Raw genomic sequence first — 72089 nt, 5'->3', positions numbered from 1 at the left:
AAGACGTATTTTATTCTTACTTTCAACAACAGTGTCATATAAGGTTCAAATCGGTTCATAAACTGATATAGCTGCCATATAAACCGATCTGTGATTTTGACTTCTTGAAACTCTAGAGGTCTAGCGGCCTTCTGGCAAATCGGATAATAATTGCGCCCTCTAGAAGCTCAAGAAGTCAAGCTCCAGATCTATGTATATGACAGCTATATCAGGTTATGTACCTATTTGAACTATACTTTGCACAGTTGTTGAATATCATAACAAAATACAACTCGCAAAATGTCATTCAAATCGGATAAGAATTGCGTCCTCTAGAGGCTCAAGAAGTCAAGACCCAAGATCGGTTTATATGACAGCTATATCAGGTTATGAGCCGACTCGAACCATACTTGGTACAGTTATTGGATATCATAACAAAACACGTCGTGCAAAATTTCATTCCAATCGGATAAGAATTGCGCACTCTAGAGGCTCAAGAAGTCAAGACCCAAGATCGGTTTATATGGCAGCTATATCAGGTTATGGACCGATTTGAACCATACTTGGCACAGTTGTTGGATATCATAACAAAACACGTCGTGCAAAATTTCATCCCGATCGGATAAGAATTGCGCACTCTAGAGGCTCAAGAATTCAAGACCCAGATCGGTTTATATGGCAGCTATATCAAAACATGGACCGATATGGCCCACTTACATTACCAACCGACCTACTTTAATAAGAAATATTTGTGCAAAATTTCATGCAGCTAGCCTTACTCCTTCGGAAATTAGCGTGCTTTCGATAGACATATGGACGGACATGGCTAGATCGACATAAAATGTCGCGACGAGTAGTTACAATCAGAATGACGAAATTAGTATACCCCCATCCTATGGTGGAGGGTATAAAAACCATATCATCAGTTTTGTGGTCCTTTATTTTTGTACCCTCCACCATAGGATGGCGGGTATACTAATTTCGTCATTCTGTTTGTAACTCCTCGAAATATTCGTCTAAGACCCTATAAAGTATATATATTCTTGATCGTCATGACGTTTTAAGTCGATTATTCCATGTCCTCCCGACTGTTCGTCCGTCCGTCTGTCGAAAGCACGCTAAACCTATCTGGGGTTTTGACTTCTTGAGCGTCTAGAGGGCGCAATTATTATCCGATTTGGCTGTAATTTAGCATGAAGTGTTTTGTAACGACTTTCAGCAACTGTTTTAAAAATAGTTCAAATCGGTCCATAACCCGATGTAGCTGCCATATAAACCGATCTAGGGTTTTGACTGCTTGAGCCACTAAAGGGCACAATTATTATCCGATTTAGCTGAAATTTTGCATGGGGTCTTTTGTTATGACTTTCAGCTGATGTGCTAAGTATGGTTCAAATCGTTCCATATCCGGGTATAGCTGCCATATAAACCGGTCTGTGTTTTTGACTTCTTGAACCTCTGCAGGGACCAAATCCTATCCGATTTGGTTGAAATTTTGTACAATGGCTTCTCTCACGACCTTTAACATTCGTGTCGAATATGGTATGAATCGGTTTATAGCCTAATACAGCTCCCTTATAGACCGATATCCCTATTTTACTTTTTCAGCCCCTAAAGTGCTCAATTCTTACTAGATTTGGCTGATATTTTACACAATAACTTTTACTATGGTCTCCAATATTCAATTCAATTATCGTCTGAAACGAACCATAGCTTAATATAGTTCCAATAACATAGCAATTATTTTTGTTTATTCTTTGTTTGTCTAAAAAGAAATACCGGGAAAGAACACGACAAATGCGATCCATGGTGGAGGGTATATAAGATTCGGCCCGGTCGAACTGAGCACGTTTTTACTTGTTTGAAGTTGGTCTTAAGACTTAATATTTTACTTAAGCTTATAATATGTTTAGCTTACGAGTGTAGCGAAGGATTTTAGCATACGATGCATTTAATATCCGCTGAAAGAGTTCCCACATTCTCTACAAAAACAAAAGTGTCCAATATCATTTGGAACTTTAGCGTTTGAAATAATAAACAAGTAAAAAGGCGTTAAGTTCGGCTGGGCCGAACTTTGGATACCCACCACCTCGGGTATATATGTAAACCACCTTTCATCAAAATTCGGTGAAAATTTCATACCTTATACTCATATATACGAATGTCGAAAAGCCGAACATAATCGGATTATAAATGCGCCTTTTATGGGGCCAAGACTTTAAATCGAGATATTGGTCTACATGGCAGCTATATCCAAATCTGAAACGATTTGGGCCAAGTTGCATAAACATGTCGAAAAGCCTAACACAAAGCACTGTCCCAAATTTCGGCGAAATCGGACAATAAATGCCTCTTTTATGGGCCCTAAATCTTAAATCGAGAGATCGGTCTATATGGCAGCTATATTCAAATCTGGGCAAAATTTAAGAAGGACGTCGAAGAGCCTAACCAAACTCACTGTGCCAAATTTCAGAGACATCGGACAATAAATGCGTCTTTTATGGCCCAAAAACCTAAAACCTAGATATCGACTATATGGCAGCTATATCCAAATCTGGACCGATCTGTGCGATATTGCAGAAGTATGTCAAGGGGCTTAACTTAACTCACTGATCCAAATTTCTGCAACATCGGACAATAAATGAGCATTTTATGGGTCCAAAACCATAAATCAAGAAATCGGTCTATATGGCAGCTATATCGAAATCTGAAGCAATCTGAACCAAATTGAAGAAATATGTCAAAGGGCCTAACACAACTCACAGTCCCAAATTTCAGCAAAATCGGATAATGAATGTGGCTTTTATGGGCCTTACACCATAAATCGGAGGATCGGTCTATATGGCAGCTATATCCAAATCTGAACCGATCTGAGCCAAATTAACGAAGGAAGTCGAAGGGCCTAAGACAACTCACTGTCCCAAATTTCAACAAAATCGGGTAATAAATGTGGCTTTTATGGGCCTAAGAACCTAAATCGGCGGATCGGTCTATATGGGGGCTATATCAAGATATAGTCCGATATAGCCCATCTTCGAACTTAACCTGCTTATGGACAAAAAAAGAATCTGTGCAAAATTTCAGCTCAATATCTCTATTTTTAAAGACTGTAGCGTGATTTCAACAGACAGACGGACGTCTAGATCGTCTTAGATTTTTACGCTGATCAAGAATATATATACTTTATAGGGTCAGAAATTGATATTTCGATGTGTTGCAAACGGAATGACAAAATGAATATACCCCCATCCTTCGGTGGTGGGTATAATAAGGTAACGATACATAATTTAAATACTTATATTTAGTGAAAGATTCGGGACGTTATTTGCGCGCTTCCTTCATTGCCGTTCCGACTCCGTCTCCCTTCACATCTGATTCTCTTTCCAGCTTCCGTAGAGTTGCTTTGATTGTAAGTTTTATCCCTTCCAGCATCCTGCGCTTTCGCCAGATTGCGGTGCCGGTACGCACTCCTCTGTCTCCTTCGTCGATTAAGATTTGTCGGAGATCTGATGGCCTTCCCGGTCTGGCTGTGAACTTATTAAAGCCATCGCTCACCTCTGCCGTCATTCCGCTGCCCTCATCTCTCGATTCGGCCACTGTTTCGTTGACACCGTCGCTGTCTGAATCCGAGTCGGAAGCACAACCTTTACTTAAAGGTTGGGGGCGAATCGTGCATCCCTCTAGTTTATCGGTCTCTTTCTCATTAATTAGTCTGACGACTAGTTGTGCGCTTGAAGCATTACTCTCGGTTACAGGTGCCAAAGCACCCACATGGAGGGGCAGGACAAGTCGCTGCGGTTTAAGGTCACCACCGCAACTGTTTGGTCTTTCCGAGATACGGATATTTTTCTTTCAGGATTGAAATGAAAACACGTCCGCTCAACTCAACGGCTGCTTTAGAATTGAATTTAACTGGATCAAACTTTGTTATGTCCCCTTTATAGCACTAGGTCCGGCAAACCGGCAGCTCAACCATACTCAGGAGGTTCTTAACCCGCCGAAACCCAGCCTGAGGCATAACAAAGAAAAAAAAGTATGCTTACAAAAAAAAAATGAACACATCTGACAAAACAAAAACACGCTACGTAAAGGGATATCTGCATTATTATGAGGTCCTTGATGACCAGACCTCCCACTCAGCCCTCCCTACCATGGTTCACTCATACCAAATCCTGATTTTCCGTGAACCCCTTTTCCTAAGCCTCAAGTCACTCCATTATGCCTTCACATATTGCCTCTCAATGAATCAAGAACTCAAAACATATAGGTTATTAATACCCTTAAATCAAAACACATATTTATTCATATTTTCCTTCCTTTTATAATAAAATTTGGTAAAAATAATCAATATTGTCAAAATTGGTCACTATGATAAAAAAATAAAAAAAACGAATCAGAAGAAAACATGAGACCTACAAAGTTCCTGGGACCATCCCAAATACTGGTTTTAAAAATTTACGTTACTTTTCCTACCTAAAAGAGCTCTATTAAGTAGATTCTAATCTGGGGTTAAACATTAGTAAATATGCCCCTATCAACAACACATGGCTTCCGATTCACTTTGTAGTATCCCTAACAAATAATATTTAATAAAAAAAAACACAAAAAAAAGGTAAGGAAAGGATAAAAAGATGGTTAAACTTATAACTACGACACTACATAAATCATAAAAATAAATATATTATAAAAAAAAATTTGCATAAATAGGGTCAATATGTATATAAAAATGAATGATTATTTAGGTTCATAATAATTCTTTCTCTTTGGGAATATAAAAATCTTTTTATCTCATAATGTCTTTAATGACAATTATGACGTTATCAGCACAAAATTCATTAAATTAAAAATCGGGCTTTCTTCTTACTTGGCTGTTAAACACACGTCTCACCGAGTACAATGCTCTGCTATGAGTTACAGGCACACCCACACGAACATATCTAACAGCCAGTACTGGGGGTTATGTTATTCTTCCAATTACGAGATGTTATTAGCGCTGTTCCAATTGGACAACAAAAGGCAAGAGTGGCCACACGGTCGGACGGACTAAAGGTTGCTGGTGCTTTACACCCACAGATTGCTATCAGGGATTACAACTTTTGATTCCTACCTTTATGTCCACGGATTTGGGGGGAATATTACTGTTGGTTGGGTATATGAGGGTGTTTACTCTGGCACGAATGGATGTTGTCAAAACACAATTCTGGGCGCAACGTGTGTCAAAGACCATGTACCTCCAAATAGGGCACCAAAATTCCAAAAAGGGACTGCCGCCTCCTGATAGATCAGGAGGCCAATAGCTTCCTATCAAATTAAAAACATGGTAATTCACGTGAAGTTTTTCACTTCGTTGTCTATACTCACACGAATTCTTATTTCGATATTGCGCGCGAAAAATTATTTCAAAAATTGGAATTCTTCAATTAAATTCCTTGGACCCAATGAAAAAAAATCTGTGACTAAAACAACAATATATTACCAAATGTTAACCATTCCACTATTTGCACGTATTTACTTTACTTTTTATTTCTTTTTTTTTTTTTATTTAAACACCAGAGATCCGTCCGTCGCAATATTTGACTTTTTTAAAAATGGCAATCTTTGACGCTTCTACCCTATTTATACTCAATCTACCCAAGCCGCAATACGCCATTTCTTTAATCTGCATTTTATCTTCGAAACCAGGTTTTGATTTTCTTTTGTTTTAAAGTTTTCACCCGTTGCTTTTCCCCAGTCCTACATCCCATTGTCGTCATTCCCCATGTCCTCCGGGATTTATGAATGGACGACTACTATTTTATGCAACTCCGCTTATCGTAAAAACTTCGATGCCTCCGACCACTTCCTAACATGTTGCTGTCAGACAAACCACGCCATTCCACACAAAGCAAGCAACAGAGCAGACACACAAATATCAAAAAAAAGATAAAAAGAAATTAAAATTAATTTCTTTCACCGCATAAAAACTGAGGCACATTCCATTCCACTGACAATAAAAAACATACATCAGCCTACTGGTCACCTTCTGGCCCATGGCAAATAAAAAAATACCGGCCAGAAATTGTACAAAAGAAAATCAAGTCATTTGCTTATAGAGCACGCACACACATACATACATACTCGCCACCAAAAACCACTTCGTATCGTAAATGTGGCTATGCAGCGAAATGCATGTTTATGGCAGAAAAAAAATATAAATCTACAAGCAAAATAATTGTCTTCTGGACCAGACATGGCAAAGCACGGGAAACAATTCCCTGCCAGATTCATGAAATGGGGTGGGCAAAACGCACCTGCCCAATGATGTATTGTCTTCCAACCGGCCCAATAGCAATACTTCGAGGTGACATCTCTGTCATGCCGGCCTACATACATATGAATAAAGCAAAACATATAGACTCACACCCGTATTCACCGAACCCAAAACAGCTTCATAGTAGGCTTATTAGACAGTTTTGCTGGAATCTGTCAAATAAGCCAACTCTAACGCTTCTTTTAAGTTTTATGAATATGGGCATTAAGCAACAACGAATCGAAATGAATTCAAACAAAATATACTGTGCTGTCTTCATAACTATAATTCCAGCACAAAGCTATCGCTATAGCTCATCCACCCAATAATCGCCAAAGCAACAACACAAAGCACTTTCCAACGCCTGCCGAAAAGATGAGCCATATGTCAATACGTCTGGTCTCTTCGGTGTATGGTCGGCCATTGGTGATGTCAACCAGGGGCACTTATCATAATGGGGTATCGCCAGGCAGATGGCATATACCATGGCTGGAATCATATATACTGGGGTCCGTATGCCTTTTGACCCCACAGGTATACTGGTACTATCCCAATATGTCCCTGGCATAGCCGTCTTAGCCCCGTCCTGTCCATCCGTTTGGGTACCGCCAATAAAACGACAAAAAATATCCATGCTATATATCCATGATCTTCCATTTCAATCTTGAGCCAATAAGTCGAATAAAAGCATTCGATAATCCATATCATTCGGTGCCTTCGCAACAAAACACCGAGGATTTCAAGTTGACGCCGGAATGAACGGTGTGCGAACGGCAATTATCGGGCGTTCAACGTGGGGAACTCCCACACCCTGACGTCTCATTAGCCGGGCAACTATCACCTAGATCAGAATTAGGGAAGTGTCTCCACAATTTCACTGATAATGAGTTTACTTTGTGGTCCCTTCATTTTTTTCCCATTTCAGATTCAAACCCAAAGACATCTCGCTTATCACAATACCGCCTCCAACAAACAGTTGGGATCGACTCCGTCATATACCAAGGTAAACGACACCCTTATTGCACCTCTACCCCAATATCCTATAACCTAGAGACAACCACAGACATTTAGGACAAATACTCGAACATATACTTGATCCCATATTGCACGCGGTTTAATCTAGATCACAGATAATATTGCACTTAGTACGGTAAAGATGTTATCACAGTAAAGTTAGGCCTTAAGGTCCTTGGCATGGGCGACACCGAGAGGTTTGCCCTTGAGATCCTCCAACTGGTACATATTATTGCCCACCATACCGCTTATTCTGCACTTCGAAAATTTCCTTGCAAATTTAGCATTGAAATTTTTGCCAAAATCACTCAAGGCATAATTGCGGCGATATATCTCCTGACCGGGGACAAATTTGACCGTTCGCGCTCTGCGATTGTATCGCCTGGAGCTAGCTTCAAATGCCCTATGCATATTATCCTTGATTTTTCCGCGAATAAGGGCCATGCGGTCCGCTTTATCCATATGTACCAGTTCATGCTCCGTCAGTGAACCTAATCTCCTGGCCAGATTATAATCGGACCCGCTTGAATACATATGGTATCCGAAAAGCGAAAAGAACGGGGTCACGCCCGTCGCTGTATGTACCGAGGTCCTCAGTGCACACTCTATCTCCGACAAGTAGAGGTCCCAGTCTCGATGATGCTTCTCCAAGTAAGCCCTAATCGCATTCAGAACGGATTGGTTTACCCGTTCTGAGGCGTTAGATTGAGGAGAGTACGGCGCTGTCTGCATGTGTCTGATTTGATACGAATTCACCATTTCTCTGAAATGTTTTGACACAAATTGGGCCCCGTTGTCACTATGTATGGTTTCTGGGACACCGAATTTCCTAAAAATTTCCTCGACCAGAAATTTAACCACGTTCGTAGCAGTCGCCTCTCTCATCGCCTTCAGGAAGGTAAATTTCGAAAAGTGGTCTACCACAATAAAAATATAGGCGTTACCGCTTCTGGACCGGGGATATTTACCCAAAAAGTCCATATACAATTTTTGAAACGGCCTCTCCGTTCTCACCTCATTGCCAATCGTAGGTTGAGTGCTACGATTCACCGACTTGGTCTCCTTACACGTAGCACAATTGTTAACGTACTGCCTCACCTGAGTGCACATATTAGGCCAGTAGAAAGTCTGTCGAAGTCGGTATAGGGTCTTAGCCATTCCACCATGAGCAGCCGTAGGTCCGTCATGGGCTTTCTGAATGAGTACATGAGTCAAGGCGTCGGGTATCCACAGTCTCCAAACGTATTCCTGGAGTTCCTCGTCGCACTCTCCTCGAACCCTCTTAAAGACCATACCGTTCTTCACCTTCAAATCCGGGAGTCTATCGCCATTGGTTTCCACCGTTCTAATCAGGTCTTGATAGGCCTCGCTCTCAAATTCTGTAGTCTCAAAATCCAGGACCTGGTTGAGATCCAGTTCCTCAATACAGGGTACCCGCGACAGCATATCGGCAACGACGTTATCCTTTCCTCTGCGATGTTCTATGTCGAAACGGTACGCTTGCAGCTGTAATGACCAACGGGCGAGTCTTCCGCTCAAATCCTTGAGACCCATTAACCATTGCAAACTCGCGTGATCACTTATGACGGTGAAGTCCATCAACTCCACATATGGTCTAAATTTCCTTATTGCCATAACGGCAGCAAGGCACTCCTTCTCCGTCACACTGTAATTGCGCTGGCATTGGTTCAATTTCTGCGAGTAAAACGCAATCGGGTGCTCCTCCCCTTGGTCATTCAACTGAAAAAGAACAGCCCCTATACCGTAGTCTGAGGCGTCACATTGTACGAAGAATCTTCGTGTAAAATCAGCATGCCGCAAAACCGGCGCTGACGTTAGAGCCTTCTTCAATTCTTCAAAAGCACACCTCGCCTCCTCAGTCATCGTAAATCTCCTCGCTTTCTTAAGGGTATCCGTCAAAGGGGCTGATATAGTCGCGAAATCCCTTATAAATCTGCGGTACCAGCCCGCAGTACCCAGAAAGCTACGCACCTCCCTTGGATTTTTCGGGATCGGAATCTTGCGTATAGCCTCGAGTTTATCGGGGTCCGTTCGGAGCATACCATCACCAATAATAAATCCAAGGTACTTTAACTCCCTGAAGCAAAACTGAGACTTCTTTAGGCCTATTGTCAAACCAGCGTTTCTCAAACATTGAGCCACCTCCTTCAAAAGGCGAATATGCTCCTCAAAACCGCTCGATATTACCAGTAAATCATCTAAGTATACAAATACGTTCTCCTTCAGCTTGCTTGGTACGACCTTGTCCATTAAACGGCATAGTCTCTGCGCCGCATTACATAGCCCAAAGGGCATGACGCGGAACTGGTATAAAGGTCGACCAGCAACTGTAAAGGCCGTGTATTTTCTACTCTCCTCATCCAATTCTATCTGCCAAAATGCGAACTTTAAATCGACGCTACTGATAAAATACGTCTCATCTATCCTACTCAAAATACCGTCGATATTTTGAAGCGGGTAGGCGTCCTTTTCCGTCAACTTATTCAATTTTCTCGCATCAAGGCAAAAACGGTTCTTTCCGGGTTTTCTTACTATGGTAGTCCGATTGCTCCAAGGACTTTCGCTAGGTTCGATAACATTCAAGCGCAGCATGTTATCGATTTCTTCGTACGTTATCTTCTGCACGGCCGGAGATATCGGATAATATCGGTCTTTCACGGGCTCCGCCCCTTCAATCAATTTTATGGTATGTTTCTCGAGCTGGGTACGCCCCAAGCCCTTCTGCTCAAAAGTATCAAATTGGTCTATAGCCTCATCTAATCTTCGTTTCTGGTCCTCTGTCAGGTCGTGAGGTCTCAATTTGCACTCTTGTCGCGCTTCAACGAAATCCATAGCCATGCGATGGACATCCAATTCGGCACACCCTAATATTTCTGGAGCAAGATTAAACTCTCGCCAAAAGTCAATACCTAGGTACAGTTCTTGCTCCAGATCTGGGCAAAGATATAAATTCATCTCCTTTGAGACATCCTTGTATCTGATGTCGCAAACAATCTTGCCTAGAATCCTATAATTGTGGCCACTCGCCGTTGCAACATTGTTGAACATAGGTTTTATGTCAAGTTGCAATTCCTCAACTCTTTCTCTGCAACCTCGTCCCAATATACTGACGGAAGCCCCAGTATCTAATAATCCTTTTATCAAACTGTTCCTCACTTCAATAATAGCATATGCTCTAGGATCACCGTCTTCTCGAGTGGCTCGCTCAATCGACTCTACTACAAGACGCTTGCATCTTCGTTGTTCTGCCGTCCTCTGACGTATCTTAATGATTCGGTTAGATAATTCTTTTGGACTGTAATCCGGGCCCATTATCCGATCTCGAGCCTCATTATAATTTTGTTGCCGAATCTCAACAGGTATGTAATGTCTATTTCCAGCTGTCAATTTCACCTCCTGCTCCACTATCATATCATCTCGATTTCTCTCCTTCACACTCTGTTCCTTGCGGGATATAATCTCGACTGGAGCTAGTTCGCAGGGTTTTCCGACGGACGCGGTTCCCCTGACTTCTCCACGCCCCTCCGGTGGTTTCCCTGCTGGCAATTCGGACATTTTGGAGTTATGGTGTTCGGTTTCCCGCACCTATAACAAAATAGGGACCTTACCGATGAAGTACACTCCATAAAAACATGTCCGGCCTCGTTACAATTCCAGCAAATTAGTTGCTTCGGTTGCCTTTGGTTTTGAATTCGAATAGCTGCCACTTCCTCGGAAGTATCCTGCTGATAATCTGGTTCAAAACCCTCATAACCGTCTACAAAAACTTCACTGACCTGCCTAACGGGGCGGGATACTGGCATGGATCTGTGCTCTCTACGGGGGAAATTTCTTTCCGCCTCCTTACATTCAGTTCGTAACATCTCCACAGTGGAAATGGACATTGGGTAAACAATCATCTTTATATTATCCCTGACATTCACCTTCAAAATGTTCACCATGTCTAGGTCGCCTATAGGCTGCACCAATCTGGCGCGTAGCTGGGCCATGCTGTGAAAGTACCCGTCTACTGTCTCGTTTCCTGCCTGCTTCCGATCTACCAAATCCCTCATGGCCTCAAACGCTGATTTCGTGGTTCGATACTGGCACAATAATGCCTCTCTCAATTGGAACCAATCTCGGAAATATTTGGTCTTCTGCGAGTGCCAAAACCATTCCAGAGCAGGGCCAGAAACTAACAAGCGGAAATCTCTCAAAACCTCTTCCCATGGAATCGCGTACTGGGCCTGCAGACACTCGAGACGGAAAATAAATTCCTCTACGGTCAATCTTTGTACGTTACCGTCAAAATTTATTCCAAACTTGTCAATTCTAATCCTTATTTGATCATTTATCGCGGAGTTTGGATAGTGGCTACTGCTGTTTGTGGAGTGCATGGCGGATCCGGGCCTATCCGTGGCCACCGCAGAATCATGCGTATCTGCCATTGGCCTCTGTACTAAAGCCTCGTTAACAAATCCACCGTCACCTACGCCAGAAATGGCACGCTCACTAGGTGGAGCTTGTCGTTGCCCTACTACCATAGACAAATCCTTAATCGACCTGGCCAACGTCTCCATTGTCCTGCGTATATCAATCAATTCATTGCTAACTATAGCCTTTACGGTACCCTCAATACCCTGATTGTTATCGTTTAACCTATTTTCCGATGTTCCAGCAGGTGCCGTAACTGGCTGATTAATTATGGTATTCGAGAGATCCCGTATTTGACCCTCATTCGCGTTGCCTGATGTGCCCTGTTCGGCCATTCTTTGCCTTTTCAATTCTATCTCAGCCACTGACGTATTTGGGTCAAAAGCCTGACCGCGATTTCTCTTACTCCGGCTTCGAGACCGTGTATTCATAACCTACAATCTACTGTATAAATCTCCCTTTGCCACAAGTTCCCCAATATTCTATTTGATTTATTTATTGTTAATCTATTTATTTATGTTATTATATAACTTCTTCTTTGAGTGATTATTTTAGGTATATATTAAAGTATTTGTTTATTTATAAATAATTTAATCACAAAAAAAAATATTTCTACAGTAGTATACAAAAAAAATATAATTGCTTTAATCAAAGTTCTATACGTATATTAATTATTCATGAAAACAAAAAAAAATTATTGAATAAGATAATTAAAGACAACCCACTTCACCTGGAAGCTTTTTCACGATTTCTGATAACACAAACAAAAATCTTGAGAGGAATATGTGGTGCATATAAACATGGGAGTGACGAGATCGTTCGATTTGCCCTTTCTCTCCTAAACTTGACAATCCGATCCAGGCTATGATTCGTAGACCAATCCTGTATTCATGACGGTCAAAAGTCGACTGCTTGGAATATATACCAAGGTGCCAAAGTCTGAGGCAAATCAACCTAGAAATATATTAGAGTGTTCCCCTATGGGGAATTCTGATGCAGATATCCAAGACAAATCTAAATTAACATTCTAAAACAAACATGCATTGATCTTCCGAAATTCTGGCAGTTTCGTATCCATTCGAATCAAAACAAGAATTGTGGAGTATCGTATTACATCTGACTTGCAAAAAACATGTCTCTACAACGGCTAATACATTCCTCCTTTCCTCGGAAAGAATCAAACACAAACAATATGTATAAATAAAAAGTATAATTACGACATATAACACAGGTCCTTACAAACAATCATTGTTACACGTAGACGAACAAGATATTGCACTTGACCCATTAAGATATCCTAAAATCCAGTCTATCCACTAAAATAAATCTAATCATAATATTGCACAACAAATGACTTTATAGGAAAGTCCGGCTGCAACACTTATTAGACATATCTAGTATCGACTCGATTCGATCCGGGCTATTATAATCAACTAGTATGCTATTGCGTGGTACTTAGATGTTGCGTACCCTTATTATACACTACTTCCAATATCACAAAGTGAAAGTTCCTCAGGACAACACCCACTCTACTTCCGGTCCCTATCACTATCATCTGTAATACAAAAGTATCAAATTTTCGCTTGGGCGCCATTTCTGTTATGTCCCCTTTATAGCACTAGGTCCGGCAAACCGGCAGCTCAACCATACTCAGGAGGTTCTTAACCCGCCGAAACCCAGCCTGAGGCATAACAAAGAAAAAAAAGTATGCTTACAAAAAAAAAATGAACACATCTGACAAAACAAAAACACGCTACGTAAAGGGATATCTGCATTATTATGAGGTCCTTGATGACCAGACCTCCCACTCAGCCCTCCCTACCATGGTTCACTCATACCAAATCCTGATTTTCCGTGAACCCCTTTTCCTAAGCCTCAAGTCACTCCATTATGCCTTCACATATTGCCTCTCAATGAATCAAGAACTCAAAACATATAGGTTATTAATACCCTTAAATCAAAACACATATTTATTCATATTTTCCTTTCTTTTATAATAAAATTTGGTAAAAATAATCAATATTGTCAAAATTGGTCACTATGATAAAAAAATAAAAAAAACGAATCAGAAGAAAACATGAGACCTACAAAGTTCCTGGGACCATCCCAAATACTGGTTTTAAAAATTTACGTTACTTTTCCTACCTAAAAGAGCTCTATTAAGTAGATTCTAATCTGGGGTTAAACATTAGTAAATATGCCCCTATCAACAACACATGGCTTCCGATTCACTTTGTAGTATCCCTAACAAATAATATTTAATAAAAAAAAACACAAAAAAAAGGTAAGGAAAGGATAAAAAGATGGTTAAACTTATAACTACGACACTACATAAATCATAAAAATAAATATATTATAAAAAAAAATTTGCATAAATAGGGTCAATATGTATATAAAAATGAATGATTATTTAGGTTCATAATAATTCTTTCTCTTTGGGAATATAAAAATCTTTTTATCTCATAATGTCTTTAATGACAATTATGACGTTATCAGCACAAAATTCATTAAATTAAAAATCGGGCTTTCTTCTTACTTGGCTGTTAAACACACGTCTCACCGAGTACAATGCTCTGCTATGAGTTACAGGCACACCCACACGAACATATCTAACAGCCAGTACTGGGGGTTATGTTATTCTTCCAATTACGAGATGTTATTAGCGCTGTTCCAATTGGACAACAAAAGGCAAGAGTGGCCACACGGTCGGACGGACTAAAGGTTGCTGGTGCTTTACACCCACAGATTGCTATCAGGGATTACAACTTTTGATTCCTACCTTTATGTCCACGGATTTGGGGGGAATATTACTGTTGGTTGGGTATATGAGGGTGTTTACTCTGGCACGAATGGATGTTGTCAAAACACAATTCTGGGCGCAACGTGTGTCAAAGACCATGTACCTCCAAATAGGGCACCAAAATTCCAAAAAGGGACTGCCGCCTCCTGATAGATCAGGAGGCCAATAGCTTCCTATCAAATTAAAAACATGGTAATTCACGTGAAGTTTTTCACTTCGTTGTCTATACTCACACGAATTCTTATTTCGATATTGCGCGCGAAAAATTATTTCAAAAATTGGAATTCTTCAATTAAATTCCTTGGACCCAATGAAAAAAAATCTGTGACTAAAACAACAATATATTACCAAATGTTAACCATTCCACTATTTGCACGTATTTACTTTACTTTTTATTTCTTTTTTTTTTTTTATTTAAACACCAGAGATCCGTCCGTCGCAATATTTGACTTTTTTAAAAATGGCAATCTTTGACGCTTCTACCCTATTTATACTCAATCTACCCAAGCCGCAATACGCCATTTCTTTAATCTGCATTTTATCTTCGAAACCAGGTTTTGATTTTCTTTTGTTTTAAAGTTTTCACCCGTTGCTTTTCCCCAGTCCTACATCCCATTGTCGTCATTCCCCATGTCCTCCGGGATTTATGAATGGACGACTACTATTTTATGCAACTCCGCTTATCGTAAAAACTTCGATGCCTCCGACCACTTCCTAACATGTTGCTGTCAGACAAACCACGCCATTCCACACAAATATCAAAAAAAAGATAAAAAGAAATTAAAATTAATTTCTTTCACCGCATAAAAACTGAGGCACATTCCATTCCACTGACAATAAAAAACATACATCAGCCTACTGGTCACCTTCTGGCCCATGGCAAATAAAAAAATACCGGCCAGAAATTGTACAAAAGAAAATCAAGTCATTTGCTTATAGAGCACGCACACACATACATACATACTCGCCACCAAAAACCACTTCGTATCGTAAATGTGGCTATGCAGCGAAATGCATGTTTATGGCAGAAAAAAAATATAAATCTACAAGCAAAATAATTGTCTTCTGGACCAGACATGGCAAAGCACGGGAAACAATTCCCTGCCAGATTCATGAAATGGGGTGGGCAAAACGCACCTGCCCAATGATGTATTGTCTTCCAACCGGCCCAATAGCAATACTTCGAGGTGACATCTCTGTCATGCCGGCCTACATACATATGAATAAAGCAAAACATATAGACTCACACCCGTATTCACCGAACCCAAAACAGCTTCATAGTAGGCTTATTAGACAGTTTTGCTGGAATCTGTCAAATAAGCCAACTCTAACGCTTCTTTTAAGTTTTATGAATATGGGCATTAAGCAACAACGAATCGAAATGAATTCCAACAAAATATACTGTGCTGTCTTCATAACTATAATTCCAGCACAAAGCTATCGCTATAGCTCATCCACCCAATAATCGCCAAAGCAACAACACAAAGCACTTTCCAACGCCTGCCGAAAAGATGAGCCATATGTCAATACGTCTGGTCTCTTCGGTGTATGGTCGGCCATTGGTGATGTCAACCAGGGGCACTTATCATAATGGGGTATCGCCAGGCAGATGGCATATACCATGGCTGGAATCATATATACTGGGGTCCGTATGCCTTTTGACCCCACAGGTATACTGGTACTATCCCAATATGTCCCTGGCATAGCCGTCTTAGCCCCGTCCTGTCCATCCGTTTGGGTACCGCCAATAAAACGACAAAAAATATCCATGCTATAAATCCATGATCTTCCATTTCAATCTTGAGCCAATAAGTCGAATAAAAGCATTCGATAATCCATATCATTCGGTGCCTTCGCAACAACTTTTGTATACCTACCACGATGGATTTTCGGCGCGAGCTTTATACTGACACAAAATTATAGCGCTGATTCGATCTCTGTGAGCCTTTCATGGAAATTAAATGAATAACTTCATCATGAGCACAAAAAGGCATATTATAAAATTGATCAAGTATATGGCATCTATAGCGAAATGTGAGCCTGTGTAGAAAATATTTGGAACATGATGCGTATCGAAATAGGAATTCTTGGAACTATGGTTGGACGAGATATAGAATGGGCGAATGCAACTAATTTTTCCTTATTTAAAAGAAATCTAATGAAAATTCGGTCTATGTGCCTTCAAGGGGTGAAATTTTTTAATTTTCGGTCTACTCGTATATGGGAGCTATCTCAAAATACAGTTCGAGTTTAGATTCAGCCATAAAAAAGAATGTCCCTTATCAACTGAAAACTTGAATCAGACTCCACTCATGACATAGTTAGGTATGATTAGATAAAGGGTGCTTTTTTTGAGGTTAGGATTTTCATGCATTAGTATTTGACAGATCACGTGGGATTTCAGACATGGTGTCAAAGAGAAAGATGCTCAATATGCTTTGACATTTCATCATGAATAGACTTACTAACGAGCAACGCTTGCAAATCATTGAATTTTATTACCAAAATCAGTGTTCGGTTCGAAATGTGTTCATTCACCGTTCAGCGATGAGGCTCATTTCTGGTTGAATGGCTACGTAAATAAGCAAAATTGCCGCATTTGGAGTGAAGAGCAACCAGAAGCCGTTCAAGAACTGCCCATGCATCCCGAAAAATGCACTGTTTGGTGTGGTTTGTACGCTGGTGGAATCATTGGACCGTATTTTTTCAAAGATGCTGTTGGACGCAACGTTACGGTGAATGAACACATTTCGAACCGAACACTGATTTTGGAAATAAAATTCAATGATTTGCAAGCGTTGCTCGTTAGTAAGTCTATTCATGATGAAATGTCAAAGCATACTGAGCATCTTTCTCTTTGACACCATGTCTGAAATCCCACGTGATCTGTCAAATACTAATGCATGAAAATCCTAACCTCAAAAAAATCACCCTTTATAAGAGGTAGTCTGCTATCAGACTCACTTAGACGTTGTGATACCATATTTAAATAAGTGATACCATATTTAAATAAGAAGGAATATGCCTTCTAGTTCCTACCATTGAACCATCCAGATCGCTATAAAAAGCCCAACAACTTGCGAATGATCACATCCGCTCAATCAGACAGGTTCTCAAAGAAATGAGAACCTGAAATGGAACTCCTTCTGACTGCCAGTGCGGGACACATACACAGAAGGTCTTCTATAGTTTCTTCTTCTTGGATGTCCTCACAGCTTCTGGAAAAGTTGTTACTGGCAACCTTCAGTCTGTCAGCATGTTTTCCATTAGACAGTGACCTGTCATAACGGACACAATGACTGAGACGTCTGTTCTCGCCAGTAACAGCAAAGCGGTAGACCTGTTCAAGTCTAGATGTGGTGTATTAACACGGCAGAAAAATGATGCGTTGCAATTGAATTCCAAATACAGAGTGATCTTTATTATTAACAAAACAAAGCTTAGAACTTAAAATGTTTAACTAGGAATGTACAGAAAAATGATTGCCTATAAGTGTGTGTGCATGGTTATATTAAAGAGATGCAAGCAGATGAATAGAAAAAGCGAGAGTGAGAGTATTTAACACTTGTTCTTGCGGATAAAGAGGTAATAAAAAGAGGTGGAAAACGTAGATTAGACTGGAACGTAACCATGTTAATACTGAATAGTCTTTATGCTCCTCCTAAAATTGTAAATAACATGTCAATCAAGTACAAACCAAATCAATGGAATTATGAAAGAAAAATTGTACATTATCAATTGATATCGTAATTGCTGTTTTTAACTGAATCTGGATTTCTTACTACTCTTCCTCCCTCCTAGGATTACTGTAATTGCGTACCATTAACTTCGGCAAATTGAATATGTCGGTTCCCTTTGTGGTTGCGAACGTTGTTTTCTTGTGCATTTATTATCTTTTTTTAGTCGTTGGTGGTTTTAAAAGACTGAACTGGGTTATTAATTTTCTGCCAAAGAAAATCTTTGCTGGGTATTCACCAGTGCTACAATGGGTCATGTTGCGATAGTCCATTAAAAATCGACATAAAATTTAGTCTAAGTTGGCATCTTTATCTGCTCCAAGTTTGCATCTATAGATTTTTTTAATGTTTTAACAAAGTTCTCAGCTTGACCATTAGTTGACGTCCAGGTGCAGTTAAAATGTGTTTAATTCCATTTAAGGACAAAATTGTTTGAAAGTCATGTGACGTGAATTGTGTACCATTGTCACTAACAAGTGTGTCGACAATACCATAGCGTGAGAACAGTTCTCGTAACGTTGAAACAGTGAATGCTGTCGTAATTTCTTGAAGACTTCCACAAACTTTGAAAAAGAATCAATGACGATTAAAAAGTCATAATTACTTATCGGACCAGCAAAATCAACATGTACTCCATACCGAATCATTTGGCACCCATGATATTAAACTGCTTTTCTTAGCACTGGATTGAAGTTTTTGGGACTGTAGACAGTTCTTGATTGAGTTCTCGATGTCTTTGTCAAGGCCTGGCCACCATATGTATGACCTTGCAAGGGCTTTAGTTTTGACTAATTCAAAATGAGAACGATAAGGTTCATTTAGAACCATTTCTTTCAGTTTCTCGGGTATTATTGTTCGGTAACCCCATAAAATGCAACCATATTCAATGGTTAGTTGGGTAAACTTTTCCCGAAATGGTGTGAAATTGGCACCTGAAATATTGTTGAGTGTGCCGTTGGAGATACAGTCTACAACTCTGGACAAAATGTTAGCTGTTTCAGGAAAACTGTGTGATAAAATCCCAGCTACCGCATTATTCGAAGCATCAGTAGTTAATATGATTGGGAAGTCAGGATTAAAATTAATCAATCGAAGGATACATCTTTGTTTAATAAATTGTACAGTGGAGATATAAATTTTGCAAAATCATAAATAAATTTCGAATAATAATTTGCCATGCCCACAATAGCTCGTAATTCAGAAGTATTTTTGTGAATAGGACACGAGATTATTAATGAAATCCGGTCATTGTTCTTTCTCAATCTGTGTTTGTCGATGTAAAATCCCAAATAGAAAATTTCCGATTGAAAAAAACGAATTTATTTAAATTGAATTTCAATCCTGAAGATTGAAGTTTTTGAAGTACTCGCTTCAAAGTTCTGATATGCTCCTGCATATTTTTGCCAGTGATGGTAATGTTATCCGGGTAAACAACAACATATGGAATATCCGTTAAAAGATTTTCCATTGTCTTTTGAAAAATGGCAGCAGCCGTCTTGACACCAAATGGTAGTCGCTTCACCTTCCACCAATATGCGTGCTCCGTGCACATAAAAATTGAGAATCTTCATACAAAACAATCTGACTATAAGCAATGGATAAATCAAGCTTCGTGAAACTTCACCACCCTTTAACGATGCGAAAAACTCATGACCCCTGATTCTGGGCAAGGGATATTTAAAATCCAACGAAAATCTATTTAATGTGACGTTGAAGACACCGCAAATCCTCAAATCACCGTTTGCCTTCAAAATTGGAATTAAAGGAGTGCCCCAAACGGACCCTTACCCTAATTTTCAGAAACGCCAGATCTCGGAGATGGGTCGTGCGAATTAAGCGAAATTTTGTGTGCTCTCATATAGTACCCTAAAAATAAAAATTTGGTATCCAAATTTCGGATGGGGTACTGCCCCACCCTAAAACCTACCAAACATGTATTTACACCAATTACGACAATATGGGACTCAAATGAAAGGTATTTACGATAAGAAAAACTATCTGATATCCAATTGTCGGTCCAAGTGTTAGGGGGACCACCCCAAACCCCAAAACACCCCAAAATCGGACATATTTACCGACCAAGGCATTATGGGACTCAAATGAAAGGTAGTTGCTAGAAGAATACGAATATAATATCCAAATGTGGGACCACATTTCTGGGGTCCACCCCTTCCCCAAAACACCCCCCAAACAGGACTTATTTACTGACCATGGGATTATGGGTTTTACATAGCAGGTATTTGAGTGCAGAATTTGAATCTGATATCCAAATATGGGACCAAGTGTTTGGGGGGCCGCTTCTCCCCAAAAAACATCCCCCCAAGAAGACAAATTTACGACCGTAGCAATATTGGGCTCAAATGAAAGGTCTTTGGAAGTAAAGCACGAATCTGATATCAATATTCGGGAAAAGTGTCTATGGGCCGCCCCACCACCACAACGCCACCCAAATAGGAAGTAGTTGCTGACTATATGAGACTCAAATAAGAGGGATTTTAGAGTAGAACACGAATTCGATATATATTTTCAAGGCCAACTCACTGAGTAACCGCCGATCCCCAATAACACCCCCCATGCCGGTCATGTTTGCCGACTATGCAAATTTTGGGCTTAAATTAAAGGCATTTGGAAGTAGACCACCTATCTGATATCAACATTTGGGACCAACTCTCTAGGAGACGTCCCATAACCATAACAACCCCCATATAGGACGTATTTGCTCACCAAGACAACTTGTGTCTTAAAAAGAGTGGAACTAAATATTTATAGTTTTTAGGGCCAATAACCCAAACCGGACATATTTGCTGACTTTTGCAACAAGGAGTTTAAATTAGATTAGAAAACGAATTTGAAATCCAATTTTCGGGCATATTTATCGACCATGTCGATGTGGAGCTTAAATGAAAGGTATTGGGGGGACCAATTTTCTGTGAGTCTAACCCTTTCCAAAAATACCCCTCAAAGATCAATTTTTTACTGATCATCGCAATATGGGGCTTAAATAAAAGTATTTGGGAGTAGAATACGAAATTGATGTCCAAATGTAGGACCATGTATTTAGGGCATCACCCCTTCCCCCAAAGAGTAAAAATTTTTCGACTATGCCAATATGTGGCTCAAATGAAAGGTATTTGAGATTAGAAAACAAATTTGATAACCTATTTTGGGGTGTATGGGGGACACCTCATAGTGTAAACTCCCCTAAACCAATGGCAATATGGGGTTTAAATAAATGGTATTTGAAAGAAGAGCACGATGCTGCTATTATTTTAGGGCCAAGTAACTGGGGGACCACCTCATCCCCGAAAACACCCCTAAGTCAGAATATCGGGCTGAAATAAAGTATTTTAAGAAGGGAGTCCAATAAAGATATGGGATTCAGACTGCAAGTCAAGCGATATACTATTTTCGTAACATGGTATTTCACTAAAAGCTCTTTAATTGTCGAAAATAAATATTTCAAGGTCGTTTAGAAACGTTGTAGGTCGTTTGGGATTGTAAGTGGGCCAAAACGGTCTATGTTGTGATATATAATCCGATCTTATAATCCGATCTTGGGTCTTGACTTCTTGAGCCTCTAGGGGGCGCAATTCTCGTCCGATTTGACTGAAATTTTGCACGTGGTGTTTTGGTATCACTTCCAACAACTGTGCCAAGTATTGTTAAAATTGGTTCATTACATTATATAGCTGCCATATAAACCGATATGGGGTTTTGACTTCTTGACTTACTATAGGGGGTAATTCTTATCCGATTTGCCTTTAATTTTGCACGTGGTGTTTTGGTATTACTTCCAACAAGTGTGGTAAGTATGGTCTAAATCGGTCCATACCCAGATATAGTTGCCATTTAAACCGATCTGGGATCTTGAGTTCTTGAGCCTCAAGAGGGTGCAATTCTTATCCGAATGAACTGACATAATACACTATGACTTCTACAATGTTCAGCATTCATTTATGGTCCGAATCGGACTTTAACTAGATATAACTCCAATAGCAATAACAGTTCTTATTCAATATTCTCTGTTTGCCTAAAAAGGGATACCGCGCAAAGAATTCGACAAATGCGATCCATAGTGGAGGGTATATAAGATTCGGCCCGGCCGAACTTAGCACGTTCTTACTTGTTTTCATTTTAGATATTCTACTTGTTAAATCAAAACTGCATCTAATATCTTTTAAACCGCAATCATGGATTTTTGCAGCAGAGAAATATCCAAAGAAGCAGATAACTATCCGCTTTTGTGAAGTCCTTTTAAAATAGTTTTAAAGTTACATAAATTTATGTATGTAACTATAAAATTATTTCATTTTATACATTTTATTCAGAAAATCCTTACTCCGGTTAATATAATCAAAACCACAAGTAACTATGGATTTTATAAGCTGAAAATATATCCAAATTGCAAGAAGACGGGTAAAAGCGCGTCAAAGGATACGTCCCAGTAGCAAAAAGAGGCGAAATACATACATACGCATGTGCCTGCAAAGCCACTTTCCAGTACTTCCACACAAATGTAAACACCATTTCAAAATAACATTGTGTGTTATTGGCACGATGTCATGCACCTCCCATCGATGAGCGCCTGCTGAAGGACATGAAAAATATGTTTATTTTCGAGTCCTACAAAAACAGTGTAGGGATATTTATATGACCTAAAAATTATTTGCATGATTTTGCCCCCTTTTCGCGTATTTCTTATTATTTCCTTACCGCTTCAAACTCTTTTTGACGTTCACTTTTTGCTGCCAACGTAGTTTGAACTCAGGTCCCTTCAAATGCAAAGCGCATACTCTACCAACTCAACCATCACACAATTAATGTAATGAAAGGCAAAGGTATACTCTTTCCTAGCAGTTTGCAGACAGACGTAGGTGCCTGCAATTCGGCAAGGGTAAAAGAGCTTTATATGGAACGAAAGTTTCCTTGGAATATCTATTTTTGACAATTAAAGATCTATTAGTGAAATACCATGCTAACTTGACTAACAGTTCAACAATATAAGTGCCTTTGTCTGAATCTCATATGATCTTTATTGGTCTACGAATTTAAGTTTGGATGTAAGGTGTACTCCATTCTTAAAATACTTCATTTCAGACCGATATTCTCATGATGTCTGATTTAGTGATGTTTTCGGGGGAGAGATGGTCCCCCAGATACTTGGCCCTGAAAAAATATCAACATCGTGTTCTTCTCTAAAATACCATTTATTTAAACCCCATAATGCCATTGGCTTAAGAGGAGTTTAAAGGATGAGGCGTCCCCCAAACACATGGCCCCAAAATAGGTTAACAAATTCGTTTTGTAATCTCAAATACCTTTCATTTGAGCCACATATTGACTGGTCGAAAAATTTTTACCCTTTGGAGAAGGGGTTTGAGTCCCATATTGCGATGGTAAGTAAAAAATTGCTGTTTGTGGGGTATTTTGGGAAAGGGGTATCTTGAGGTGGGTATCAATTCTTGCTCTACCCCTTAATACTTTTCATTTAAGCTCCACGTTGACATAGTCGGTAAATATGACAGATTTAGGGGTGTGTTGGGGCTTGAGTGGTCCTCCAAACACTAAGCCCGGAAAATATATCAGCAACGTGCTCTATTCTCATATATCTATATATCATTTATTTTTACCCTATATTGCCACTGCCCTCAAAATTGGGTATCAAATTCGTTTTCTGATCTCATTTAATCTCCTTATTGCAAATAACAGCAAATATGTCGGGTTTGGGTATTGGCCCTAAAAACTATGAATATTTAGCTCCACTCTCTTTCTTTGTCTTTGTGAGCAAATAAGTCCTACTTGGGGGTTGTTATGGTGGTGGGACGTCCCATAGACAGTTGGTCCCAAAGGTTGATATTAGATATGTGGTCTACTCCCAAATACCTTTAATTTGTCCATAGTCGGCAAACATGACCGGCTTGGGGGGTGTTTTGGGGGATGGGCGGCCACTCAGTGAGTTGGCCTTGAAAATATAAATCGGATTCGTGTTCCACTCTAAAAACCCACTTATTTGAGCTTCATATTGCAATAGTCAGAAAATACTTACTATTTGGGTGGTATTGTGGGGTTGGGGTGGCCCCATAGACACTTTTCCCGAATATTGATAAAAAATTCGTGCTATACTCCCAAAAACCTTTCATTTGAGCCCGATATTGCTATGGTCGTAAATTTGTCCCGTTTGGGGGACGTTTTCGGTGAGACGCGGCTCCGCAAACACTTGGTCCCATATTTGGATATCAGATTCGAATTCTGCATTCAAATACCTTTTATTTTAGCCCCATATTGCCATGGTCAGTCAATAAGTCCAGTTTGGGAGGTGTTTTGGCAAAGGGGTGGAACCCCGGAAACGTGGTCCAACATTTGGATATTAGATTCGTATTCCACTCGCAAATACCTTTCATTTGAGTCCCATATTGCCATGGTCGGTAAGTATGTCCGATTTGGGGGTGTTTTGGGGCTTGTGGTTGTCCCCCTAGCACTTGGTCCGACAATTGGCAATATCAGATACGTTTCCTTATCCTAAATACCTTTCTTTTGAGTCCCATATTGTCGTGATTGATCTAAAAATATCTAAATCGCACCACCCATCTCTGAGATCTGGCGTTTCTGAAAATTAGGGTAAGGGGGAGGCAATGAAAGCAATTGTAAGTCAGGCATTGGAAAACTTTTGCTTGATGCCTGCTTTAGTGGACATGGACACGACTGGCTCTCAAAATTGTGGATTTTTGGAGAAAGACATTATACCTTTGACGTTTGCATCATCATCCTTTAAAAACAATAATGGATATCCTGCTAATCTGGTAACGAATGATGAAAATTTTTCTTCAATTGATATTAAGAAATTGTCAAATACGAATTCAACGCAAGTCTACATTTCAAGACCTTTGCCATCCAGCGGTGAGAGCAGTATGAATCACGATGATTTTACCCCTACTGACGAAGAAGGGAGTCAAAGGTGCAAAGAAACGGAAACTATCTGGTGATACAAACATGCGTAAGAAAGATTCAAGCAATGCAGTTTTTAGCGCTTCAAAAAATTCATCTGTCCAAACTCAAGCATCTTCCAATAGACTTGCAATCGTAGAAGATTTAGATATTAAATCTAACAAAACGTATCATAAGAAAACTCCATCAAAAGAGACTTTAGATATAGAAAAATCAAATGGGAATTTGATTTTTTATTTTTTTTATACCCTACACCACTACTGTGGTACAGGGTATTATAACTTAGTGCATTTGTTTGTAATATTACCCTACACCACTACTCTGGTACAGGGTATTATAACTTAGTGCATTTGTTTGTAACACCCAAAAGGAAGAGAGATTGACACATTGATAAGTATACCAATGGACTCGGAAAAAATCGGATCAGATTTGGATATAGCTTCCATATATATTTTCGTCCGATTTGCAGTACTAATGCAATGAAAAGGTCATATGTTAACCAATTTTCTCGAAATTTGGCAGGAAGAATTTTCGTATGACTTTCGACATTACGAGTGAATTTCATAAAAATCGTTGTACAACATTTTGGGAGGATTGGTTAATAAGTGCGCTTGCAATGGCTCTAGGAGTAAAAATCGGGCGATATATATATATATATATATATATATATATATATATATATATATATATATATATATATATATATATATATATATATATGTATATATAAATATATATATATATATATATATATGTATATATATATATATATATATATGTATATATATATATATATATATATGTATATATATATATATATATATATATATATCTCGCCCGATTTTTATATATATATATATATATATCCGATTTATATATATATATACATATATATATATATATATATATATATATATATATATATATATATATATATATATCGCCCGATTTTTACTCCTAGAGCCATTGCAAGCGCACTTATTAACCAATCCTCCCAAAATGTTGTACAACGCCTTCCTCGACGACTACGACAATATATGAGAAGTTTGCTTGAAATCGGTTCAGATTTATATGTAGCTCCCATATATATGTTCGTCCGATTTTGAGAAATATTGCAATAAAGTGCTCATTTTTTAACCGATTCTTTCGAAATTTGCGGGAAGAATTTTCTTATGACTTTTGATATTACTGGTGAAATTCATAAAAATCGGCCCAGATTTAGATATAACTGTCACATATGTATACCGCTTGATTTTCAACCCAAAGATCCACTGCAAGCGCATTGTTTGATCAATCTTGCCAAAATTTTGCACAACGCTTTCCTCCACGACTATCACATTATCTGAGAAGTTTGCTCGAAATCGGGTTAGAATTAGATATAGATCCCATATAAATGCTCGTCAGATTTTGGGTAATTTGCCATAATGTTGTCATTTGTCAACCGTAGTTATTACAATTTGAACATATTTGCTTGCCGAGGTACATCAAAATTGAATCAGAATTGGATATAGCTCCACATTGTACATATAGAGTAGGTGTAGAGTATTATACAGTCGGCATCGCCCGACTTTTGCCCTTCCTTACTGGTTCTTTTTGGTGCTGACATGAATAACTTAACTAAATACTTTAAGCCTCGGCAAATTGTATTAAAGATTGTCAACAAGAGTAGACACACGAGTAAACTTTATTTGCAGGATCTCAAAATACACACTGAGCAAATGTGCCCATTACGCGAAAAAAAATTACATGTATACTCTTATACACCAAAGAAGTTAACACGACAAACCATCGTTCTGCGTGACCTTTTGTATGACACGGCAATGAAGATATAAAATAGATATCTTAGTCCCTGATACAACTAGTCGCCAGACTTATTAATGAGGAAGAGACGGATAAACCAGAGTGATGTATAGTTCGTTTTCAGCCTTTAAGTAAAGGTGGTGTTTCTGACTCGGAATCAGACAGCGACGGTGTCAATGAAACAGTCATCGCAGCCGAATCGAGAGAAGAGGGCATCGGGTTGACGGCAGAAGTGAGCAATGGCTTTGCTAAGCTCACAAGCAGACCGAGAAAGTGATCCGGGGAATAACGAAGGAGACAGAGGAGCATGTACCTGCAGAGCAATCAGGGGAAAGCGCAGGAATCAGATCTCCTGAAGAGCATAATACTGCTTAAATGCTGAAGAAGAAAAAGAGCCCCCCGCTTCAAGTACTCTAGGGAAACCAAGCCAACCATTCCGCAATGGAGACTCCAGACAGTGTCCTGCGGAGGTAGACAAAGTCGGAACAGGAACGAAGGAGGCTCGCACGGCCCCTGAGTCGTCATGGAGGTCTGTGACTTTCGGGTTCACAGCCATCAAGGAATGGGAAGATGGTCGCTGAGAATGGTAAGGAGCAAGGAAGCAAAACAGAGATGAGGTGACTTATGCACTCATCAATATCGGCAGTGCATTCGGTAGGATTCTACAAGATCATCGGTCCCAAGTGGAGCATCTGGTTAATAGATCGGTTTTTCGAACATTTGTGGACCTCTGTGTAGGGTCCACCCATGCAAATGATGAGCTGCCGATGATGGTACCATCACCTACTTCCAAACAAGAAGCCCATTTACTTAAGATTTGGAAGAATAAGATAGCCAAAGATACTAATATTAAAACATCAGGCAGTACAGGGAATGGAAACCCAATACCGAATAACGAACAGGGATCCGACGATGGAACCATTACCGACTTTTTAAAGAGATAATGTGCGGAGCGACACACTGATCCAATCCATAGACCAGTACCGGTTGGACCCGATCCATAGAGACTGGATAAACCATGTGCTAAGGGACAGGATAAATTGTCTGTCCCATGGCATAAATATAAGGGAGAAAGTGGCACAAGGCACGCCACTCCTATGGGTGCATATGACCTATTAAGGATGCTGACTGAGGAGGGATTTGAACCCGTCTGCTATGCAGACGATGATATAATACTTCCAAGGGATAAAGATCCGAACGAGCTATGCAGAAGGGCCGAAAGAGTCTTGCATATGCCATATGACTGGGCTAGCCCCAGAGGTCTCAATGTTAACCCAGAGAAGACTGAAATATGCCTGTTCATGAGGAAGACGAAGGTTAGCCAATTAAACGCACCACGTTTCCTCAATAAGGTGATTCGATTTCACCTTGTCAGATGGTCAAATACTTAGATGTGATCTTGGACAGGAGACTGAAGTAAAAGTGTCACATTCAGGAGCGTACTGAGAAGGCTCACAGATGTTGGGCACTATGTAGACGGGTCGTAGGCTCGAAATGGTGCCAGAATCCGAGGATAGTCCACTGGCTCTACAGGAGCGTGATTAGACCAATACCTAATTACGCCTCATTAGTTTGGTGGACTGCTATGCAGAAAAGGTGAAACATAAGGACCATACAACAGGTTCAGAGAACATGTTGTCTTGGCATAGGCGGAGCGATGAGGACCACACCCACTAGGGCACTGCAGACTATTCTAGATATCCGACCCATTGACATTCAGATTAAGTGTGATGCAGCCACTGCTGCTATAAGACTTATGGCGATGGGAGAATAGATTGAGGATGGGAGCAACTCATACCATCGCGGTATAATCGAGGCGACGATAGGAAACCTGGAAGAAAGGGAAGTGGTTTCCGATTGGATACCTGAGATGAACCTTGAAGTCGAGTGCGAGGCACTGCTGCCATCGGCACAGTCTCGGATTGACGGAACACTAGTATTGCCATCTGGAAGATCATGTTACACGTATGGTTTAAAGCTGTAGGACAGGGTCTACATTGAGAACCGAGGGACTGAGATTTTGTTTAGACTGGCTGACCAAAAAACGGTCCTGCAGACGGAGATCCGGGCGATCAGGGAATGCGTGAGGTGGTGTGGTGCTAACACGAGAACGTCAAGTGTGAACATCTTTACAGACATTGAAATTGACATAAGGGCAATAACAACCAGGACGGCAAGGTCACGAACAGTCTTGCTGTGTAAAAAGGACATTAACGCCTTCTCTGAGGATGGGAAAATCCGTATCGTTTGGGTGCCGGGCCATAACGGAGTAAGAGAAAATGAAAGGGTAGACGATTTGGCAGTGAAAGCCAGAGGACTGCCGTCAATAAACTTTGTTAACCGGAAGCCTTTCGGGTCGACGCAGTTCGAGTAAAGGGAGTGGGCGACGAATGCGCATGCAACATTGTGGAACAGCGAAAAGGTCGGTAGGACGGCGAAAATCCTATGGGGGGATCCAGATAATGAGAGGACGAGGCTGTTACTGAAAGGAAACAAGAAGGAGGTCAGTATAGCTATTGGTATTATGTAAAATCGGTGCGGCAAGTGATAGTATGTGTATGCTATGACTTGAAGGGAAGATGATGAGACGTTAGAACATATTCATTGTCATTGCTCGGTTTTTGCGTTTAACAGATACCAGCACTTAGGTGGAGATACAATACCAGACATGAACTAATTTAGGGGAGTGGTATTGAAAACAATTAAGGATGCTGGAAGTATCACGGAATTCGTAACTTTGAATTTTTTTTTATACCCTCCACCATAGGATGGGGGGTATACTAATTTCGTCATTCTGTTTGTAACTACTCGAAATATTCGTCTGAGACACCATAAAGTAAATATATATTCTTGATCGTCATGACATTGTAAGTCGATGTCCGTCCGTCTGTCCGTCTTGAGCCTCTGGAATGCGCAATTCTTATCCGATTGAAATGAAATTTTGCACGACTTGTTTTGTTATGATATCCAACAACTGTGCCAAGCATGGTTCAAATCGGTCCATAACCTGATATAGCTGCAATATAAACCAATCTTGGGTCTTGACTTCTTGAGCCTCTAGAGTGCGCAATTCTTATCCGATTTGGCTGAAATTTTGCACGACGTGTTTTGTTATGATATCCAACAACTGTGCCAAGTATGGTTTAAATCGGTTCATAACCTGATATAACTGTCATATAAACCGATCTTGGGTCTTGACTTCTTGAGCCTCTAGAGGGCGCAATTGAGATGTAATTTCTGATTGAGATGAAATTTCGCACGACGTGTTTTGTTATGATATCCAACAACTGTGCCAAGTATGGTTTAAATCGGTTCATAACCGGATATAGCTGTCATATAAACCGATCTTGGGTCTTGACTTCTTGAGCCTCTAGAGGGCGCAATTCTTATCCGATTTGAATGAATTTTTGCACGAAGTATTTTGTTATGATATCCAACAACTGTGCCAAATATGGTTCAAATCGGTTCATAACCTGACATAGTTGTCATATAAACAGATCTGGTGACTTGACTTCTTGAGCTTATAGAGGGCGCAATTCCTATCCGATTTGGCTGAAATTTTGCAAGACGTATTTTATTCTTATTTTCAACAACTGTATCAAATAAGGTTCAAATCGGTTCATAACCTGATATAGCTGCCATATAAACCGATCTCGGATCTTGACTTCTTGAGCCTCTAGAGGTCGCAATTATTATCCGATTTGCATGAAATTTTGTACGACGGATTCTCTCATGACCATCAACATACGTGTTTATTATGGTCTGAATCTGTCTATAGCCCGATACAGCTCCCATATAAATCGATTTCTCTATTTTACTTCTTGAGCCCCCAAAGGGCGCAATTCTTATTCGAATTGGCTGACATCTTACACAGGTCTCTAACACATAATTTAATTGTGGTCCAAACCGGACCATATCTTGATATCGCTCTAATAGCAGAGCAAATCTTTTCTTAAATCCTTTTTTTTGCCTAAGAAGAGATGCCGGGAAAAGTTCTCGACAAATGCGATCCATGGTGGAGGGTATATAAGATTCGGCCCGGCCGAACTTAGCACGCTTTTACTTGTTAGAGGTTACTTTATAGTTTTTAGAGCGCACAACGTCACTGGGTTAGGTGTATATCCACAGTGCCGTGAGGCGGAATAACATCTGCACCCTCTTTTCAACCTATCCTAACCTAGTCCCTGAGACAGTGCATAGTGTCTCTAAATTTTCCACTCCATACTCCAAGAAAACCAACATTGACATAGGGCTTTTTTTTTGGTAACACCGCAACCGGAAAATCAGTAATTGAATTGAAGGCGCAAAGACATATATTACATCAAAGGGTATCTTTTACTCTTTTCCCAAAAGTATTTTGTTCCGATGCGTCTCGGAAAAGTACATCTGGTCACACTCAAGTTTCTACCAAACCGAAAATCATGGAAGAATTGTTGAAAATTGCTTACGAACTTTGCCCTCCTAAAGTGATTTCCCTGGAGGTTAAAATTGTCAATTTTATAAAGGAGTTTTAAACCATTTCAAAGTAAGAGGCTATACAGCGATGTGTATGCCTCTTTCGTGAAGTTAATCAATTTATGGTCCGTATTCTGCTGAACCTTATTACATTTGATGTCAGGTCACTTATTTCATATGGGCGTAGATTTGTATTATACAATTTAATTAAAACGTATTATTTTGACATTGCTTTCTTTCCTACAGGAAACTAATTTGAGACCTGGAGGTAATATAAGTTTTGAAGGCTGTCAGATTCAAAGGGATAACAGCGCCCAAGGTGTGGCCATATTACTAAGGCAACATTTCAAATTCAAAAAGAAATTCATCTCAGGGTTTCCTTTCCCTAGTTTATTTATTGTATTTCTATTCATGTTACTATAAATGGCGTCCCTAGAAAAATTTTGTTAGGTTCAGTTTATATTTCTGACAAATTTTAACATTTCCAAATGGTTCATCTTACTGGAATCATTATCTCTGTTGTTTTAATACACCCGACCTGCCAAATCCTATTTGTTCGACATCATGTTTACCCAGTTTTTCAGATCACTACCCTCTCTAACTTAACGTCACTCTTCCAAATTGTTTTACGGCCTCCTCCCTGAAATTGATCTGTACATTGAAGAGTTTACTTCTGTTGTCAGTTCTGTCGCAGAACTTCATTCTAAGAAAATTTTATTGAGTAACAGAAAATTTTTGATATTAAGGTTGAACTTTAAAAAATTTCAATTTTTAGAGATAAACATAGAGGAATTGTTTGGGACTTGAATCCAAATTTTAATACCATATTCGTGTTCTGCTTTCCAATACCTTTCATTTGATACCCTTATTGTGCCCATCGGACCACTTTCGGATGTGGGTGGCATTTTTGCGGTAAAGGGGAAGATCCGCCTCCATCCGATGTCTAAAAATTATATATCTGTGATTGGCGAATGTGCCCATTTCGGGCGTTTTTGTGAGGGTGGGGTGATCTCTATACTTCGACATGATTTTGTAGGACAGATTCGTTATCTACACCCTCATACTTTTCATTTGATACCCATATTGTCCTTATCGGTCCACTTTTGATATTGGGTGGTGTTTTTGGGGTAACCGTGGAGGGTCCGGCCCTTCCGCTATCAATAAATTATAAAGCTAATCCTTCTTCCTGACAATATTCGTAATCTACTCCCGAATACTTTTCATTTGAGTCCTATATTGTCATGATAGTCAACTAAACCTATTTTAAGGGGTTTTAGGGCTGGGACGGCCCCCCATGTACTTGAACCCTACTTTTATTATGAAATTCTTCTCTTGAATACCTTTCATTAGAATCCCATATTATCCCGATCGGTCCACTTTTATTTTTGGGTAATACTTTTGGGGTTAGGGGGAGGGTCGGCCCCCCTCCCGATATTGCAATTTCCCAAAAAATGTTTTTTGTTGTGGCAATTCGTCGATGCGGCAACCTAATAAATATGCCCTTTTCCAGCCTTATGTGTCAATTTTCAATATACATATTTTTTCCAATTTGTAAATTTCGAACCAAATCAGATTACTAAAACAAAGCAACATTTTTGAAAATTTCATGTAACAAACAAGATGTTTAATTTTCTTAATTGTTAATGAAGAAACATAAATTTTTATTTTCCACAATGGCCATTATCCACAAACACCAGTAGCATACAAGCGCATGCCAACGCATGACCGAACCATGCCCATAGAATAATTAGAAAATCTAAAAATTTTAGGATCAGGAAAGCAGCGTATCCTCCTGAGTTATATTCATATACAGTAGCGGAATAGGTAAATATCTACCGCGTAATCGCCCTTCATGGAGAACTTCCGCCGCGCATAGCATCTGATGAAGTTTTCCTCCCACGACAAACTAAAGAAGTTCTGGCTGACATACGATCCTACAATAAAAATGAAGTCCCTTATCACTCAGATTAAACTTGAATCGGACAGCATTCAATGATATGAGAGAATTATCACGCTGTTCTTTAGTGGAATGTTCATGGGCAATTTTGCAATCAGCCGTGTAAGTGTTGACGCTGGAGTGGAGGTCCCTTATCAATGAGCTTAACTGGTATCCGACAGCACCTATTGAAATGAGATGTGTCCCCGCTGTTCCTTAATTGAGTGTTCATGGCAAATTGTCAAACTACGTTTCAACAATTTATTTTTTTATTTCACAAAATTAAATCTATTTTTTTCTCAATTTCTGCTGTTTCCAAATTTTTTTGTTATGAATTTCACAATTTCCAATAAATTTTGTTAATTTGGCTTTAGAATTTCAAAGGCTATGCCAATTTCATTTTCTTTTCGATTCCGATTTCAATTTTCATTTCGATTTCGATCTAAAACTATGCATCGATTTCTTCTTTTCTTTTATGGTTTTTATACCCTCCACCATAAGATGGGGGGTATACTAATTTCGTCATTCTGTTTGTAACTACTCGAAATATTCGTCTGAGACCCCATAAAGTATATATATTCTTGATCGTCGCGACATTTTATGTCGATCTAGCCATGTCCGTCCGTCTGTCGAAAGCACGCTAACTTCCGAAGGAGTTAAGCTAGCCGCTTGAAATTTTGCACAAATACTTCTTATTAGTGTAGGTCGGTTGGTATTGTAAATGGGCCATATCGGTCCATGTTTTGATATAGCTGCCATATAAACCGATCTTGGGTCTTGACTTCTTGAGCCTCTAGAGTGCGCAATTCTTATCCGATTGGAATGAAATTTTGCACGACGTGTTTTGTTATTATGTCCAACAACTGCGCGAAGTATAGTTCAAATCGGTCCATAACCTGATATAGCTGCCATATAAACCGATCTTGGGTCTTGATTTCTTGAGCCTCTATCGTGCGCAATTCTTATCCGATTGAAATGAAATTTTGCACGACGTGTTTTGTTATTATATCCAACAACTGTGCCAAGTATGGTTCAAATCGGCCCATAACCTGATATAGCTGCCATATAAACCGATCTTGGGGTCTTGACTTCTTGAGCCTCTAGAGAGCGCAATTCTTATCCGAATGGAATGGAATTTCGCACGAAGTATTTCGTTATGATATCCAACAACTGTGTCAAGTATGGTTGAAATCGGTCCATAACCTGATATAGCTGTCATACAAACAGATCTGGGGATTTGACTTCTTGAGCTTTTAGAGGGCGCAATTCCTATCCGATTTGGCTGAAATTTTGCAAGACGTATTTTATTTTTACTTTCAACAACTGTGTCAAATAAGGTTCAAATCGGTTCATAACCTGATATAGCTTCCATATAAACCGATCTGGGATCTTGACTTCTTGACCCCTAGAGGTCGCAATTATTATCCGATATGCCTGAAATTTTGTACGATGGATCCTCTCATGACCATCAACAAACGTGTTTATTATGGTCTGAATCGGTCTATAGCCCGATACAGATCCCATATAAATCGTTCTCTCTATTTTACTTCGTGAGCCCCAATGGGCGCAATTCTTATACGAATTGGCTGAAATTTTACACAGGTCTCCAACATATAATTTAATTGTGGTCCGAACCGGACCATATCTTGATATCGTTTTAATAGCAGAGCAACTCTTTTCTTATATCCTTTTCTGCCTAAGAAGAGATGCCGGGAAAAGAACTCGACAAATGCGATCCATGGTGGAGGGTATATAAGATTCGGCCCGGCCGAACTTAGCACGCTTTTACTTGTTTTTAATTATTATCTTTTTTTTTGCTTTATGGCCAATTTACACGGTACATCATGATATGTGATCATTATAAATACTATTAGTGAAAATAAATGTTCATGCGTAACATGTACACATCAGTCATGGCTAAAAATCAAAATCATTTTTATTTTTTCGATGATTGGAGTCAACGCACTTATCGTTTAAATAAAAATGTTATATTATAAAAATGTTATATTACTTGACAAATATTGAATAACAAGATGTTTGCGAAATAAAGTACAAAAAAAGAAGAAAAAAGTAAACAAGCGAAGAAAAAAGAAATCGACGTATCGTTTTTGGGAAATAGTGCAATAAACACTTAGACATGATGAATAAACGTTTGCGATACCGTGTAAACTACGCAGCATCTGATGAAGTTTTCCTCACACGACAAACTAAAGTAGTTCCGGCTGACCTACGATCCGGTAGATGATGGGATGGGGTTGGTGGCAAAGTCGTAGATGTTTATCTTGTTGAGTTAAATTGATGCGGTGTTGAAAGGTCGTATTATTAGAGCGTCACTAGCAATGGGCTGAATTGCGAAGATTGTGGCTAAAGGAACAAAAGAAAAAGGGGATTGTTTCCCAGTTTTGAGGGACTTCGTTATCAATGGGGTTTTCAGAGGTTTTGAAGAGCATAGGGTCCAAGTTGTTGCCAACACGGTTGAGGTCATCCTGTTGATTGGTCGATCTATCTCTACTATTACCTATTTCAGTGTGCATTGAGGTTGTTGTTTTACAATTTGAACAAATTCACTCATTTTCATAATTCCAAACTATGTTTAGGATGCCAACATAGCTGAAAGGTTACCATGTCCGTATTTGACGCTGAACGACTGGGTTAAAATCCCGGCAAGAACATTGAAAAAGGTTAATAACCATCAGTCATGGTTGAAAATCAAAATCATTTGATTTTTTTCGATGAATGACGTTTATCGATTACCGTTTACAAAGAAATGTGTAATCATTAATTGACAGATTTGAAGAACACGTTCTGTGACAAATAAGGTTTTGAAATGAGAAGTAAAGTATGAAAAATTAAATAAAATCAAAGAAAAAAAATCGATGTACTGTTTAGGGCAAAAGCTCCAATCAACACCTACACACGATGAGAACAATAATGATGTGCCATGTAAACTCTGCTTATGGCTTTTTTTATACCTTTTCCCATAGGATGGGGGTATAGCAATTTCGACATTCTGTTTTTAACTTTAACTCTGAAAATTTAGACCACGGGTTTCGTTATGACTTCCAAGAACTGTGCCAATTATGGTTCATAACCTGACATAGCTGCCATATAAACCGATCTGGGATCTTGACTTCTTGGACCTCAAGAGGGCGTAATTATTATCCGATTTGGCTGAAATTTTTTACAAACGCTTTTGTACAACGGCTTCTCCCATAAAATTCGGCCGAACTTAGTACGCTTTTACTTGTTAATTGTTATCTTTCTTTGCTTTTTGGCCAATTTACACGGTATATCATTGTACTATCAGTGAAAAAATGTGCATCCGTCACATGCGCACATGACCATCAGTCATGGCTAAAAATCAAAATTATTTTGATGTCAACGGACTTATCGTTTAAACAGAAATATGGAATTATTACATGACAAATATTGAATAACAAGATGTTTGCGAAATAGAGTACAAAAAGTGAAAAATTGTAAGAGAAAAGTAGACAAGCAAAGAAGAGAAGAAATCGATGTATCATTTTTGGGAAAAGTGCAATCAACACATAAACACGATGAATTAACGTTTGATATATCGTGCAAGCTACGACTAATACATTTACAATAATCACGTTTCATGACTTTCCGTGTAAATTGGCCATACTGAGGAGTTTACATGGGCACATCATGATGCGTGATCATTATAAAAAATATATATGTATATGCGTCAAATGTACACATCTCCAGCACTAAAAATCAAAATTATTTTATTTTTCGATTATTGCCGTCAAGCGATTTATAGTTTAATCAAAAATTTGTAATGCATAGTTTACACGGTACATCAAACGTTTATTCATCGTGGGTAAGTGTTGATTGCAGTTTTTCCCAAAAACGACACATTGATTTCTTCTTTTCTTTGCTATATTAATTTTTCTTAAATTTTTTCTCTTTTTGTACCAATCATCGAAAAATTAAATGATTTTGATTTTGAGCCATGACTGATGGTCATGTATACATTTGACGCATAAACATTTATTTTCACTAATAATTGAATTGGCGAAAATTAAGGTGTATGCGTCACACGTTCATAGGACCATCACTCACGGCAAAAATAAAAATCATTTCATTTTTTCGATGATTGGTATCGACCGACTTATCGTTTAAACAAAAATTTTTTATTATAACTTTACAGATATTGAATAACAAGATTTTTGTGAAATAAATTAAATAAAGAAAAAAAACCTAAGAAAAAAGAAAAAAGAAGGAAATCGTATATCGTTTTGGGAAAAGCTGCAATCAACACTTGCACACGATAAATAAATATTTGATGAACCGTGTAAACAACGCTTAAGAAAAAGAAAAAGGCAATGAAAAGAAAAATCGATGTATCGTTTTTGGAATCGAAATGGAAAAAAATCAAATTGAAATTGTGAAATTCTTAATGAATAGAAATTAAGGAAAATAGATTAAATTTTGGGAAACCAATTAAAAAATTTTGGAAACAATGAATTTGGGATTCAGAAAATGTTTCTACATTTTAACAATTGAGAATGAATGAGAAGACCTATGGAATTGAGAATATGAAGCTGACTAGATGGCCTATGAGCTCGGCATAAATCCCAGAGAGATATCCACCAAAAGGAAGAAACTTCGTGTTTTTAGGGACATGTCCTAGATGTGGTGGAGCTGCCGCACCCTACTGAGGTGGTACAGGATGGCCATTGCAATGTCAGGACTATAACTGCTCTGTCGCAAATTTTTATCTGTGTTCTTCTGCGCTTTTTGCAAATATTGTACGGCATGTTTTGACATTCCATCATATAATGAATTGGTCTTTCATTTTGTGCTTGAATGCGGGGAGCTCTTTTTCTTCTTCAGCATTTTAGCAGTGTTATGCTCTTCGGGAGAACTGATTATTTTTCCAGTTTCCATAGAAGTGCTTGGAATGTCAGTTCTATCCCTTCCAGCATCCTGCACTCGCCGATTGCGCTGCCGGTACATACTTCCCTGTATCCTTCGTCGTGCCCCGAATCGCTTTCTCGCTCTGCTTGTGAGCTTAGCAAAGCCATCGCTCACTTCTGCCGTCATCTCGCTGCCATGAGGGCTGCAATAACTGTTTCATTGAAACCACCAAAGAAGCTCTTCACTTCAAGAAATTATGTTGGCTTTTTGTTTAGGTGATAATTTGTTTTTAAGTGAACGGCACATATCCGAATATTTTTACCAATACAAATTTGCCCATGAACATTCCATTAAGGAACAGGGGCAAACGTCTCACATATGTACCAACACAATCGTGGTCTCAATTACACTAGGATTAATAGTTTCTAATTGTTATATTTTAATACCAACCACCTTAGGATAGGGGGTATATTCATTTAGTCATTCCGTTTGAAACACATTGAAATATCTATTTCTGAACCTACAAAGTATGTATGTTTTGAATCTTCGTAAAATTCTAAGATGATCGACAGCCTTCATAAATTGAGATATTGAGCTGAAATTTGGCACAAATACGTATTTTTGACGCACGCTTGTTAAGTTCTTGAATTCATTTAAATTTTAAACAATGAGTTATTTTAAACCTCCCTTCATCAGGCCTAAATATGGTTCAGATCGAACTATATTTGGATATGGCTGCTATATAGACCGATCTCCCGATTAAGGATCTTGAAGCCATAAACATAAACTCGATTTCGCTGAAATTTGAAAGAGTGAAATGTTTTAGGCCTCCCGTCATCCGACCTAAATTTGGTTCAGATCGGACTATAGTTAAATATAATTCCCATATAGACCGATTGGAGGCCACCGTAGCGCAGAGGTTAGCATGTCCGCCTATGACGCTGAACGCCTGGGTTCGAATCCTGGACAGACCATCACAAAATTGTCGGCGGTGGTTATCCCCTCCTAATGCTGGCGACATTTGTGAGGTACTATGCCATGTAAAAACTTCTCCTCAAAAGAGGTGTCCCACTGCGGCACGCCGTTCGGACTCGGCTATAAAAAGGATGCCCCTTACCTATAGGATTAAACATGAATCGGACTGCACTCATTGATATGTGATAAGTTTGCCCCTGTTCCTTAATGGAATATTCATAGGGAAATTTGCATTTGCCTTTTTGCATTTATTACCCGATTTCGCTGAAATTTAAAATAGTGAGTAGTTTTAGGCCTCCCGACATCTGACCCAAATATGGTTTAGATCCGTCTGAATTTATATATAGCTGTCATATAGACCGATCTGGCGACAAAGGGTCTGAAGCCCAGAAAAGCCTTATTTATTACCCAATTTCGTTGAAATTTTAAACAGTGAGTTGTTTTAAGCCTTCCAACATCCGACCCAAATATGAATCAGATCAGACTATACAGATATAGCTGTCATATACACCGATCTCTTTATTTTGGGTCTTAATCCCATAAATAGCGGGTTTCTATCCTGATTTCGTTGAAACTGTTACTTGTATATGAATTATCGGGACCTGAAAAAATATGATCCAGACCAGCCCCTATTTACTATGGATATAGCAGTGGAGTTACGATAAACTAGGATGATTATTGTATCCTTGTTGGTGTGTTTCCAAAGCTCGGCACGGCCGAACCAAAAATGTTTTTACTTGTTTTATTTTAAGGGCGTTAGGCTAAAAAAAGCATTTAAATTTTGCATACAGTTTTCATATAAATTTTTTTTTTGAGTTTGACAGCTTTTCACATGAAAGAGTACCAGCCCCTATGAGCAAAATAATGTCGCTTAAATAAATTGTACATATGTATTAATTTCTCACGAACTGGGCTACAATAAACTCTGTTTGAGTTGTGTTGCCTTTGTTGTGTATAGTTGTTTGGCTTTTGTTAAAGTTAAGGCTACGAATAGAGTGCGCTATCAATTAAAAGACAATTTTCGCGCGAATGAACTTAATATTCGGTTTTACGGAAAATTATCTTCATTCTAATTATACCCTCCACCATAAGATGGCGGGTATACTAATTTCGTCATTCTGTTTGTAACTACTCGAAATATTCGTCCGAGACCCCATAAAGTATATATATTCTTGATCGTCGCGAAATTTTATGCCGATCTAGCCATGTCCGTCCGTCCGTCTGTCTGTCGAAAGCACGCTAACTTCCGAAGGAGTAAAGCTAGCCGCTTGAAATTTTGCACAAATACTTCTTATTAGTGTAGGTCGGTTGGTATTGTAAATGGGCCATATCGGTTTATGTTTTGATATAGCTGTCATATAAACCGATCTTGGGTCTTGACTTCTTGAGCCTCTAGAGTGCGCAATTCTTATCCGTTTGAAATGAAATTTTAGCACGACGTGTTTTGTTATGATATCCAACAACTGTGCCAAGTACGGTTCAAATCGGTTCATAACCTCATATAGCTGTCATATAAACCGATCTGGGATCTTGACTTCTTGAGCCTGTAGAGGTCGCAATTATTATCCGATTTGCCTGAAATTTTGTACGACAAATTCTCTCATGACCGTCAACATATGTGTTTATTATGGTCTGAATCGGTCTATAACCCGATACAGCTCCCATATAAATCGATCTCTCTATTTTACTTCTTGAGCCCCCAAAGGGCGCAATTCTTATTCGAATTGGCTGACATTTTACACAGGTCTCCAACATATAATTTAATTGTGGTCCAAACCGGACCATATCTTGATATCGCTCTAATAGCAGATATATATATCCTTTATTGCCTAAGAAGAGATGCCAGGAAAAGAACTCGACAAATGCGATCCATGGTGGAGGGTATATAAGATTCGGCCCGGCCGAACTTAGCATGTGTTTACTTGTTTTCAAATAATTTTGTATTTTGTTGAACATTTTTCATTTAGAGCGTTTTCGCTGGAGTGACGCGTAGGTTTTTTTGTTTTAAATGTAGTATTTTTCACTTTCAGAATGAATCATGTTGTCCCTTGTTCAATTTGAAGAACACGATTTTTATATAGTAAATACAAAAAGCATTAATTTTGTAACCAACAGAAGATGCGTTGCAAAGTACAAGGGTTGCAAATACTCTGCAACACTTGTAGCAAAAAGCGGTAACTTCGAGAATCACAATTATTTTTAATTTATTAATAGCTAATGGCAATCAATCCTCTTAGATGACAAGTTACACCTCGAACGTATTAAAGCAGACAAACTTAAACATTGCAATGTACAAACAAATGTTTTTGGGTCAGTAGATTCTCCGTCGATAAATGAGGAATCAAGTAATGTTTGTTCCGCTGGTAGCAAGGCAAGCTTTTCAAGTTTGAAAAAATCAAAGGTGTTTTCTCTTATTCAATTTGAAAACGATGATTTTTACATACTTGAGTCTAAAAAAGTCAAATTAAAAGCAGGAAATAAATGTGTTGCAAAATATAAAGGATGCAACTACTCGGCCACATTGATAGCGGAAAGTAGTGAGTAATAAAACACGTTTTTATTTAACGAAGTCTTGTTCTAAATAATTGTTTTTTTTTTGTTAAATTGTCTTAGGCGATAAATTACTTCTTGAAAAACAAATAAATGATAGCAAAATTCTCCACATAAATGAATTATCGTCTAAGTCATTGAATGAACACAAATATTTCGGTAATTTGAAAAGCCCTTATTCCGATAAAAACGCTGCGGATTCCGGTATTTTAAAATCTGATTTTACGACTGCAAATTTCCCAAAGTTATCCAAAAATGATCCAGTTTCATCAATTATTTCAGTAAAATACGAAACAAAAACACAACAAGAATTTTTATCTCCTATCAATAACTGCCAAATGGATTTAGTCTCCACTGCTCCAACATCTCGTATTACAACTTCCGTATTCTCTAACTTAACCAATAACTGTCCAGTTTCATCCACTATATCCGACAAACTCGAAACAAATATACAAAAGAATTGTATGTCTCCTATCAAAAACCGCCAAAATGAAATAGTCTCCCCTGCTCTAACGTCATGTATTACTCCTATCAAATTCGTCAACATAGCCAATAATTATCCTGTTTTATCCAACATTCCAAACAAATTCGAAACAAATATACAAAAGGATTTTACGCCTGCCATTAAAAACTGTCAAATTGCTCTGTCCGCCAATCTGGTAATACTACTGCCACATGCAACTTAACCATTGATTATCCAGTTTTATCCAAATCCGAAACAAATAAGCAAAAGAGTTTTACATCTTCTAACAAAAACAGCCAAATCGATTTAGTTTCCAGGGCCACAAAAACTTTAATCAACGATTGTCGAGATCTAGATAGTAAACATTTTTCTATTCCCCCCCCCCATTCTACGGCGTTTCATAAAAATTTTTCTAGCACTCCAATTGCTCCAAATGGTCGTCCAGTTCCTGAAATTTGCCTTGCCAGTTCTCGTATTTGCCCCAAGAAGTTTGCCTATAACACAGAACAAGATTCCAAAATTCCCAGCCCTTCACATGATTTACCGAAAATAGTTCAAGTTGACACACTTATTCCTTCTTACGAAAATGACACAACCTCAATTCAATATGACCCTAACATGAGTGGGTGCTTCGATGCTACGTTCTCTATTGAAAAAACTAAAAACATTTCCAGCATCAAGGGAACGGAATCAATTGAATTGACGTCGGTGGAAGTCGGTGGAAATCAATGAAAACCAAGAGCAAGACATTAATTTTAACAATAAGACTTTAATTATCGGAAACTGTTCAACCATTTCATTTAATACAACCATTTGTGGAGCAGTACCTGAGCCATTACCCGTTGTTAACAAATGTCTTACAAAAATCGGAAATGACTCAACGTCTACAACAATGTGTTCTGGGGCAGAAACGACGGTATCAGAATATCAACCAGGTTCATTACTTTCTAATTCAAATAATACCTCTTTAGAGACTTCGAAAGAACCATTAAAAGCAATAGAAAATCCCATTAATATAAACAATTTACTGATGCAAAATCCCAATATAAAATCAAAACAACATTTTTGCATTTTTTGCAGTAAGTTGCAAAGTAAACTGGCTAGGCACTTCTTCTTGAAACACAAAATAGAAAAACGCGTAAAACAAGCAATGGCAATGCCAAAAAAGAGTTTACAACGTTTAAAGTTATTAGAAGAACTTCGTAAAGAGGGAGATTATGCTCATAACACAAGTAGTAAAAATTCTGGAATTTTAATACCGACGAGACGAAATCTTAAAGTTGTCAAAACTGCTGATGATTACACTTGCTGCAAAAATTGTAAAGGGTTCTACACCAAAGACGGTATCCGTCATCATTTAAAAAACTGTTGCCCTGGGAATAAGGGGAATACAAAAAATCTAATTGAGGGACGCCAACTAACGCAACACATTCATCCCGCAGCAAGTGATTTATTAAAATTAGAAATTTTTCCAGTTCTAAATAATGATAACCTGGTAAAGGAGATTCGATATGACGAACTTGTTATAAAATTTGGAAATAAATTAGCAGATAAACTTGTACCACAACATCAACATGATCAAGTAAGAGCAAATATGAGACTGTTAGGCCGTTTTATAATTCAAATGAAAAAGTTAGTACCGGATGTTAAAGAATTAAAAGATATATATAAGCCGTATCTATACGACAGTGTCGTTTTAGCTTTGCGAAATACTGCGAAATGGAATATGCATACTGGTTTTGCTACCCCTTCAGTGGCATCAAGTCTTTCAACCCTAATAAAAAAGTGCGGACATACATTGAAATCCGAATTCGTAAAATCCCAGGAGTATGATTTGAAAGAGCAGTTAAACGATTTCATGATTCTTTGGGAGGAAGACACTCCAATACAGATAAATCGTAGAGCAGTTTTAGATCAACAAAAACTGAAGAAATTAAAACAAGTGACTCTACCGAGTAAAAGCGATATTCAAAAGTTGAGTATTTGTTTAAGAAAGAAAATGGGAGATTCGTTAAGAATCTTATCAATGACGTATAAATACCTTGAATGGAGAACATTGGTTCAGTCCTCATTGGTATATATACAAATGTTTAATCGGAGAAGAGCAGGGGAGACAGAAAGATTGTTGGTCGAAAATTGCAAAGTGAAAAGTCGAATTACTGATAACATGTCGGAAGACTTAGCTAAAAATATGTCAAAAGAATCAATGGATTATGCTAAGCGATTCGTAAGAGTAAGTTTAACTGGAAAACTGGATAGAGGTGTAAGCATTTTGCTGGACGAATTATGTCAAAATGCCATAGACACCATATTAAAGTATCGCAAAAAAGCTGGAATAAAGAAAAACCCTTACATATTTTCTCGAAAAGTCAAATCTAATTTGGATAAAAAATATTATCGAGCTTGTCCATTGATGAGACAATTTTCAATTGAGTGTGGTGCAGAAATGCCTAAAACGTTAAGAGGTACTATGCTTAGGAAGCATATAGCAACTTACACATCAATTTTAAATATTGGGGAAGCTTCAGTGGACACCCTCGCCAACTTTCTTGGTCACCACAAAGACATCCACAAGAACCATTATCGACTTCCAGTGCCAGTGGCGGAAATCACAACAGTTTCAAAGCTTCTAGAATCAGCAGCAGGGTACGACGAACAACAAGATGATGAGGACGACGACGAAGGTGATGAAGACCAAGTAGATGATGGAGACAGTGGTGAAGACAGCGGTGACGACGGCGATGGAGAAAATAATGACGAAAGGGAAGATGTTGAAGGTGGAGCTATGGACAATAATTTGGAATCAGAATATGAGGAAGAAAATAAAACACAACCAACAAAACGTAAAAGAAACAGTAAGTTTTATATAATAACTAGCTGACCCGGGCCCGCTCCGCTGCGCCTTCTTTTACTTTATATGGAACAAAAGTTTCCTTGAAGTATTTATTTTCGAAGATCGTTTAGTGAAATACCATGCTAACTTGACTAAGAGTTTAACAATATAAGTGCCTTTATCTGAATCCCATATGATCTTTATTGGTCTACGAATTTAAGTTTGGATGTAAGGTGTACTCCATTCTTAAAATACTTCATTTCAGCCCGATATTGTCATGATGTCTGATTTAGTGGTGTTTTCGGGGGAGAGGTTGTCCCCCAGATACTTGGCCCTGAAAAAATATCAGCATCGTGCTCTTCTCTCAAATACCATTTATTTAAACCCCATATTGTCATTGGTTTAAGAGGAGTTTACAGGATGAGGTGTCTCCCAAACACATGGCCCCAAAATAGGTTATCAAATTCGTTTTCTAATCTCAAATACGTTTTATTTGAGCTACATATTGGCATGGTCGAAAAATTTTTCACTTTGGGGGTGTTTTGGGAAAGGGGTGATGCCTTAAATACATAGTCCTACATATGGATATCCAATTCGTATTCTACTCCCAAATACCTTTATTTGAGCCCCATATTGCAATGGCCAGTAAAAAATTGGTGTTTGTGGGGTATTTTGGGAAAGGGGTAGACCCCCAGAAAGTTGGTCCAGAAAGTGGGTATCAATTGTTGCTCTACCCCCCAATATCTTTCATTTAAGCTCTACATTGACATGGTCGGCAAATATGCCCGACTAAGGGGTGTTTTGGGGATTGGGGTGGTCCCCCAAACACTCAGCTCGGAAAATATATCAGCTAATTGCTCTATTCTCATATATCTATATATCATTTATTTGAACCCCATAATGCCATTGCCCTCAAATGGCAAATTCGTGTTCCACTTTAAAAACCCTCTTATTTGAGCCTCATATTGCAATAGTCAGAAAATACTTGCTATTTGGGTGGTGTTGTGGTGGTGGCGTGGCCCCACAGACACTTTTCCCGAATATTGATATTAAATTCGTGCTTTACTCCCAAAGAACTTTCATTTGAGCCCCATATTGCTAGGGTCATACATTTTCCCCTTTGGGGCATGTTTTTGGTGAGAGGTGGCCCCCCAAACACATGGTCCCATATTTGGATATAAGATTCGTATTCTACATTCAAATACCTTTTATTTATTTAAGCCCCATGGTCAGTAAATAAGTCCAGTTTGGTGTGTGTTTTGGGGAAGGGGTGGACCCCCAGAAATGTGATCCCTCATTTGGATATCAGATTCGTATTCTACTCGCAAATACCTTTCATTTGAGTCCCATATTGCCATGGTCGGTAAATATGTCCGATTCAGGGGTGTTTTGGGGCTTGGGGTGGTCCCCCTAGCGCTTGGTCCGACTATTGGATATCAGATACGTTTTCTTATCCTAATTACCTTTCATTTGAGTCCCATATTGTTGTGATTGGTGTAAATATATGTTTGGTAGGTTTAAGAGTGGGGCAGCCCCTCTAGGTACCCCATCCGAAATTTGAATACCAAATTTTTATTTTTAGGGTACTATATGAGATCACACAAAATTTCGCTAAAATAGCACCACGCATCTCCGAAATCTGGCGTTTCTGAAAATTTGGCTAAGGGGGAGGGTCCGCTTCCCCTTCAAATATCGAAAAATGTAGTACCCTATTTTCACCACGGGGTTATTATGCACGATCTGTGAAAATTTCAAGAAAATCGATTCAGCCGTTTCTGAGTCTATAACGAACACACAAACATACAAACAAACAAACCTACAAACAAACACAAATTAATTTTTATATATAATATAAGTTGTAAATAACTTGCTCAACCACAAATTCTTGCGGCTTTATGCCTTTCATGTTAATGTAAAATTGCCCATTAGCAGCTTAAAATATATCTGCCGATTGTCAATTTGAAACTAAATTTAATTAAAAAATTAGTATCGTATTTACTATATAATTATGTTAAATATATTTTACAAAATTACGTTCTCTTTTTTTTATTTATTTCTGTATTAATTATTTTATTTTTGTGTTTTATTTTACTAAGCCTCACCCTACGGAAAAACAAAACGAACACGTTGGACTTTTCACGAGATGGAGGAGGAATTGGGAGAAATTACCTTTATAGAAAAGCTGCCGTCATTAAAAGCATGCCAGTCGGCAATAAATAAATATGGTTCACTACGCCATCGAAGCCCTCAACAACTTAAATCATGGCTTCAAAATAAAATGAGACAGAAAAAAAATCTAATTAACAGCTTTTTAAAAATATGTTTATTTTAATGCATAAAAAAGGCTTTTAAAACAAAAATCAATTACTTTCCGCCTCACAGGGTAGGGGTTGATCAAGTCATTGAAAATACCAAATCTATTAAATGTTTTTACGGAAAAAAAATTAGTACATAATTAAAGTACAAGAAGTGCATTAATTTAGTCAATCACAACGTACTTAGTACACTCCAGTCCTTTTTGTTCAACAAATGTATTTAATGTTATTAGTTTTAAGACAGGTATTAGTTTTATTTTATTAAACATAAGTGTTCCTTAGTAAGTACAATTCAAGTACCGGAATATAATTTTCCTATTATTCACTTTAACCATAACATACCTAGTATACGTCAAACGTTTTTGTTATATGTTATTAAATGTTAATTTTAATAAAACATGAAATATTATACTTTTTTGTTAAATCACAAGAAACAATATATTTTTATTTAAACAAATTGCATTTTTATTTAAATACAGGAAACAATATCAAATGTATATGCAAACAGTTTCTCATACATTTATTCATTTATATTCATACACATTTACATGTATAAGTAAGTATAAGTATAAGTGCATAGCACACACATCCACACACAATTCTTGTCGACAGTTGCATTTTTCGGTACTTTTATAGATAAATTAGCTTTGAATCGGATTTATGCGAGGTTTTAAAATAAATTCAGCACAAATCGGAATTATTGTATTTTTGTATGATAAAACAACGCAAGTTTTAGCACTTAAATGACGAAAGAGCCATATAAACGTTTTAGTGAGCAAGGTAAACGTACTTTTAAGAACAATGTTGGCATTTATTTGGCTTCACATGGCTAAATAGATAGTTTTGGGGAAATGCCCTTTTAAATTGTGGGTATTGCCCTTTTAAATTGTGAAGATGAAACTATTCGTTTTAGTGAAGTCTGAACGCCTCATAATAATATTATAAAAACCATTTAAATAAATAAGAATATATAAAATACGATACATATTGGGTTGGGGAACTTTAATCAAATATACCTTTATTACACTTTTTTCTAAAGCAAGCTAAAAGTAGCAGCTGATAACTGATTGAAGAAAGAATGCAATTACAGAGTCACAAGCTGTGGAAAAATTTGTCAAAGCCGACTATACGAAAAATCCGCAATTACTTTTTGGGCAACCCAATATTTACATTATTCAATAAAACAAACTTTTACAGTTACAGTTTTATTTCTTAATTAAAATCAAAGATATTTTTAAGTACAAGGCATAAGTTTTCGCTTTTTTTACGTGGTAAAAGCAATTTTTATTTTGAGGGAAACGTGAAAGTAAATACCAAGTCTGTACAGCGGATGACCCATCAATTCGACTTCTTGGCCGGTCAATAAAATGACTCCGGTTTGAGTCGATGTGTGAGATCTCCCACTGTTATGGGGAACAATGATTCGTTTTTCGAATTTCTCCGAAAACTTCCGGAAAACAATTTGTGATGTACCACTCAGATTAACCGTCCTATGTTGCTCAAACAGTACAGTCGCCAAGTACTTCTTCCACGAACAACTTTTATTGGATTTAACTCGTCTTCGAAGACCCACACGGTTGAAGCACCGCGATCGTATTTGTTCAGTATTTCTTTGTACCAATCGACACGAGCCTTTTTTGAATGATTTTCAATTTGTGAGGGATCCAACGAGATCAAAACTTTTTACGGACGAATGTTCATGCAATACCGAATGTATACTTGTGGGAGAAATTACCAAGGTTTTTGGACGACCTTCACGGAATTCGTCTTCGAACGAGCCTCGGCCATAATTGAATTCATTAAATCAGTTTTTCACAGTGCTATGGAAGGTGCATCGTCACCATACAATAATTTAACTTAATCAATGCATGAAGATATGTCCTCAAAGCTAGAGGACAGAGTGCGCCTGCGCCTTCATTGAGAACCCAGGGGCTGAGATCTGTTATAGACTGCCTGGACATAATACGTTCCTGTAGGCGGAGATCCGGGCGACCAGGGAATGCGTGAAGTGGTGTGGTGCTAACGCGAGGACGTCGAGTATGAACATCTTTACCGACAGTCAAATTGCCATAAGGGCAATAATTACGATGACGTTAAGGTTACGAACAGTCTTGCAGTGTAAAAAGGAGATTAACGCCTTCTCTGAGGATGGCAAAATCCGCATCGTTTGGGTGCCGGGCCATAACGGAGTAAGGGGAAATGAAAGGGCAGACGACTTGGCGGTGAAGGCCAGAGGACTGCCGTCAATAAACTTGGTTAACCCGAAGCCTTTCGAGTCGACGCAGTCCGAGCTAAGGGAGTGGGCGACGAATGGGCATGCAACATTGTGGAATAGCGAAACGGTCGGTAGGACGGCGAAAATCCTATGGGGGGATGCAGATCGAGAGAAGACGAGGTTATTGCTGAAAGGAAGTAAGAAGGAGGTCGATATAGCTAATGGTATCATAACGGGACACATAGTACTACGAGCTCACTTATGTGAAATCGGTGCGGCAAGAGATAGCATATGTAAGGCATGCGGGGAAGACGATGAGACGTTGCAGCATTTCCTTTGTCATTGTCCGGCTTTCGCGTCTAACAGATACCGGCACTTAGGTGGAGACACAATACCAGACAAGAACCAACTTAGGGGAGTGGTATTGAAAACAATTAAGGATTTTGTAAATAGCACGGAATTCCTTTTATACTTTTTAGAGCTGTTGTGCGCTCTAAAAAGCCGATTACTGGCTTAGGTGTATGTCCATAGTGACATGGGGGGAATTGATATTTACACCCTCTTTTCAACTTAACCTAATCAATGTATGGTTGTCGTGATAATCCACGTCGAAAGTTGTGAAAATGATAGCACGAGTTAATTCCATTTTTTTCCCAAATACATTTTTTTCAAGTCCCTGTAAACAACACAAATGATGGTCGTACGTCGTTCTGAGTAAGATTGTATTAGAAAATGTCAAGATTTCATTGGAAGTGGCACATTGCAATATTAATTATAAGATGGTAGATAGTAAAATGTCTGCGACTTTTGCCCTTCCTTAACTAAATACTTTAAGCCTCGGCAAATTGTATTAAAGATTGTCAACAAGAGTAGACACACGAGTAAACTTTATTTGCAGGATCTCAAAATACACACTGAGCAAATGTGCCTATTACGCGAAAAAAATTACATGTATACTCTTATACACCAAAAAAGTTAACACGACAAACCATCGTTCTGCGTGACCTTTTGTATGACACGGCAATGAAGATATAAAATAGATATCTTAGTCCCTGATACAACTAGTCGCCAGACTTATTAATGAGGAAGAGACGGATAAACCAGAGTGATGTATAGTTCGTTTTCAGCCTTTAAGTAAAGGTGGTGTTTCTGACTTGGAATCAGACAGCGACGGTGTCAATGAAACAGTCATCGCAGCCGAATCGAGAGAAGAGGGCATCGGGTTGACGGCAGAAGTGAGCAATGGCTTTGCTAAGCTCACAAGCAGACCGAGAAAGTGATCCGGGGAATAACGAAGGAGACAGAGGAGCATGTACCTGCAGAGCAATCGGGGGAAAGCGCAGGAATCAGATCTCCTGAAGAGCATAATACTGCTTAAATGCTGAAGAAGAAAAAGAGCCCCCCGCTTTCAAGTACTCTAGGGAAACCAAGCCAGCCATTCCGCAATGGAGACTCCAGACAGTGTCCTGCAGAGGTAGACAAAGTCGGAACAGGAACGAAGGAGGCTCGCACGGCCCCTGAGTCGTCATGGAGGTCTGTGACTTTCGGGTTCACAGCCATCAAGGAATGGGAAGATGGTCGCTGAGAATGGTAAGGAGCAAGGAAGCAAAACAGAGATGAGGTGACTTATGCACTCATCAATATCGGCAGTGCATTCGGTAGGATTCTACAAGATCATCGGTCCCAAGTGGAGCATCTGGTTAATAGATCGGTTTTTCGAACATTTGTGGACCTCTGTGTAGGGTCCACCCATGCAAATGATGAGCTGCCGATGATGGTACCATCACCTACTTCCAAACAAGAAGCCCATTTACTTAAGATTTGGAAGAATAAGATAGCCAAAGATACTAATATTAAAACATCAGGCAGTACAGGGAATGGAAACCCAATACCGAATAACGAACAGGGATCCGACGATGGAACCATTACCGACTTTTTAAAGAGATAATGTGCGGAGCGACACACTGATCCAATCCATAGACCAGTACCGGTTGGACCCGATCCATAGAGACTGGATAAACCATGTGCTAAGGGACAGGATAAATTGTCTGTCCCATGGCATAAATATAAGGGAGAAAGTGGCACAAGGCACGCCACTCCTATGGGTGCATATGACCTATTAAGGATGCTGACTGAGGAGGGATTTGAACCCGTCTGCTATGCAGACGATGATATAATACTTCCAAGGGATAAAGATCCGAACGAGCTATGCAGAAGGGCCGAAAGAGTCTTGCATATGCCATATGACTGGGCTAGCCCCAGAGGTCTCAATGTTAACCCAGAGAAGACTGAAATATGCCTGTTCATGAGGAAGACGAAGGTTAGCCAATTAAACGCACCACGTTTCCTCAATAAGGTGATTCGATTTCACCTTGTCAGATGGTCAAATACTTAGATGTGATCTTGGACAGGAGACTGAAGTAAAAGTGTCACATTCAGGAGCGTACTGAGAAGGCTCACAGATGTTGGGCACTATGTAGACGGGTCGTAGGCTCGAAATGGTGCCAGAATCCGAGGATAGTCCACTGGCTCTACAGGAGCGTGATTAGACCAATACCTAATTACGCCTCATTAGTTTGGTGGACTGCTATGCAGAAAAGGTGAAACATAAGGACCATACAACAGGTTCAGAGAACATGTTGTCTTGGCATAGGCGGAGCGATGAGGACCACACCCACTAGGGCACTGCAGACTATTCTAGATATCCGACCCATTGACATTCAGATTAAGTGTGAGGCAGCCACTGCTGCTATAAGACTTATGGCGATGGGAGAATAGATTGAGGACTCATACCATCGCGGTATAATCGAGGCGACGATAGGAAACCTGGAAGAAAGGGAAGTGGTTTCCGATTGGATACCTGAGATGAACCTTGAAGTCGAGTGCGAGGCACTGCTGCCATCGGCACAGTCTCGGATTGACGGAACACTAGTATTGCCATCTGGAAGATCATGTTACACGTATGGTTTAAAGCTGTAGGACAGGGTCTACATTGAGAACCGAGGGACTGAGATTTTGTTTAGACTGGCTGACCAAAAAACGGTCCTGCAGACGGAGATCCGGGCGAGAACGTCAAGTGTGAACATCTTTACAGACATTGAAATTGACATAAGGGCAATAACAACCAGGACGGCAAGGTCACGAACAGTCTTGCTGTGTAAAAAGGACATTAACGCCTTCTCTGAGGATGGGAAAATCCGTATCGTTTGGTTGCCGGGCCATAACGGAGTAAGAGAAAATGAAAGGGTAGACGATTTGGCAGTGAAAGCCAGAGGACTGCCGTCAATAAACTTTGTTAACCGGAAGCCTTTCGGGTCGACGCAGTTCGAGTAAAGGGAGTGGGCGACGAATGCGCATGCAACATTGTGGAACAGCGAAAAGGTCGGTAGGACGGCGAAAATCCTATGGGGGGATCCAGATAATGAGAGGACGAGGCTGTTACTGAAAGGAAACAAGAAGGAGGTCAGTATAGCTATTGGTATTATGTAAAATCGGTGCGGCAAGTGATAGTATGTGTATGCTATGACTTGAAGGGAAGATGATGAGACGTTAGAACATATTCATTGTCATTGCTCGGTTTTTGCGTTTAACAGATACCAGCACTTAGGTGGAGATACAATACCAGACATGAACTAATTTAGGGGAGTGGTATTGAAAACAATTAAGGATGCTGGAAGTATCACGGAATTCGTAACTTTGAATTTTTTTTTATACCCTCCACCATAGGATGGGGGGTATACTAATTTCGTCATTCTGTTTGTAACTACTCGAAATATTCGTCTGAGACACCATAAAGTAAATATATATTCTTGATCGTCATGACATTGTAAGTCGATGTCCGTCCGTCTGTCCGTCTTGAGCCTCTGGAATGCGCAATTCTTATCCGATTGAAATGAAATTTTGCACGACTTGTTTTGTTATGATATCCAACAACTGTGCCAAGCATGGTTCAAATCGGTCCATAACCTGATATAGCTGCAATATAAACCAATCTTGGGTCTTGACTTCTTGAGCCTCTAGAGTGCGCAATTCTTATCCGATTTGGCTGAAATTTTGCACGACGTGTTTTGTTATGATATCCAAGTGCCAAGTATGGTTTAAATCGGTTCATAACCTGATATAACTGTCATATAAACCGATCTTGGGTCTTGACTTCTTGAGCCTCTAGAGGGCGCAATTGAGATGTAATTTCTGATTGAGATGAAATTTCGCACGACGTGTTTTGTTATGATATCCAACAACTGTGCCAAGTATGGTTTAAATCGGTTCATAACCTGATATAGCTGTCATATAAACCGATCTTGGGTCTTGACTTCTTGAGCCTCTAGAGGGCGCAATTCTTATCCGATTTGAATGAATTTTTGCACGAAGTATTTTGTTATGATATCCAACAACTGTGCCAAATATGGTTCAAATCGGTTCATAACCTGACATAGTTGTCATATAAACAGATCTGGTGACTTGACTTCTTGAGCTTATAGAGGGCGCAATTCCTATCCGATTTGGCTGAAATTTTGCAAGACGTATTTTATTCTTATTTTCAACAACTGTATCAAATAAGGTTCAAATCGGTTCATAACCTGATATAGCTGCCATATAAACCGATCTCGGATCTTGACTTCTTGAGCCTCTAGAGGTCGCAATTATTATCCGATTTGCATGAAATTTTGTACGACGGATTCTCTCATGACCATCAACATACGTGTTTATTATGGTCTGAATCTGTCTATAGCCCGATACAGCTCCCATATAAATCGATTTCTCTATTTTACTTCTTGAGCCCCCAAAGGGCGCAATTCTTATTCGAATTGGCTGACATCTTACACAGGTCTCTAACACATAATTTAATTGTGGTCCAAACCGGACCATATCTTGATATCGCTCTAATAGCAGAGCAAATCTGTTCTTAAATCCTTTTTTTTGCCTAAGAAGAGATGCCGGGAAAAGTTCTCGACAAATGCGATCCATGGTGGAGGGTATATAAGATTCGGCCCGGCCGAACTTAGCACGCTTTTACTTGTTAGAGGTTACTTTATAGTTTTTAGAGCGCACAACGTCACTGGGTTAGGTGTATATCCACAGTGCCGTGAGGCGGAATAACATCTGCACCCTCTTTTCAACCTATCCTAACCTAGTCCCTGAGACAGTGCATAGTGTCTCTAAATTTTCCACTCCATACTCCAAGAAAACCAACATTGACATAGGGCTTTTTTTTTGGTAACACCGCAACCGGAAAATCAGTAATTGAATTGAAGGCGCAAAGACATATATTACATCAAAGGGTATCTTTTACTCTTTTCCCAAAAGTATTTTGTTCCGATGCGTCTCGGAAAGGTACATCTGGTCACACTCAAGTTTCTACCAAACCGAAAATCATGGAAGAATTGTTGAAAATTGCTTACGAACTTTGCCCTCCTAAAGTGATTTCCCTGGAGGTTAAAATTGTCAATTTTATAAAGGAGTTTTAAACCATTTCAAAGTAAGAGGCTATACAGCGATGTGTATGCCTCTTTCGTGAAGTTAATCAATTTATGGTCCGTATTCTGCTGAACCTTAACATTTGATGTCAGGTCACTTATTTCATATGGGCGTAGATTTGTATTATACAATTTAATTAAAACGTATGATTTTGACATTGCTTTCTTTCCTACAGGAAACTAATTTGAGACCTGGAGGTAATATAAGTTTTGAAGGCTGTCAGATTCAAAGGGATAACAGCGCCCAAGGTGTGGCCATATTACTAAGGCAACATTTCAAATTCAAAAAGAAAGTCATCTCAGGGTTTCCTTTCCCTAGTTTATTTATTGTATTTCTATTCATGTTACTATAAATGGCGTCCCTAGAAAAATTTTGTTAGGTTCAGTTTATATTTCTGACAAATTTTAACATTTCCAAATGGTTCATCTTACTGGAATCATTATCTCTGTTGTTTTAATACACCCGACCTGCCAAGTCCTATTTGTTCGACATCATGTTTACCCAGTTTTTCAGATCACTACCCTCTCTAACTTAACGTCACTCTTCCAAATTGTTTTACGGCCTCCTCCCTGAAATTGATCTGTACATTGAAGAGTTTACTTCTGTTGTCAGTTCTGTCGCAGAACTTCATTCTAAGAAAATTTTATTGAGTAACAGAAAATTTTTGATATTAAGGTTGAACTTTAAAAAATTTCAATTTTTAGAGATAAACATAGAGGAATTGTTTGGGACTTGAATCCAAATTTTAATACCATATTCGTGTTCTGCTTTCCAATACCTTTCATTTGATACCCTTATTGTGCCCATCGGACCACTTTCGGATGTGGGTGGCATTTTTGCGGTAAAGGGGAAGATCCGCCTCCATCCGATGTCTAAAAATTATATATCTGTGATTGGCGAATGTGCCCATTTCGGGCGTTTTTGTGAGGGTGGGGTGATCTCTATACTTCGACATGATTTTGTAGGACAGATTCGTTATATACACCCTCATACTTTTCATTTGATACCCATATTGTCCTTATCGGTCCACTTTTGATATTGGGTGGTGTTTTTGGGGTAAACGTGGAGGGTCCGGCCCTTCCGCTATCAATAAATTATAAAGCCTAATCCTTCTTCCTGACAATATTCGTAATCTACTCCCGAATACTTTTCATTTGAGTCCTATATTGTCATGATAGTCAACTAAACCTATTTTAAGGGGTTTTGGGGCTGGGGCGGCCCCCCATGTACTTGAACCCTACTTTTATTATGAAATTCTTCTCTTGAATACCTTTCATTAGAATCCCATATTATCCCGATCGGTCCACTTTTATTTTTGGGTAATACTTTTGGGGTTAGGGGGAGGGTCGGCCCCCCTCCCGATATCATGAAATTACATAGCCAATGTGTCCTTTCAGACCAATCTACACAATCTGTGAAAATTTCAAGGTAATCTGTTCAGCCGTTTTTATACCCTCCACCATAGGATGAGGGGTATACTAATTTCGTCATTCTGTTTGTAACTACTCGAAATATTCGTATCCATAAAGTATATATATTCTTGATCGTCGCGACATTTTATGTCGATCTAGCTATGTCCATCCGTCTGTCCGTCCGTCTGTCTGCCGAAAGCACGCTAACTTCCGAAGGAGTAAAGCTAGCCGCTTGAAATTTAATTGTAAATGGGCCATGTCGGTCCAGAACTTGATATAGCTGCCATATAAACCGATCTTGGGTCTTGACCTTTGAGCTTTTAGAGGGCGCAATTCTTACTCGATTTGAATGAATTTTTGCACGAAGTATTTTGTTGTGATATCCAACAACTGTGCCAAGTATGGTTCAAATCGGTTCATAACCTGATATAGCTGTCATATAAACAGATCTGGGGACTTGACTTCTTGAGCTTCTAAAGAGCGCAATTCCTATCCGATTCGGCTGAAATTTTGCATGATTCGGGAGAAGTGTATATGGGGACACCCCACCCCCACAACACCACCCAAATAAAAAGTTTTTGCTAACTATTGCAATATTAGGCTCAAATAAGAGGGTTTTTAGAGTAGAACACGAATCCGATATATATTTTCAAGGTCAACTCACTGAGTGGCCGCCCATCCCCCAAAACACCCCCCTTGCCGGTCATATTTGCCGACTATGGAAATATGGGGCTCAAATTAAAGGTTTTTGGGAGTAGACCACATATCTGATATCAACATTAGGGACCAACTGTCTAGGGAACGTCCCACCACCATAACAACCCCCAAATAGGACGCATTTGCTCACCAAGACAATTTGGGTCTTAAAGAGAGTGGAACTGAATATTTATAGTTTTTAGGGCCAATACCCCAAAAAAAAACATATTTGCTGACTTCTAAATAAGGAGATTAAATGAGATTAGAAAACGAATTTGATTTCCAATTTTGATATATAGTTATATGAGAATAAAGCACGTTGCTGATATATTTTCCGGACTTAGTGTTTGGGAGACCACCCCAATCCCCAAAACATCCCTAAATCGGGCATACTTACCGACCATGTCATTGTGGAGCTTAAATGGAAGGTATTGAGGGGTTGAGCAAGAATTAATACCCACTTTCGGGACCAATTTTCAGGTGGTCTACCCTTTCCCAAAATACCCCACAAACAACAATTTTTTACTGACCATCGCTATATGGGGCTTAAACAAAGGTATTTGGGAGAAGAATACGAGATTGATATCCAAATGTAGGACCATGTATTTAGGGCAACACCCCTTCCCCATAACACCCCCAAAGAAAAAATATTTTTCGACCATGCAAATATGTGGCTCAAATGAAAGGTATTTGAGATTAAAAAACGAATTTGATAACCTATAATGGAGCCATGTGTTTGGGGACGCATCATCGTGTAAACTCCCCTTAACCAATGGCAATATGGAGTTTATATAAATGATATTCGAAAGAAGAGAAGAGATGCTGATATTTTTTCAGGGCTAAGTGTCTGGGGGACCACCTCACCCCCGAAAATACCCCTAAATCAGATATCATGAGAATATCGGGCTGAAATATCTAATATTTTAACAATGGAGTACACTTTACATCCAGACTTAAATTCGTAGACCAATAAAGATCATATGGGTTTCAGATAAAGGCACTTATACTGTTAAACTGTTAGCCAAGCGATATACTATTTTCGTAGCATGGTATTTCACTAAAAGCTCCTTAATTGTCGAAAATTAATATTCCAAGGAAACTTTTGTTCCATATAAAGTAAAAGAAGGCGCATCGGAGCGGGCCCGGGTCAGCTAGTATATATATATAGACCAATCATGCCACTATGAGACTCAAATGAAAGGTATTTAAGAGTAGAAAACGTATCTGATTTCCAATTGTCGGACTTAGTGTTTGGGGGACCACCCCAACCCCCAAGACACCCCTTAATCGGACATATTTACCGGCCTTGGCAATATGGGCAAGTTTCTGAAGGTGCACCCCTTCCACAAAACGCTCCAAAACAGGACTTATTTACTGATCATGGCAATATGGGGCTCAAATAAAAGACATTTAAGTGTAGAATACGAATCTGATATCCAAATGTGGGACTAATCCCCAAAAGAGGACAAATATACTATAATAGCAATATGGGGCTCAAATGAAAAGACTTTGCGAGTAAAGCACGAATCTGATATCAATATTCGGGAAAAAATGTGTTTGGGGCCACCCGACCCCCTTAAGAATTTGCTGACCATTCGTATATGGGGCTGTAATAAGAAGTATTTTAGAGTAGAACACGAATCTGAATTATATGTTCGGGGCCAAGTCACTGTACGGCCGCCCAATTTCCCAAAACACCCCTGAACCTGGTTATGCTTGCCGACTATGGAAATATGGGAATCAACTGAAAGGTATTTGGGAGTAGACCCCGAATCTGACATCAACATTCGGGACCAACTGCCTAGGGGACGCCCAACCCGCATAAAAACGCCCAAATATGTCGTGTTTGCTTACCATGACAATTTTGGGTCTTAAATGGAGTGGATCTCGATATTGATATTTTTTCAGGGCCAAGAGTCTAAGAATCCACCTCACCCCCGAAAACACCCCTGAATCGGACATCATGGCTGAAATAAAGACTTTTACTAATGGACTAGATACAGGCCAACAACCAAACGTTCATGACCTTTAACCCTCCGATCGAATTTATAGACCGGTAAGCATCAAATGGGATTCGGATAAAGGCACTTATATTTTACTTTGTTCCACATAAAGTAAAAGAAGGCGCATCGGAGCGGGCCCGGTTCAGCTATTTTTATACCCTCCACCATAGGATGGGGTATACTAATTTCGTCATTCTGTTTGTAACTCCTCGAAATATTCGTCTTAAACCCCATAAAGTATACATATTTTTGATCGTCATGTCATTTTAAGTCAAACTAGCCATATCTGTCCGTCTGTCGAAAGCACCCTAACTTTCGAAGGTTAGTGTAGGTCGGTTGGGATCGTAAATGGGCTATATCAATCCACGTTTTTACATAGCTGCCATATAAACCGATCTGGGATCTTGACTTCTTGAGCCGCTAGAGGGCACAATTCTTATCCGATTAGGCTGAAATTTTGCCACTAAAGGGCGCAATTAATATCCAATTTAGCTGGAATTTTGTACAACGGCTTCTCTTATGACCTTCAACATACGTGTGGAAAATGGCATGAATCGGTTTAAAGCCTAATGCAGCTCCCCTATAAACCGATCTCCATGTTTTACTTCTTCAGCCCCTAAAGTGCTCAATTCTTACTAGATTTGGCTGAAATTTTACACAACTTCTACTATGGTCTCCAATATTCAGTTCAATTATGGTCCAAAATGAACCATTACTTGATATTGTTCCAATAACATAGAAATTCTTTTCTTTTATCCTTTGTTTGCCAAAAAAGAGATACCGTGGCAAAAGCTCGACAAATGCGGTCCATGGTGGAGTGTATATAAGTTCCGGCCCGGCCGAGCACGCAAGCTTTTTGTTTTTTTTTCTTCAGATCGGTTTAATTTTAGATAAAGGTACTAAAAAACCAATATTTTGTTATACACAAACCGAAACACCACGTGCAACATTTCAGTCAAATCGGTTGGATATCGCGCTGTTAGAGGCTCAAAGAGACAAAAGGACAAAGATCGGCAAATATATAAGACTAGCTGACCCGGGCCCGCTCCGCTGCGCCTTCTTTTACTTTATATGGAACAAAAAATTCCTTGGAATATTTATTTTCGACAATTAAAAAGCTTTTAGTGAAATATCATGCTACGAAAATAGTATATCGCTTGACTAACAGTTTAACAATATAAGTGCTTTTATCTGAATTCCACATGTTCTTTATCTGAATTCCACATGATCTTTATAGGTCTAAGAATTTAATTTTAGATGTAAGGTGTAATCCATTCCTTAAATACTTTATTGCAGCCCGATATTCTCACAATATCTGGTTTAGTGGTGTTTTCGGGGGAGAGGTGGACCGCCAGACACTTGGCCCTGAAAAAATATCAGCATCGTACTCTTCTCTCAAATACCATTTATTTAAACCCCATATTGCCATTGGCTTAAGAGGAGTTTACAGCCTCATCCCCCAAACACATGGCCCCAAAATAGATTATCAAATTCGATTTCTAATCTCAAATACCTTTTATTTGAACTACATATTGGCATGGTCTAAACATTTTTTCCCTTTGGGGGGTGTTTTGGGGAAGGGGTGATGCCCTAAATACATGGTCCTACATTTGGATATAAAATTCGTATTCTACTCCCAAATACCTTTATTTGAGCCCCATTTTGCGATGGTCAGTAAAAAATTGCTGTTTGTTAGGTATTTTGGGAAAGAGATAGACCCCTAGAAAATTGGTCCCGAAAGTGGGTATCAATTCTTGCTCTACCACCAATACCTTTCATTTAAGCTCCACATTGACATAGTTGGTAAATATGCCCGATTTAGGGGTGTTTTGGGGATTGGGGTGGTCCCCCAAACACTAAGCCCGGAAAATATATCAGCAACGTGCTCTATTCTCATATATCTATATATGATTTATTTGAACCCCATATTGCCATTTCCCTCAAAATTGGATATCAAATTTGTTTTCTGATGCCATTTTAACTCTTTATTGCAAAAGTCAAGTAATATGTCCGGTTTGGGATATTGGCCCTAAAAACTATGAATATTTAGCTCCACTCTCTTTAGGACCCAAATTGTCTGGCGAGCAAATATATCCTATTTGGGGGTTGTTATGGTGGTGGGACGTCCGCTAGACAGTAGGCTCCTAATGTTGATATCAGATACGTGGTCTACTCCAACCTACCTTTCATTTGAGACCCATTTTGCCATAGTCGGCAAAAATTACCGGCTTGGAGGATGTTTTGGGGGATGGGCGGCCACTCAGTGAGTTGCCCTTAAAAATATATATCGGATTCGTGTTCCACTTTAAAAACCCTCTCATTTGAGCAATAATCAGAAAATACTTACTATTTGGGTGGTGTTGTGGGGGTGGTGTGGCCCCATAGATACTTTTCCCGAATATTCATATCAAAGTCGTGCTTTACTCCCAAAGCGCTCTCATTTGAGCCCCATATTGCTATGGTCGTAAATTTGTCCCCCTTGGGGGAGGTTTTTGGTGAGTGGCGGCCCCCCAAACATTCTACATTTTATATTCTACATTTAAATACCTTTTATTTAAGCCCCATATTCCCACGGTCGTAAATAATTCCTGTTTGGGTTTGTTTTGGGGAAGGCGTGGACCCCCAGAAGGGTGGTCCCACATTCGTATTCTACTCGCAAATACCTTTCATTTGAGTCCCATATTGTCGCGATTGGCCTAAATATATGTTTGGAAGGTTCTTGGGTGGGGCAGCCCCCCTAGGTACCCCATCCGAAATTTGGATACCAAATTTTTTGTATCTAAATATGTATATAAATATGAATTTGTGTTTCTTTGTTTGTTTGTATGTTTGTTTGTTTGTTTGTGGGTTTGTAAATTTGTTTTTTCCGTATAGACTCTGAGACGGCTGAACCGATTTCTTTCAAATTTTCAAAGATTGTGGGGAGTGGTGCAGAAGGAGCAATAGGCTATATAGTTTATTGATATTGGTAGGGGGCGGATCCTCCCACTTACCCTTAAAGTACGACCCCAAACTTAAAGTGAACCGATCGGGACAATATGGGATTCAAATGAAAGGTTTTCAAGGGTAGACTACGAATTTCATATTAAAAATTGGACTGTGGGGCCGCCCCGACCCTAAAACCCCATAAAATAGGTTTATAGGACGTTAATGACAATATGGGACTCGAATAAAAGGCATTTGGGAGTAGATTACGAAAATGGCCAGGTTCTTATTAGTTTGTTGATATTGGAAGGGGGCGGACCCTCCTCCCCCCTTACCTCAAAAACACCACCTAAAAACAAAAGTGGACCGATAGGGACTATTGGGTATCAAATGAAAGGTATTGGGGAGTAGAATAAGAATTGCAAATTGCAAATTTTGCCCATGAACATTCCACTAAGGAACAGGGGCAAACTTCTCACATATCCATGAGTGCAGTCCGATTCAAGTTTAAGCTCAATGATAAGGGGCCTCCTTTTTATAGCCGAGTCCGGACGGCGTGCCGCAGTGCGACACTTCTTTTGAGAGAAGTTTTACATGGCATAGTACCTCACAAATGTTGCCACTATTAGGAGGGGAAAACTATTGCTGCAAATTTTTTTCTGATGGTCTCGCCAGGATTCGAACCCAGGCGTTCAGCGTCATAGGCGGACATGCTAACCTCTGCGCTACGGTGGCCTCATAGAATACGAATATGATATTAAAAATTGGGATGAAGTATGCGAGGGGTCGTCCAACCCCAAAAACTGCCTCAAACAAACATATTGGGCGTTAATATCAATATGAAAGGTATTCGGAAATAGACTACGAATATGACATAAGAAATGACGTCCAAGTAATTGGGGGTCGCCCCACCCTCAAATGGGAATATAATTCGATCCTAGCTAGATGAGCCTCAAATTAAAGGCATTCGGTAGCAGATGACGAATATGACATTAAACTTTGTGTCCAAGAATCTAGGTGGTGCTTTACCTCCCCATTAAAACAATGGGGTGATCTCCCATAGATTGATAGATATTTTTAAGTGGAGTACGTCATTCAAATTTGTGCTCAAGTGGCAGACAGAGTGAGGCGCCGACCACCAAACGGCTGTATACACCAATTATGACAATATGGGGTTAAATTTAAAGCATAGGGTTGTGGACTGCGAATATGATATCTTTATTCTACTCCTATATCTAGCGGACCACCTCACCTCAAAACAGAGGTGAGGCCTTCTTTTCATAAACAAGTCCAAACAACGTGCTGCTGGACAACACTTTTATGTTTTAAAATTCTACATGGTTTATTTACTAAGAACTGTCGCCACCGCACCTAATATAAAGACGGGCAAATTAGTTCTTTACCACTGAGAATCGTTTAATATGGCAATTTGGTTTGATTTAAAAAAGACTAACTTATGGCTATTCAACGCTAAGCCGCTCCAAGCGAGTAGCAGCATAGACAAAGGAAATCTATAGACTCATAACATATGTTCAACAAGTAAAAGCGTGCTAAGTTCGGCCGGGCCGAATCTTATATACCCTCCACCATGGATCGCATTTGTCGAGTTCTTTTCCCGGCATCTCTTCTCAGGCAAAAAAAGGATATAAGAAAAGATTTGCTCTGCTAGAAGTTCAAGAAGTCAAGTCCCCAGATCTGTTTATATGACAACTATATCAGGTTATGAACCGATTTGAACCATACTTGGCACAGTTGTTGGATAATGTTGGATAATTTCATAACGAAATACTTCGTGCAAAAATTCATTCAAATTGGATAAGAATTGCGCCCTCTAGAGGCTCAAGAAGTCAAGACCCAAGATCGGTTTATATGACAGCTATATAAGGTTATGGTTATGAAGATATCTAAACAAGAACGAAGCGTTTGTTGGCTGCTCCAGTGTTTTGGTGATTTTTTCGTGGTTTCTGAGACGTATTCCTTGGGCCTTTTTGAATCATTCTGTTGTTCGTCGGAAGTGGGATAGTGGACGTTATGGAGAGGGCTGATTTTTGTGTGCAACAGGCGAATTTACGGATTTAAAAATTGTAAGTTTCACAAAGAAAAACTGGTCGAAATTACAAAATATAATAATATTTGGCACGGAGAGAATTCAGCAGACTGTAAACAAATATATCAGCTGTTCGAATTGACAATTATATAAAGTTGCCACTTAGTTGGACTAATCATAAGCTCAGTTAAGAAAGGCTGCATTTCTTAATTTGGTTTGTGTCCCAACTATAAGAAATCCGTTAAACTAATACTAGCTTACTATGCAACGAACACCGTGTAAAGAAAACATCTCCCAGCAAACAAAAAGAAGGCTGAATGAGACTTCGCCGGAGGACAGGAACATGTCTAAAAAACCAGTTGGAAATATGGAAGTTGGTGAATTAATGGAAATGATGAAGCTTACCATGAACTCCTTGTTGGAGGAAAAGCTTGAAAATCTTCTAACTAAGAAGGATTTGGAATCCATCAAATCAGACATAAATAATGTATGCGAGGAAATCGGGACACTAAAATCCGAAAACATAAAATTAAAAGAGGAAATAGGATGTTTAAAACACAAAATAGAGGAAGATGAAAACAATATACGATGGCTAGAGCATCAGATTAAAAATACGAAATTGGTATTATAAGGCCTGGTTTTTGAGAAGACACCAGTGGACTCTGTTTTGAAAGTGTGTGAAGAAAACCTTAATATAAAAGCTAAAATATCTTCAGCACAGATTAGAATAACACGTACATAGAAATAACACGTACATAATTAGAAATAACACGTACATAATTATAGCGGAATTTAAAAATGAAACGGTCGTAAACCAAGTATTACTTACTACAAAAAACTTAGCCGGAACATCTATATCTATAGACAGAGATTTAAATCCCAGAAGACAAAGAAATAAGAAAGCCATGCTAGCTTTAAGAAGACTAATATTGGCAGACAGTAATAAGCACAAAATCACTGTTCGGGACGACAAAATGCTTATATCCAACAAAAGATTCCAATGGAATAGTAAGAACGAGTTGATGTGTGGAAACCAGCCTGCGGAGGAAATATTTAAAATGCTCTACGGCCCAGACTTGAAGAAGGCTAGTTTTAAAGAGATGTATGAAATATTAACTACTAATTCAAAAAACTAATAAAACCCCTTTCTGCTGCAAACAAACATGAAGTCGGTGCTAGATTGGAAAAACAGAAACTACTAATAGCAGCTTACAACATCAACGGATTGCAGAATAAATTATTATTTCCAACATTTTTCGAATATCTAAAAATTTTTGATATATTCTTTTTAATTGAAACGCATATCACGCAAAATAAAACTAAGCTGGCTGAAAAGTATATTCCTGGTTTCACAATTTATTGGGATTATGCTGAAAGGGACAGCAATTACGGTAGAGCAAAAGGTGGAATAATGCTTGCTGTAAATTCAAAAGTGCATGAAAAAGGACTTAAGTATGAATTCGTATCCGGCGGTTCTGTCAAAATTTTAAAGATATTAATGCAAAATTTGATGTTCAATATTATCCCGGTATACATAAGAGGGGCAGATTGGGATTCTGAGTTCCGACGTTTGAAATCTTTTGTAGCTGATAATGAAATAAATAACCCTGTGTTTATCGGGGACATGAATGTAAGAATCGGAGAAAATCAGCAAGATATTACGGCAATAAACAGATCCAATTTTATATCAGGCTTAATTAGGCGTAAGTCGCGGGATAAAGAAGTTAATTCGAAAGGGCGTAAATTGTTAGAATTTTGCGATGACTACAATTTGATTTTACTTAATGGTCAAACTCTCGGCGATGAAGAAGGCGAATTTACCTATAGCAGCAATCTTGGGCAATCGGTTAACGATATATGTGCAGTATCCGCAAACTTGTTGTGGTATGTAAATAAATTCTCTATAGAAGAAAAAATATGGTCGGATCATCTCCCTATTGTACTTGAAATGGGTTTCAACACCGAAGCAATGTCTACTAAAAAACTAGCTTTACTGCCGAAGTTAAAATGGAAGGATTCTCAAAAGCAACAATACCAAAGAAGCCTAAACACTAATCTACAAGCAAATTCTGAAAATGTCCCAAATATTACTGAATTAACGAAGATAATTGAACGGTCAGCACCTTCGTCTGTCTCTACTCGTGCCTTTCTCCAAAAAAATAAGTGGTACAATGAACGATGCCATTGGGCTAGGAAAAAGGCTTTTGATCTTCTAAATAACTTTCAGAAATCACAATTACATTCCGATAAGTCCAAATATTTAAAAGCCCAAGCAAAATATAAAGAAGTATGTCAAAATTGTAAAACCAACTATAATAACGATTTACTCTTTAAAATAAACACCATTAATAACGGCAAGGAATGGTGGAGCTTAGTGAAGGAAATAAGGGGCGAAGATCTTCGTATAGGTGCAAATATCTCGGCAAACATATTTAAAGATTATTTTATATCATTACTTAATCCGGCTCAAACATGTTCAGAAATATTATACGCACCTTTTTTGACTCAAGATCAGTTTCTGGACGCAGATATAACTGTGAAAGAAATCAAAAAAGTACTTCGAGCAGTCAAACCGAATAAAGCACCAGGAGAAGACAGAATATCGTATGAATTCTTCATAAATGGCACAGAGGAACTTTTTATAACGCTAGCACGTTTATACAATAAGATGTTTTCTGAAGCTAAGGTGGAAGAATTTCTGGAAAAAACTATAATTTTTCCTATTTACAAAAAGGGGCCAGTAAATGAAGTGAATAACTACCGTGGAATATCATTTATGAACTCATCGGCTAAGATTTTTATGGGAGTCCTGAATGATAGGTTACAGGCGTGGGTTGAAGCTAAGGAAATAATTGTCGAGTATCAGGCTGGATTCAGAAGGAGGTACTCCACTGCAGACAACATTTATAATTTGCCAGCCATAGTCAACATTAAATTAGCTGAGCGAAGAAAAGTGTACGCTTTCTTCGTTGACTTTAAAGCAGCTTTTGATACGGTCCCAAGAAAGTCACTATTATATAAACTGCATACTATTGGCCTCTCATACAAATTTATTAAAATGATATCGGAAATATACAAAAACACAAAAGCAGCAGTATGGACTGGTGAAGAATTGTCAGAATATTTTGACACAAAATCTGGAGTGAAGCAGGGATGTCTCCTTTCACCTCTTTTGTTTTCACTTTATGTAAATGATCTGCATGATGTCATAGAGGGTGGCATAAACATTGATGGGCACAATATCAGGGTTCTGTTATATGCAGACGACATTGTGCTATTGGCGGAAGAACCGGAAGTAATGAGCAGTATGATTGAAAAGTTAGATATGTAGCTACTGTCAATTGTGGAATATGCATATTAATCTAAGTAAATCCAAAATGATGGTGTTTAGAAATGGGGGTCAGCTTGGACGGCACGAAAACTGGAAGTTCAGAGGGTACGACATTGAAATAGTTCCCGAATATAATTACCTAGGGGTAATATTAACTCCTCGAATGACCTTTACAAGGCACATCCAAAAAAGAAATAATGAAGCAAAATGCGCCATAAATATGACATGGCAAAATTTTCTTAGCTCAAAAAATGTGACTCTGGAAAGCAAATGGAAGCTGTTTTTGGCGGTCTGCAGATCAATACAAGCATATGCATCTCAAATCTGGGGTTACACATATTTTGATCAAGTAGATATGCTTCAGCGACATTTCCTTAAGAAAATAATGAATCTGCCGGATTCAACACCAAACTATGCCTTAGAAATTGAATTTGGAATTAAAAATGGCCACCTATACACGCTTGAAATGCATTTAAATTATGTAACGAAAACCTTGTTTAAATATGGAACAAACCGCTTACCGCACGTTTTGTCAAAAATTATTTTATCTAGAAATATATTCTGGGCCAAAGGTTTAAAAGATTTGGCAGATAGTCTAAGCATAGTAACACATAATCCTGATGCAAGAGAACATGAATGGATAGAGTATAACGAGATATTGCTAAAACATGTTGAAGCAACTTACGCTAATGAACGATTTCGAAAAGCGCTGGAGAGTCAATCGCGAATATACAGATTCCTAGACCATACTAGAGGGAAACTCTATGTGAAGGATGCATATACTCAAAACGAGATAACATGGATTTTTAAAGCTCGTTCTGATTTAATAGTGCTAAATGGCAACAGTTTTGATCGTTCAAGAGGGGAAACTTGTACGTTATGTAATTTACAAGATAAAGAAACACTACAACATTTCCTAGGCAAATGCCCAATTCTCAGAGCATACAGGGTATGTTTCTTCAATAAACCATTGCTAGCTGACAACGAAGTTATCAACATCTTGGATGGAAGACAGGAAACAGATTGGAAGAACTTGGCACGCTTCTTGATCTCAGCACTAAACTATAGAAAATTAATATTATCTGAATTTGCTTAAGTAAAATTAGAAACCACTTGCTTTTTTTTTGTATATTATTTTTAACATTGGCAACATAATAATTAACTTATTAATTTTGAACTCCCGACTGACGACATTTTGTCATAGTCGTAAAATCTTTGATTGTTTTTTTTTCGAGAATTTAATAACCCGAATAATGTAATATGTAAATTGAAAACGAAAGAAATTAACAATAAAGATTACACTACTACTACTACTACATATAAGGTTATGGACCGATTTGAACCATACTTGGCACAGTTGTTGGATATCGTAACAAAACACGTCGTGCAAAATTTCATTCCAATCGGATAAGAATTGCGCCCTCTAGAGGCTCAAGAAGTCAAGACCCCAGATCGGTTTATATGGCAGCTATATTAGGTTATGAACCGATTTGAACCATATTTTGCATAGTTGTTGGATATAATAACGAAACACGTCGTGCAAAATTTCATTCCAATCGGATAAGAATCGGTTTATATGGCAGCTATATCAAAACATGGACCGATATGGCCCATTTACAATACCGACCGACCTACACTAATATATAGTATTTGTGCAAAATATCAAGCGGCTAGCTTTACTCCTTCGGAAGTTAGCGTGCTTTCGACAGACAGACGGACGGACGGACGGACAGACGGACGGACATGGCTAGATCGACATAAAATTTCACGACGATCAAGAATATATATACTTTATGGGGTCTCAGACGAATATTTCGAGTAGTTACAATCAGAATGACGAAATTAGTATACCCCCCATCTTATGGTGGAGTGTATAAAAAAGCTCTAACAGATGAGATAAATGTAAAATTCTCAGTCGTTTATATGTGATTGCGCAAGCATCCGGGGCGACATGGGGGGAGAACTTTTAAGTTATTTTGGGTATTAAAGTCTTAACCTTTCCCTTATCGATTCTATTCTGTTTGCAAATGGTTCAACTGAATGGAGACGCCACAACGAACAGCGAGAGGGCAGAGCGGTAAAAATTGATCATGCAGCATTTATCATTGTTATGGAAACCTATAGGTCCATTAAATAAAGAACAAGTCAGAGCGTGCTGAGTTCGGCCGGGTCGAATCTTATATACCCTCCACCATTGAACGCATTTGTCGAGTTCTATGCGCGGTATCTCTTTTTAGACAAACATAGAATATAGAATAGAACTGTTAGCTATTGGAGCTATATCAAGTTATAGTCCGATTCGGACCATAAATGAATGCTGAAAATTGTATAAGTCATTGTGTAATATTTCAGTTCACTCGAATAAGAATTGCGCGTTATAGGGGCTCAAGAATCAAAGTCGGGAGATAGGTTTATATGGGAGCTGTACCAAGCTATTGATCGATTCAGACTATATCAGACACGTATGTTGAAGGTCATGAGAGATGCCGTTGTACAAAATTTCAGCCAAATCGGATAAGAATTGCGCCCTTTAGAGGTTCAAGAAGTCAAGATCCCAGATCGGTTTGTGTGGCAGCTATATCAGGTTATCTACCGATTTACGCCATACTTAGCACAGTTATTGGAAGTCATAACAAAATACCTCATGCAAAATTTCAGTCACATCGGATGAGAATTGCGCCCCCTAGAGGCTCAAGAAGTCAAGACCCAAGATTGGTTTATATGGCAGCTATATCAAAACATGGACCGATTTAAACCATACTTAGCGTAGGTGTTGGAAATGATACCAAAACATTACGTGCAAAATTTCAATAAAATCGGATATCAAAGGGCGCAATTCCTATTCGAATTGGCTGACATTTTACACAGGTCTCCAACATATAATCTAATTGTGGTCCGAACCGGACCATATCTTAATATCGCTCTAATGGCAGAGCAAATCTTTTCTTATATCCTATATGCCTAAGAAAAGATGCCGGGAAAAGAACTCGACAAATGCGATCCCACCTGTATATAAGATTCGGCCCGGCCAAACTTAGAACGCTTTTACTTGTTTCTTTTATCCTTTTTATACCCACCACCGACGGATGGGGGTATATTCATTTTGTCATTCCGTTTGCAACATATCGAAATATCCATTTCCGACCCTATAAAGTATATATATTCTTGATCAGCGTAAAAATCTAAGACGATCTAGACACGTCCGTCCGTCTGTCCGTCTGTCTGTTGAAATCACGCTACAGTCTTCAAAAATAGAGATATTTAGCTGAAACTTTGCACGGATTCTTTTTTTGTCCATAAGCAGGTTAAGTTCGAAGATGGGCTATATCGGACTATATCTTGATATAGCCCCCATATAGACCGATCCGCCGATTTAAGGTCTTAGGCCAATAAAAGCCACGGTTATTATCCGATTTTGCTGAAATTTGGGACAGTGAGTTGTCTTAGGCCCTTCGACATCCTCCGCTAATTTGGCTCAGATCGGTCCACATTTGGATATAGCTGCCATATAGACCGATCCTCCGATTTAGGGTCTTAGGCCAATAAAAGCCACATTTTTTATCCGATTTTGCTGAAATTTAGGACAGTGAGTTGTGTTGGGTTCTTCGACATCCTCCGTCAATATGGCCTAGATCGGTTTAGATTTGGATATAGCTGCCATATAGACCGATCCTCCAATTTAGGGTCTTAGGCCCATAAAAGCCACTTTTATTATCGCATTTTGCTGAAATTTGGGACAGTGAGTTATCTTAGGCCCTTCAACGTCCTTCGTCCTTCGTTCAGATTTGGATATAGCTGCCATATAGACCGATCTCTCGGTTTTAGGTTTTGGGGCCATAAAAGGCGCATTTATTGTCCGATGATGCCGAAATTTGGGACAGAGAGCTAAGTTAAGCCCCTCCACATATTTCTGCAATTTGGTCTAGATCGATCAAGATTTGCATATAGCTGCCATATGCACCGATCTCTCGATTTAAAGTCTTGGCCCCATAAAAGGCGTTTTTTAATCCGATTGCACTGAAATTTGACACACTGGCTTATGTTAGGCTTTTCGACATCCGTGTCGTATATAGTTCAGATCGGTTTATTTTAAGATATAACTACTAAAAGACCAATATTTTGTTATATACAATTGAACAATGACTTTTACTTATTAGTATTTGGTCCAAATCGAAACATATATTGATATAGCTGCTGTGGGGCATAAGGTATGAGTTTTGCACCGGATTTTGACGACAGGTGGTTTACATATATATCCGAGGTGGTGGGTATCCAAAGTTCGGCCCGGCCGAACTTAACGCCGTTTTACTTGTTTTGCCTAAGAAGAGATGCTGGGAAAAGAACTCGACAAATGCGATCCGTGGTGGAGGGTATTTAAGATTCGGCCTGGCCGAATTTAGCTCGCTTTTACTTGTTATACCCTCCACCATAGGATGCGGGTCTACTAATTTCGTCATTCTGTTTGCAACTACTCGAAATATTCGTCTGAGACCCTATAAAGTATATATATTCTTGATCGTCGTGACATTTTATGTCGATCTATCCATGTCCTTCCGTCTGACTGTCGAAAGCA

General features: G+C 38.9%; 2 protein-coding genes across 2 annotated transcripts; one reads left to right on the top strand and one right to left on the bottom strand.

Moving 5' to 3' along the window:
* Positions 1-18595: 18595 nt before the first annotated feature.
* Positions 18596-19081, bottom strand: LOC131996789 (uncharacterized protein K02A2.6-like). Its single transcript, XM_059366719.1, has 2 exons — positions 18886-19081; positions 18596-18816 (listed from the first exon to the last, which is right to left on the bottom strand). The coding sequence occupies exons 1-2, from the start codon at positions 19079-19081 to the stop codon at positions 18596-18598; spliced, it is 417 nt and encodes a 138-aa protein (XP_059222702.1).
* Positions 19082-44620: 25539 nt separating this feature from the next.
* LOC131994124 (uncharacterized) lies at positions 44621-47671 on the top strand. The gene is made up of 2 exons (XM_059360446.1): positions 44621-45116; positions 47191-47671. The coding sequence occupies exons 1-2, from the start codon at positions 44675-44677 to the stop codon at positions 47424-47426; spliced, it is 678 nt and encodes a 225-aa protein (XP_059216429.1). The 5' UTR covers positions 44621-44674; the 3' UTR covers positions 47427-47671.
* Positions 47672-72089: the final 24418 nt, after the last annotated feature.

This window comes from Stomoxys calcitrans, chromosome 1, assembly GCF_963082655.1.
Source record: "Stomoxys calcitrans chromosome 1, idStoCalc2.1, whole genome shotgun sequence".
Taxonomy (NCBI): Eukaryota; Metazoa; Arthropoda; class Insecta; order Diptera; family Muscidae; genus Stomoxys; species Stomoxys calcitrans.
The sequence above is the reverse complement of the archived record's forward strand: the minus strand, read 5'-3'. Positions and strand labels throughout refer to the sequence as shown.

Bases quoted from the DNA above. Each gene is read 5' to 3' on its own strand.
- LOC131994124 (XM_059360446.1), top strand. From the start codon at position 44,675: ATGAGACAATTTTCAATTGAGTGTGGTGCAGAAATGCCTAAAACGTTA. The intron at 45,117-47,190 runs GTAAGTTTTATA...TATTTTACTAAG, and splicing joins AACAAAACGTAAAAGAAACA to CCTCACCCTACGGAAAAACA.
- LOC131996789 (XM_059366719.1), bottom strand. From the start codon at position 19,081: ATGGTTCTAAATGAACCTTATCGTTCTCATTTTGAATTAGTCAAAACT. The intron at 18,817-18,885 runs GTACATGTTGAT...TCTTTTTCAAAG, and splicing joins GCCAAATGATTCGGTATGGA to TTTGTGGAAGTCTTCAAGAA.